At 38.8% G+C, this 60,862-nt stretch overlaps 5 protein-coding genes across 9 annotated transcripts; 2 read left to right on the top strand and 3 right to left on the bottom strand.

Moving 5' to 3' along the window:
* The first annotated feature begins 2,156 nt into the window (after positions 1-2,156).
* LOC145494050 (calcium-activated potassium channel subunit alpha-1-like) lies at positions 2,157-38,904 on the top strand. Of its 5 annotated transcripts, none has more exons than XM_081473514.1 (29): positions 2,158-2,711; positions 8,224-8,285; positions 10,380-10,473; positions 10,569-10,680; positions 11,828-11,903; positions 12,580-12,655; positions 13,029-13,106; positions 13,869-13,958; positions 14,637-14,728; positions 15,408-15,518; positions 16,116-16,221; positions 17,056-17,138; positions 19,120-19,189; positions 19,284-19,349; positions 19,845-19,934; positions 20,863-20,981; positions 21,253-21,321; positions 21,903-21,986; positions 22,507-22,583; positions 26,998-27,108; positions 30,349-30,445; positions 30,647-30,749; positions 31,399-31,494; positions 32,368-32,454; positions 33,047-33,088; positions 33,394-33,682; positions 34,973-35,103; positions 35,674-35,868; positions 36,749-38,904. In XM_081473514.1, exons 1-29 carry the CDS (start codon positions 2,379-2,381, stop codon positions 36,968-36,970), a joined length of 3,261 nt encoding a protein of 1,086 aa, XP_081329640.1. In that variant the 5' UTR covers positions 2,158-2,378; the 3' UTR covers positions 36,971-38,904. The 5 variants fall into 5 exon arrangements, 4 of the variants coding, with proteins under 4 accessions (XP_081329640.1, XP_081329641.1, XP_081329642.1 ...); XM_081473516.1 differs by lacking the exon at positions 2,158-2,711 and adding an exon at positions 5,505-7,507; XM_081473515.1 differs by lacking the exon at positions 26,998-27,108.
* A 2,066-nt stretch (positions 38,905-40,970) lies between these two features.
* Positions 40,971-43,617, bottom strand: LOC145495282 (glutamate receptor ionotropic, NMDA 1-like). Its single transcript, XM_081474875.1, has 3 exons — positions 42,563-43,617; positions 42,154-42,321; positions 40,971-41,379 (listed from the first exon to the last, which is right to left on the bottom strand). Exons 1-3 carry the CDS (start codon positions 43,062-43,064, stop codon positions 41,069-41,071), a joined length of 981 nt encoding a protein of 326 aa, XP_081331001.1. The 5' UTR covers positions 43,065-43,617; the 3' UTR covers positions 40,971-41,068.
* LOC145494316 (uncharacterized) lies at positions 43,589-45,870 on the bottom strand. Its single transcript, XM_081473758.1, has 2 exons — positions 45,436-45,870; positions 43,589-44,329 (listed from the first exon to the last, which is right to left on the bottom strand). The coding sequence occupies exons 1-2, from the start codon at positions 45,868-45,870 to the stop codon at positions 43,589-43,591; spliced, it is 1,176 nt and encodes a 391-aa protein (XP_081329884.1).
* Positions 45,871-46,574: 704 nt separating this feature from the next.
* LOC145495302 (uncharacterized) lies at positions 46,575-53,587 on the bottom strand. Its single transcript, XM_081474894.1, has 4 exons — positions 53,511-53,587; positions 50,014-50,131; positions 49,378-49,469; positions 46,575-48,204 (listed from the first exon to the last, which is right to left on the bottom strand). Exons 2-4 carry the CDS (start codon positions 50,078-50,080, stop codon positions 47,554-47,556), a joined length of 810 nt encoding a protein of 269 aa, XP_081331020.1. The 5' UTR covers positions 50,081-50,131; positions 53,511-53,587; the 3' UTR covers positions 46,575-47,553.
* A 746-nt stretch (positions 53,588-54,333) lies between these two features.
* On the top strand, positions 54,334-58,322 carry LOC145494315 (uncharacterized). The gene is made up of 4 exons (XM_081473756.1): positions 54,334-54,346; positions 56,939-57,190; positions 57,867-57,935; positions 58,102-58,322. The coding sequence occupies exons 1-4, from the start codon at positions 54,334-54,336 to the stop codon at positions 58,296-58,298; spliced, it is 531 nt and encodes a 176-aa protein (XP_081329882.1). The 3' UTR covers positions 58,299-58,322.
* The last annotated feature ends 2,540 nt before the right edge of the window (positions 58,323-60,862 follow it).

The following is a 60,862-nucleotide window of genomic DNA, read 5'->3' as shown; positions in this document are numbered from 1 at the left end:
CTACCATCGTATTTCACAGGCTGAAATAGAAATTAGCACACAAAAGCAAAGGCTTTGGTAAGCTTTTTGGGTGCTACAAATGCCAGAAAAGCTAGCTGGGCTTCTGAATGAGCAGAGCTGGCTTAGTGTTTTCTAAGACATCTCTGATTACTGCAGTTTTGACCTTGTTTTGTTCAGTTTTATATTGTTCAGAAAGGACGACCCTTGTTAGTTTTTCATTTATCAGCAACATCACTTTTGGATTTGCTAGCCTTACTGTTCCCCCTTTTTAAAAGGGTGACTATCTCTACTGTATGTGTTTATGCTCTAGTTCTTTGCTTTTGAACTCCCTCTAATAAGGGAGGATGCCTTGATATTGTTGGAGTTGTAACTGCCTGTTGTCTGGCTGGATTTTTAATGAAATAAGAAATCAAGCAGGATATTTATTCTGTTGATTACAGTGATTTGTGAGTTTCAGTTGCATATTCTTAGGACTGGATGTAACTTGTCCTTAGCTGATCATTTTTCAGTGATGAATGGAGCAGTTTTAACTGGAAAAGATGATAACCTCACTAGGTGACCCAAATTTTTCTGAAATTTCTAGTGCAAATTCTGTCTTTGTTTTTTCTTGCAGAAAAGACCAATTTTGGTATATGAAAATTCAGCCTAAAACAATAGACCTCAGTGTGACGCTACAGGAAAAACTACAGAGTTTGCTGGGTTTATTCCCCGGAACCTCTTGCTGAGGTCTATTGTGTTTGGCTGAATTTTAATATATCGAAATTGCTCTATTTGTGTGGTATTCAGTTTGGAAATTCACTGACTCCTGAACTTTTCTAGAAACTTTCCCACAAAATTTGTGTCCCATTTTTTCCCATACTGAAAATTTCCAGAAGTTTTGGTTGAATAGAAAGCACCCATTTCTTGAAAAACTAGGTCTAGATCTAAAATCACATGTTTTCATATTTATTTTATTGGATGTGACTGCTTGTTTACAGAACCTAATGTAAACACTTAAGAAGATGAAGATTTTGCAAGTACCATATTTTCTTCAGTAATAGCCACCTCTGCTTCCAAAACATCAGGACCTTGCTGTCATGGAAACCAGTTCAAAAGCCTCTTTTACTCATGTCCCCCTCTCTCAAAATATTGGTTTCCACTCCCCTTGATAGATTGTCCTCTTGTGGATGTGGAGATGGGTAAATAGGAGCAAAACTGGGGGCCAGTCCTTTGAATTGATGAATTGTGCGATGGTCTCATGGTTAAAATGGACTCTCTTTAGACGTTCTATGACTCGGCCATGACATCTTTTTTTTAAGCAAAAGCATGTGAAACTATGATTTTTTTCCTTTCATGGCTGAACAGCCCCAGCAGGAACGCGCGTGCAGATTCCTCGCGTGTGCCCTAGCACGCGACAGAAGGGGGTAGGTTGTTACACCTGTTTCGGCACCAAAGACAATAGTTCATGGTAATAATTCTCTCTGTTTTCATTTAACAATAGGACAGCTTTAGCCCTCGATTTAACTCTAAGCCCTTGCGACGCAATACGAACCATAGATCGCTACATTCATGTCCCTCGTATGGAGCCACAAATTGCTGTGCGCATACTGTGACCTTCGATAAACACTTTTGTGACATCTTTCACAAATTCTCAGGCGCCTTCGTAGATGTGAAAATTTTCATGCAATAATTGATTTGCCGAAGCGATGTTAATTTTTGATTAGTTTTGCACCCTAATCAAGGAAGGTTATCTCGACGGCTTAATTTGAAGCCTTGTTGTAGTTTTGCTTCAAGTTTGTTTTTGTAACTTTATACTGGCCTGTTTTGAAGTATGATATAAAAATAAGTCAATGATAAAAATAGAGGCAAATTTTTTTGATAGCGCTAAGCTATTTCATCACTGCTTTCCACATTATCTCGGTTATGGAATTCAGTTCCTTTATCAACAGAAAATATTGCCCGCGGAGAATATTCACAGCCTGTGTAAATATATTCACCCGAAACAACAGAGTTGCTAAGCATATGTAATTGGTCTACACATCTGGAGTTTACACAATGAGAATTGAACAGAAAAATCACTATAAAAAATTGCTATTATTTTAATCTCCTTATTCAAAGCGGCAAGAATAAAACGTATTTCCCCTGACTATCGTTTTATGAAAATATTGTAGAAGTATACTGCGGGATTTATGGTTTATTTTTTCCAAAGCTTTTAAGTTGTGACATTCAATAAGACTATCGCGGTTGTGATCAGAAGTTACATTCTCCTAACATTTTGATCGTTTCTTATTAAACTTGGAATACTAACATTTGTAGTCTGCGTTGAAAGCTTTAATAGAGAAAGACGTCAATGATGCCTCCGCAGAAAATTAAATGGCTAATTCTACAAATGAAAAACTATGCCTAGGACTTGTACCAGGGCGGAATTATCCGTGAACTGCGACCAAGATTGCTTGGTCGCGAAAGATGACAGAAGATGGTGGTATTTTATCGCCACGAGCGCTGTTTTATTCTTCGGCGGTTTGGTCATCATCTTAGCTTCAAGGTTGACAATTAGGGTGTGCAAGTCCAAACGCGCTAAACTAAACCCGTCGAGAAAAGACGCCAATAGGCAGAGGATTAATCATGGTTCGCCTGCTTTGGCAGAAGTTTCGGAACGAGGTATTTACGTCAGGCTGAAAGAACAAGCTGGCACACTTATAACAGCCCAAACGTTCAAGGGTCGTTGTTTGGTAAGTAATGTATTTATTTAGCCGGGACAGGAAGTAGCTAAAAAAAGCCTGTTTTGTTAACAGGAAGCATCGATATCACCCCTGTAAAGGGAAAAAGGCGAATATTTATTTATTTCGAACCTCTGTGTGTCTTGTATGTTGTTATGTCCATTGACCCAACAACCGTGTGATATCAATTTGTTTGTATTGAAATTGGCATCGATAGGAATCAAGCACCGGTTGATATTGAGCATCTTGCGTTTTAACTCCGATACCAGCGATCTCCGGTTCTTTACGTCCTTAAATGGTATTTTCCGCCAAATTAACGAGTAAAACCTACAATGGTAAGTGAATGGCTATCGTCTCGAAATTTAAATGGCTGTATCACAATGTATTGAGGACTAATAACGTGTGCATTGGGGCGTGCAGAGTGTTGGAGTTGAAAGAAACCACTAACATCGCAACTAGAGTACCGAGCGTTTCTATTTTCATTACCTCTGTTCTTAACTACAAAGGCTTTTTGTTTTGGAATCCTCACGTTTAATTAGTGATATTGCAACTTCTTTGGAAGGAATTCTTAGACGATTGAAAAGTGTCGCGTGACAATTGACAAGTGAAGAAATCGGCCCATTCGCAGGTACATGTCAAAACAAACAAGCTTGTCTGATTAATCATTCGACAACCTAGCTACCAGGAACCTCGATTCTCACTACGAACGATTTTTGAAAGCAGGTTTTAAATATGTTTATTTCTGTAAATATTACAAGTCTTGAAAAGTACCAACAAGATATTAACAAAAAAAAAAAAAAAAGTTATAACGTATGAAAACAATTTAATGTTTTGATATCAGATGGAGTGAAATTTGAATTTTTGTTCTAAAATTTGCCTCCTGCTAGGATTCTTGATTTGATCTTTAACATATAACATAATTGCTATTTGTCTCCTTTATTTGTAATTCTTTTTTTTTTCTTTTCTTTTGCTAGTGTATTTCACTGGAAGTCTCTTCAATTTAAATTTCTCCAATTTTCCTAAAACTAAAATTGTATAATATTAACTAGTAATACTGTGATTTCAAGAATACTTCTACCCCCGTCTAATTAATCATCTATTTTAAATGCGGAAGAACAATTATTGTGTCACTACTGATTGAGAAAAGGAATAACTCTGAAAATAGTAATTTACACATGTATTGTTTTAGTTGTTCGGACAGAACATTATTTTAATCTTTGCCAGACCAACAAAAATTATCACTCTGAGAGAGATAATTGTTTTTGCCGGTTAGGGTTTCAGTTATTTTGATAGCATAGTTTTGCATGATTACAGACTTATGAAAATTATTATACTGACCTTGGTGGGTGTTTAGTTCAAGGGTTTTAGATGTTCTGATTAAGAACAATGATGGATGATTGCTCAGCGATAGAAATATTTATTTATATCTGAGAGTAGTATGTTATTGTATTAGCTCGACTGAATTTGTTTGACTACTGACTTGCAAAACTTATTATTGCAAGAGCGATAATTTCTAATGTTTTGGCTGATAATTTAGGAATTTAATTTAAAAAAATCGGCATAGCTGCGAAAACAAGTCTATAAATTTTCAGTTTGGTCAAATTTGGTATGAAAACTGTTGTAACAGGTGTGCACTGTGTCTTCGCACAAAGGTCGCCTTGACAACTGTGTCTCGTGACGGGCATGCTGCAAGGGGATATTTTTCTAAAAACGTTTGTTGACACTTGACCTGCTTGAAAAAACAGACAGTATTAAAGCCGTTAGACTTAAGTTAACAAGGGCAAGAAATATGACATTACAACCAAGCTAGAACATGCAAAAGTAATCCCAGTTTACTTTTTTTGGAAGGAAATGTAAATCAAACAACTCTTTTGAAAGATGCATTTAAAAGACTTATTATATTTACAGATATATGCATGTCACACTTATATCTGCAAAGATTTTAATTTTTTTTTTAAATTACGTGCCGTGCTTCATAAGTGTTTGTTAGGCATTTTTGCTCATCAAGTGATTCTTCTCATACTTGCTAGTTACATGTTCTAGATTTGATATCAATTTATCACATCTTTAAGTTATCCTGACCAAATTTATGTCCATTTTACAAGTACTTAGAGACTCAAACTATTAGTGCTCAGTATTATTGAAGATTTGAATAGACATAAGGTTTCTTCAACACAGAAATGTCTCAAATTTAGCGAGGGGTGCCAAAAACCTAATTTTTTACTTTCTCACCTGAATCGTAACACACATTAGCCAGGGAACTCGTCGGAAACATTTTTGATTTGAGCCAAATACCATTTTTTCTCAATTTACAAAGGCTATTTTTGCATTAAGTATATCACATGCTGTTACTATAAGAGTTAAGGAAATTAGCAATTGTTCGCATCTTGTTGCTAAATTAAGCATCTTTCTGGGATTTTTTTTTTTCCAGAGTTTTTACCTGAAGCTTGAAATTTCTCTCGTACTCAACTTGTTTATTTACAGTTTGAATTCATATAATCCTTAAAATATATTTAAATATCTCTGCAATGGCAGAGAGATGACTAAAGCCAATGGTGAAAGTTTTTAGAACTAATTAAAAAAATATATTTCGTTCTGAAAACAATTTTTTTGATAAAAGTTCGTCAGGTGATATTGTAGTTGCAGGTGGGAAAATGAAAAAGAAAAAAAGTTATAGCTATTTTAAATTCAAACTAGAACTTTTTTTCTTTGTTACTTTTCCACCATTTTACAAATTTAAAGCTTTAGGTTGCGTCCAGTCCTGGATCAGGATCAGTGATCCAAGGTCATCCAGATCATGATTCTTTGACTCCTTTGACATACCATCCAAGTGATTTTGGATCACTAATCCTGATCTGGACCATTCCAAAGAAATGCACCCTTAAGTCTTTGCACGTATAAAATATATCTGTGGTAGTAATTCTAAGGCCCTCAACTAATTAATATCAACATGATTACATTTGTGAGTCGCTTTGGTTCCCACATTATTACACCAGGTTACTCCTTATAATTTAGTTATGGGCATGTGCACATGTTTCATTAATGTTTTTAGCAGGAGGTCAAATGGTTTTCACAGGTGGGTAAAACTGTTAGAACGGAACTTCTATGTAAGAAAACCGTTTCAATATATGGTCATAACCAGCCAGGCAAAACTTCCTCACAGCCGGTCAATTTGCCTGATGCTCAGCCCTTAATGAAACCCCTGTGTGGGTTTCTGGTACAACCATATAACAGCCTTACTGACAACCTTGCAGCGATGTAACTACTGAGGCAATCGCTATTGATGTCACAGGTGGACATCTGTAGGGCTGGATAGGAGATGAATCCCGAAAACATAGCCATCTATTCCCAAGATCAGCTTACCATCCATTCACTCGGCATATTCAATATAACTCGAATTTGTTGTTTGTCCAAGGCTGTTCATAAGCTTATATTCTTCAGTAAAGTCAAATGTTTTTTTCTTTTTCTCCAAAATTCTTGAGTGCGGGTGGTAGCCCAGGAGGGTACTTTGCGAATTTCTGGGTGGGGATGTGCCACTGGGACCCTGGAACCCTTAGCCTATACCAGAGCTAGTTCAGCTGAATTTTGCTACCGGCCTATACTAGAGTAAACTCCCCAAATCCCCCGCATCTATTGACACTGTCGAGGCTGATTTGTGTAAATTTAAACTTGCTGATTTGATTATTTTATATTTTTGAGTGGCAATTCCTGGTTTCCTTAGTCTAGATAAAATCCTCAACCAACTGGTCAGTTTTGTGAAAAATTATACCCTATTCTAGACCCAAATGCTCTGATTTATATACCCTATCCTACCCGTAGAGTAAACTGCTTGAAAACCATACCCTTCACAGCGGCACATACCTATATAGCCCATATATGGCAGTGCCTCCCGCCGGAGGGGGTGGTAGTAGGCTCGATTTCCGCCGCTTTCTCGAGTGCGGTCTACGTTCGGGTTCGGGGGGGAGGAGCGCGGGCTCCTTTCCCGAACAGCGGCTAGCTGTTCGCAGAATCCCAACCTTCTCTTCTTTTAAATCCTGGGTTATAAATAGCAATTGTCGCACGGTATGATTGTTATTGATTGATAAATAAAATAAGCTTGATATAAATTAAAGCTATTTGATTGTTGTTGACCACTAGTTAGAACTGGATACATGAGGACTGGCAAACCCAAATCGTTTTTTATAGCTTCACTTTTTGGCAACTTTTATCTCTTTTTAAAAGTTCAGTTTAACCTTGAATGCTCGGTGTACTTTCTGCTTGATTAAAAGTTCTGAATACAAGAACTAAAAACAACCTTATTCGCCGGTTTCCATTCAGTTTATCTCCTGTAAACATCGGCGCCATTTTAAATAACCCGCGCGCCTTGCTTTATGGGTTTTGCTGTCATGTGATATATGCGCCCGTTTTTATTTGCCACTTTGTGATTAACCTTGACTGACCTTTCTCCCAGCCTTCTCTCAAAGATCCAGCGAAAAGCCTCAGCTGAACGACAGCTGAACACAATTTTCCTGGAATTTGGATGCGTTGCCCTCTTTTAAATTCCCTCTTTTTTTTTGAAGATGTACGTCTACGTTCTTGCAGCTGAAAGAATGATTTTTTGTGGATTTTTGTACTCGCCGAGACGTGTGCAAAACGACAACAATCGTTTACTCGAGGGCTCAAACAGTCATGAATTCCATCGATTTTCCACTGATTTTGCACTGACATTTCTGTGTAAAAGAGAGCTTTAAGTAATGACTTCCGTAAGGAAAAACTTACATTTCCTGTGGAGTTCCGATATAAATGCTGAGGAAGCATTAAGCTGGAAGGTGACAAGTAATCTGTTGTGTTTTGCATGTTTTGATTTGGGACAAAGTGAACGGCTTTCAACAACAGCAACAACAGCAACAGTGGAAAGGCAGTGTTGCTTTCCTTCAATTCTTTTCCCACGTTGGTTTTGAAAGACTTAGTCTATGTTCTCACGTTTTCAAGCTCAAATTCAAATAATCTAAGTAATGTTATTGAGCTTCACCCTTTTCTGATAGACCTATTGGTGATCAATTGATTAATACTAGGCTCGATCTAGATCTTGCTTACATTTGATTCACGTACTGTATTTTGTTGTTACGCAGATTATATAAGCTTAATCCCATTAAAAGCTTATAAGCTTAAATTTTATCATCCAGTGTAATTTGCAAGTATTTTACTTGAGAAGCAGTTCCATCAGTAGCTGCTTAAAACACTGGCAGCCCTGAAAAGACCCTGAAATTGATTGTAAAATAAATTAATAATGCAACATTTCCATTTGCCTCCCTGCTAATCGTACCCGGATGCTTGCCAAAGAAAGATAAACATAAATTTAATTAAAAACTGTTAACTATTATTGCATGAGGTTGCACAAAATATTGTCAGTGCTCAGTAGATTAATAATTAGTCAAAGCCAAAGGCTTAGGCAAATAATCTTGATTTACTCTTGGTCAAATTATGAAAAGGAAGAGGAAATTTAATTGAATGATAATGACTGTTATTTTTGTTTTGTTCCTAGGTTGTGATATCATTTCTTCTTAGCATGTTCTATATTGCACTATACGCTGTGGAAGCAAGCTTGTAAGTATGCTGAAAACATGTACATGTGTCACTTAAGGTTTAGCTTTTGAAATAAATGGTAGGAAAGGGAAAAAAATCAATATTACTAACAGTACATTGCTTACACTCTATATGGGAATTGTTCATTAATTGTTTGTAATATGTTTACATCCACAGTTACATGTAGGTTTGCATAATTTGAGTCATCTCTTTATCATTCTCAGGGGTGGGATTTTTGGGAAGGGTCATAGTTACACTCCCCCCCCCCCTCTCCTTTAACGGAAAACTGGTGCCTAAGGGACCCTGACTCCTTTCAGATGTCCCCTTTTCCTCACAAAGTCCACTGAATCGGCCTCTGAAGAGAATGTTTAAAATTTACATACCTATGGGAGTGCAGATGCTAATTAAATTTTGAAGCAGGATGGTTCTGACCTGCAAACTGGCAGGCGTTGATAAAATCCGGAACATGGAACATTCCGGAACATCCCAGAACATTCCAGAACATGTGGGATCATTGAATAATTATAATAATTAGGAGAAAAAATGTAAACTGAAATTTTCAAAAATTAAATTAAACAAAAATAAACTGGTGTCAGGTCGGAATATAAAAAAGATTTAAGTGTAAAAAAAAAAACCAAAACAAAAATGAAAATGACTGCAATGATTGAAGGCTTGCAACTTAGAAGACTAATCCATTCCTTCCAGTCGTTCGCCATCAGTTTAATCACGTGACTGTCCCTTATTCCCAGATATCATTCTTCATAGAAAACCAAGATGGTGGCATTTGAACTCTTTAATGAGACCGAAAAATATAGGTACACGAGTGTGATTTCTTTATTCAATTCATTATGTCAATTCAAAGATATGCGTATGCACGATTTCTCATGAAGAAATAGTTTCTCCATGAGACAGAAATAGAAACTCTTTGGCATTGAGTTTTTGAGTTACTGTGACACGTTGTGTGACGTATGTTAAATATCAAGTGTCATTCGAGACATTTTGTATTCTGAGCCATTGTCTTGCCAACTGTATCGAGATCCTGTCCTTTGAAGAGTATTGAAGATTGAAGAACGTTCCCTTGTTATTGCTTCTCGTGTTATTTTTGACCGTTCCTGACAATTTCCGTAGAACCGGTTACAACAGTACTTGCTTGTGTTGAAAAAAACAGTGCTATAAAGCCATATGACGCAATGGGTGCAAAAGAAGAGGAGCCTGTACACATTGTGGTCAGTTGAATGAATACCCAATGCTCCCTACCCCTCCCCTCTCGCCCCGCCCCCCCCCCAAAAAAATTCTTCATATTTTGAGCTGATACCAATTTATTTTTGTATATTTTATAAAAAACGTGAGATGGACTGGGTGAAAAGTGATTTTGTCCCGCCATCGCACGCCCCAAACTGGATGAGCGCTCAAAGTTATTTTCTTGCTGTAATTTTATCCAGACATGTTTTAAATAATATGACAGTTAAATGGTTTAAAGAAACAAAATTGTTTGCTTTGCCAAAAGTTGGAAGCCTCCGAGGCAGCACTTCGCCTTCTTTGAAGATTGACAAACTTTTGGCAATCCGCAAAAATTTGGCAAGTTTTTGGAACTGGGGGTCGCACTTACTTTATGCTACTTGTTGACAGATTTATTACTTATGCAAACAAAATTGGCTCTAGTGCGACCCGGGCCCTAGTTTAGAAAATTAATTTTACATATTGTTTCATGATTATTATAATTATTCGATGTTCCGGGACATTTCAGAATGTTCCAGAATGTTCCAGGATGTTCCATGTTCCAGCTTTTATCGACGGCCCAAACTGGCTCAGTGAAATACTCGTGTCTGTACACCTCAACCTTTTTTATAGGAGGCGCAGTGGCCTCGTGGTAAGACTCTGTTCATTCACAGTGCCTCTCTCCACCCAGGTGTTTAAATGAGTACCGGCGAATTTATTGCTGGGGGTAACCCTGTGATGGACTCGCATCCCATCCAGGGGGGAGTAGAAATTCTTCTAGTCTGACACTTCATGCTACAGAAACCAGGATAAGCTCCAGCCTGATGGGCCACTTGGCTCGTATGCAAACTTTACCTTTACCTCAAACCTCAACTTATGTTTTGATTTGTTTTCCAGCCCAGTTGAACATTGTCTAGACATGACAGCACAAACACTATGGATATTTGACATTGCTTTTAATCTCTTTTTCTTGATGCACTTTTTACTTCGGGTAAGTTTTATATTATTTTTATAGACTTTGACAATCTACTGTATTCAACAAACTCTAGTCAGAGAATTGTGTGTAACAGAAATATGTTTTTATAGTTTCTTGCAGCAAATGACAAGCTTATGTTCTGGGTGGAGACTTTATCCCTGGTCGACTTCTTGACCATTCCTCAAGTCTTTGTGTCTGTGGTTGTACGACAGAACTGGCTAGGTATGAAAAAAGTAATAATAATTTCTAATAACTTTTTTGTGATCAATTAAGGAATGGAAAACATGTACTGTGTTTCTATCAAGTTTTAGTATAAATCTACTACCGGTAGTGCTCTACTGCAAATGCCGTTCTCTGATTGACTACGCTACTCACCATCTATTTTGTTGTAGATAGTGAGTAGCCAAGCAGTATGCGCTTGTTATCAAAATGACGGGCGCTTCTTTGTGTTTTCGAAGTGTCTGTGAAGAGGATTTAGATAAAGTTTTAAATGACTAGTAGATTTATACTAAAACAATTAGATTATCTGCTCTCTATTTCTATGTGTGATAGTTGACGAGGACGTAGCTTGGGCTGTGCCCTGGTCAACTATCATGCGATAAAAATCTCGTGCTCATAATCTAATTGTTAAATAGAAACACGAGTGGAAGTTTGGGAGAACGAGAAATGCTGTCGGAGCACTAGCTAGCTGCAGGCTGTTTTCTAAATAGCTATAAAATGTGAGGGAGTTTTGCCAATGCATCCTTGCATAGACTGGATTCATTGCTTCTTTATGATTCTATCGATCTTGGATCATTTACGTCCCTGATCGAGTGTAGACAGCTTGTGAGCCAGCAAGCCAGTAAATCAAGTGTGTGAGCCATGCAAGCTACGATCCCTAACACCAATAAAAAGGCTAACCACAAGCTACATGTAACTAAGCTAGCTTAGACTAACCAGAGTTCTGCTTCTAGTTAGGCTTATAGGATTGTTATTTAGGCCAACCGGTATGCGAACCATGCAAGCCATGCAAACAAGTGATACCCACTGTCTCTAAGATTAACCACAAGCCAGCAATATTTCTTGGGTTTGGAGGCTATTTTGGCTTTAGAATCCGGTGCTATTGTGGCTTAGCATACCGTTATTTAGGCTAACCAGAGTGGCTCACATGTTGGCTTGCTTGACTCACTGGCTTGCACTTTATGCACACTCACCCTGATCTGGTGGTCATGAATGCGGTTATTTACCATCTATTAGCCCAACGAGAAAATCCCCAACTCTGAGGCTATATACATTTGCACCCCGAGTATCTAAGTTATACTAGGATTGCTAACATAGAAAAGTTTTCAGCTCCAGTTATGGGATCTTATTTACATCCCTTTTCTTTCAGGGTTAAGATTTCTTCGTGCCATGCAGTTTATAAGGCTTGCAGATATTCTTCAATACTTGGGAATTATACACTCCAGGTATGGTATATTCTGGACAATACAATACAGTAGGTTAAGTCCTCATATAAGCTTAGTGACCCATTAGGTTGGTGGAATCATGGTTGACAGTCATGTTCATATGGCCTTTGGGAACCAATTTGGATTCTTGTTGATTTTGGTAATTCAGAAATTATGTCACAAATGAAATGCAATGCAGTTGCCTCCACTACAATATTTCTTGCACAATAGGCACACAATGCTTTATCAGCTAACAAGACTACTGAGGCTAATTGGACTTGCCCACTGGACCACCAAACTTTGTTTTTCACTTGTCCAAAAGCACAATTTACTTGCCCAGCTGGGCAATGGGACCTGGGGCCTGTTTCTCTAAGGTTCTGAAAAGTTTTCACACCTGGAAAGCCATAGCGAAATCTCAAACCTTATGATTACAGAGCTGTTTTATTCACATATTCTTAATATGAACAGAGGTTCCCTTCATACAAGAGGTTTCAGGTGTATAATTATGCTTCTCCATTTTTAGATACAGGTGAACTAAAAATGGCTTTACAGGCCTGAAAAGTTTCTGGGGCTTTCAAGAAATGGGTCCTTGGGTTTTTTCCTGTGTCCTACCTAGACTATCGAACAGGACATTCTTTGCTCACAGTGGTTGCTTTTGTGTATGCTTTTGTGTATTGTTTCTTTTGTTATTTTTCAGTGGTATTATCACATTGATGGTCATGGTTGGCAACTTGTGTGCTTTGTTGTTTACATCTAGTGGAATTCTTCATTTGGTATGTATGCCTGCCACAGATTGTTCCAAGTTTTAGGCAGATATTTTTTGTAAATTATGCAACTTACAGTACATGTGCACTTCTGATCAAGATACATGTAGACAACTTCAGAAGAGATGACGATCTTGCTAATCTATAGCATGCAGTCATTAAATTTTTAAATGAATTTTGGTGTAAAAGGTCACTTGCCTTTTGAAATACTGTACAAATCATGTACATCCGAGCTGTCTAGAAGTGGAATGTGTTAACTTTGTTTTAAACTGATAATGATAACAAATATTACGATAGTAAGTAATGTCTCACATCAGATGACTTTGAAACTAATTATCAGTATTACTGTAAGTAGCTTAATACAGCTCTCTTTCTTTCTTAGGTGGAAAATTCTGGAGATCCTTGGAATTTTGTCAATGGCCAAAATCTGAATTATTTTGAATGTCTCTACTTTCTTGTGGTATGTTCTGTCAGTGGATCACTAAATGTTTGGTTTTTTAAAATTAAAACTGGCACAATCACTATTAATTGCAAACCAACTCGTCCAAAGGTCCTGCTTGAGTGTATTGATTTCCATCAAGCTCTTGCACATGTTGTGCTCAGAAGCCGATCAGACTCTGCAGCTGTACATGACACCACATGCCTCTGACACTCAGCTTTAGAATAATGCTTGATACAAGTTGTAGCTACTTGTGAAGATAAAAACAAACAACCAAATAAGCAAACAGGGAGTTTTTTCTCTCACTTTGGTTTATACATGTAAGGCTGTGGAAAATTCATGGAATGACATTTTTAAAAATCATGACCAAATACCCTGACAATATGGCATATGCTGTAATTTATGTAGTTACTACTGTACATATACATAGTCAATAGACAATGATAAGTTAATAATGATGGTGAATTTTAAGCTCAGATACTGCTAGGATCAACATGCTGATCCTAGCAGTATGCAGGACACCTGTCATATGTGAACTCAGTTAAATGACCTTGCTCTCCATGAGTTCTTGTAGCTCAGTGGATAGAGCGCCCACCCGGTGTTCGGGAGGTCATGGGTTCAATTCCTGTCGGGGACTCAGAAGTTTTCTTTGTCCCATGATCGTGTCATGTTGATTAATTCACCTTCACATTTCAATAGACAATGTTTATGTCTATTGCAGTTACTGTTATAGTGAACTGTTTAATATAATATTGACTGACATTGATTTCTGTTGACTGACAGGTAACCATGTCTACAGTAGGTTTTGGGGATATATCTGCGGTGACATATTTTGGAAGAGTTTTTATGATAATATTTATCTCCATTGGACTGGTATGTGAAATTTGGAGTTAATTACAATGTAACACTTAACAATAACATTAAATGAGCTTGTCTGAGATTTCCATCACATATAGAAATTGAGAATGAATAATCTAGTTGTTTTTACTTAGTGAAAGTCTACTAGTTGTTGGAAATTCTTGTTATAAAAATCCTCTTCAGAGAATTTTGGAAAGAGTGGCTGACATATTGTTAACAACCGCACATGCCTATGCTGCTCACCATCTACAACAGAATAGATGTGTGGTGTAGCAAATCAGATAGCAGCAATCATGATAGAATAATGCTTTAAATTTGTGCTCATTCCTCATTCCGTACCCTTTCAAGTCTATATTCAGCTGGGCCAATTTAAGTGTCCCATACTGATGAAGCTTATTCTATTTGTGTCTGTTGATTCTAGAGGCAACTCAAGAGGCTTATTTCTACTCTCCTGCTAGGAATCTGTTAGGGAAGACTGACAAAGTGTCATTAGGGAGCCCTGATTTGCAATATTTTGCATGCTCAACATCCCCTTCAACTCCCCTTTGTGAAGTACAAATAAATGTTATCCTAGATGCTTCATGCTGTCCCAGCAGTAACCAAAGTAAACCCCAACACTGTTTGCCAGCTTAGCGTTGACATCACAGTTGTGTAAGGTGATGACTTAATATTTCTTCTTGTCTTGTTGTCCAGGGTATGTTTGCCACATACATTCCAGCCATCTTGGAATATATAAGTTCTCACACAATTTACCATGGATCATACAATTTACCAGAAGGGAGAAAGTAAGACCTTGCAGAATATTTGTTTTCTGCCTTTAATTTACAGTTGTATTACTTAGTGTTTATGTTATTTTTTTATTGATTGATTAATTAATTTTACGTAGTATACCTGTCAACTTTTCCGAATTCAAATATAATTATGTGATTTTCATATCCATATTATCCAAATTTCCAAAGAAAAATCTGAAGATTTCTGGAGATTACTACAGATGTTCTAACAGCTTTTGAACATTGCCGAAGATTCCCAATGATTTTCCATTAATGCATCACTAATAAGTCACATCATACGATCACAAGTTTGTGTGCAGGCCCTCGAACTGAAACACAAGCTTTAAGCTTGCTATAATTTACTGTAGGACTCAAACTTGACATTTAGGCAGTTCACCGGAAGTTGAAATCAAATTTCATGTTCAATTAATGGTTACTGAACTAGTAGTCCAGAGTCATGCATGTGATTGACATTTTCAATGTGCAGGCCTACTGACACGTACATGTCAGTAGTGTGTGATGATTGGCAGTTATGGTAACGTTAAATGGTACAAAAAGGGTCATTACCGGTAATTAAAATGACTTACATGTAGATTCTTGGATTTATGACGTTCTAATATTGATCAGCAACAGACTTTGTTAGTTACAGTCTAGGGATATTTTAAATCAATGAACATTGTTCTGATAATTCCAGGCATATCATTCTTTGTGGATATATCACAAAGCAGAGTGTGGAGACATTTTTGAGGGATTTTCTTCATAAAGATCGATCTGAAACTGCAGTGAATGTGGTCATCATGGCAAAGTGAGTATAGACTCATTCAAGGTTTGACTAGTAGATTGAAGTACTTTTTGTCTTTGTTTAATTTGTTGGAAGTTTACGAAAAGTTCAGTTTTAACAGGTCATGTCATGTTTTTAATTTAGCTGGGCATTTACACAATTTCAACAAGGTCGAAAATGATGCCCAATTTAAGGATAAAAATTTTCAGAAACACTCCCTATCCTGTAGCACATACCTACATGTAAATTGGCCAGATGTATGGGAGTACCTCCCCCCAGGATTGCCTTCCCCCCCTTACACCCAGGGGTTAAATACTAGTTATAAGAATGTTGAGAAATAGTTGGAAATTGTTAAACTAGAAGGCAATTTTGGTGGAGCTTACTAAAACCATTAGACTACAGTTGAACCTATACAAACGGCCACCTCTATACAATGGCCACTTTCCTCTGCCCCAAGGTATTCTTCTTTCTATGAGGTAATAGGTTATTCCACCTTGAGCCTTATCAACATAATCTGCATGGTTTATAATTTATGATTAGTGCAAATTAAACTTCTGGTAGCCTTTTATATGTAGTTGAGGAAAACAGTGTGTGAATAAAACCATTTTTGTGTTACTTCAGTTTCTTGCCAGATGCAGAGTTGCAGTCACTGCTAAAGAAACATTTTGTACATGTATCATTCTTCAAAGGAACTGTTTTGAGTGGAGACGACTGCGGAAGAGTTAAGGTTAGTTAAGGGATTAATGTGATTTCAGAATTGTTTTTTTTTTTTCAATTTTGTTAGAATCATAATTTACAGTGCGACTTTTCCAACCAAGGCCACATAAGAAAGTTCTTTGCAAATTGATACTGGCATTTTAAAAGTTTTAAAGTAATCAGTAATCAAAATGACCACAAATCTGTTGCCTTGGAAATGTACAGCTTGATTTCAAGGATAATTTTTTTGGAAAAATATTGTTAACCTCCACAATTTTTATTTGTTAAATTTGTAAAAAAAAATTGTTGGGCAGCCTCGGTTAAAGCAGTTGCACTGAAAGTCAATCAACCCAGAGAGCAAGATAATTAGGTCACTTAGTTTGGACCTTTTGGACCTTAGTCCTTGTACAAGCCAAGTGACCCATCATTCTAGCACCTATCTCTGAATTCAGAAGCGTGACGCAGTGACAAGAATTTTTACCTCGGGGGGAGGGGACTCCCACGTAAAAAAAGAACAGGGGTGCTCGTCAGAAATTTGGATCAGATGCTAGTCCATTTCAGGGCTATCCCCCAGCATTAAATTTGCTGGCACCCATTGGAGAGAGGCACTGTCAGAGTTACTGTAATGTCTTCCCCAAGAACACAACACAATGTCCCTGGCCAGGGCTCATACCCAAACAGCTCAATGCAGAGGCGAGTGTATCAACCATAAGGACACCATGGCTCCACCAAAAATATATTTAGCAGTGTCCCACAATGTATGTTTCTGCTATAAGCAACTTCTTTTTATTTTGAGCTACCAAGGGTTACAAAGCAGGCTAAATGGAACTTGTCACCAATTGAATTTCTCGTGATGTCCATGTAGATGAAGATGGCAGATTGCTGCATTGTGTTGTGTAACAGAGAATGTGTAGACCCTAGTGAAGAGGATGCCGAGAACATCATGAGGTGCAAGTATTAAAAATATGAATGTATTCCTAGAAGGCTGGATGAAAAAAAAAAAAAAAAGAGTTTATTATAATTTGGTTCCATATCATTTCAAACGAACCTGTAGAAAGAAAGTGCATGGTTCAGGGCTCGAAAAATATTTGAATTCCACTTTGCCCGTTGGGCAAGGAACTCCCAAATTTTGCTTGCCTGGGGCACCTCCCCACTTGCCCAAGATTTCAAACTCATTAATAATTCATGAACCCCAAAATGGACAAACCACAGGCTTGTTTTAATGTAATAAACCCATCTTGACTGTAGTCCTCTTAGTGCTGATCACTCTCATGTTTACGCCATTATATTGTAATACTTCCACAACTTTTAACTTCTTCATTCTGCTTTTATGGTGTCAAATTCAACTTTCCCTGGAATTTTTGAACGTGATAAAAAAAATGTCATCAGGAACTAAATTTTGTCCTACAGCATCTTTTGCCAGTGCCTCCCAGTTGAAGAAATTGCGAAGTTGTAGTAGTTCGTTCATGTACGTACTTCCTAGTTCCTGTATTACACGCTGGGTATATTCGTAATTACTACTAATTCGTCGGAAAAGCCAGCGAGAGCATAATTTTTCATTTGGATGAATGAAAAATAGTTTCAGTCGAGGGAAAATGTCTTCGTTTGAAAGAAACACTATTTTAAGTCATCTTTCAGGAACTCTGAAAGTAATTTGATGACTTACTTATCCATTTCTTTTTAATAATATAATACTTTTCGTTTCATTACTTGCATGTTACACTGAAACAGAGATTTACCTGGATTTTAGCATCAAAATTGCTGGCTTCGTTTTTGCAGTAGCAATATGCGGCTTCTTTGCACATACAATTTCTACAGCTTTAATATATTGTTGTTGAGTTAAGTTTTGTACAGAGAAACTGGAAAATGCTCGCAGAAAATTGCTAAAATTCTAAGAAATAAACACAGCATTTTCATGCCCAACGCAGCTATTTTTAATCCAGGAAAGAAATTTGATCGGGGCAGATTTTGATCACGTGCTAGGCAACCACTTGTGAGCCGTGAGTGCACGTCACACAATCAACAAAACAACGCTACAAATTGCAATTTTCATCAAGCTTCATCTACTTGAACACTTGATTACCCTTGAGCCTAAAATTTACCTTTTCTTCTCAAAATCATTACAAAAAATTTAATCAGCGAACGGCTTGCCTGGGTTCTTGCCCATGGGGCAAGTAAGGAGAGAAAGTTACTTGCCCGAAGGGAAAATCTACTTGTCCCGGACGACCGAACGGGTTTTTTTTTCGAGCCCTGATGGTTACTTAGTTAAAATTTGTAATCAGAATTATTTACGGTAAAACAAGTTTTGTCATGTAATAGTCCACAGGTTCAAAAGTGCACACATCTGACCTCATGTACATCAGAAGTTCCCATTTACTGCCAAAAAATGTCAGAGCATTAACTTAAAGACGTTTTCACAACTTTGCAACAATGCGCAAAGTTCAAAGTGCTTGTACAGTGTAGGTGCAGTAATAAAATTTACATACTGAGTTGATCACACTAAGTTAGTTCAGGGTGGATTTATAATTTGAATTGATCTAAATAGTATGGTCTTTGATCAGTTTTAGGCATAATTATGCCAATATGGTTATTATTTTGCTTTCCTACCTTGTCATTCTGTCATAAGATTCACACCTTGAAATACAGTGAAATCCCAGCTTTTCAAACCTCCAAGGGAAACAAAAACTGGTTTGAAAAATCAGATAGTTCAAGAAATCGGAGGTAAAATAAAATTACAGTCTGTGGCCTACTTAGGGGAGGGAAATGATTTTTGGATTGGAAAGTTCAGAAAATTGAGCGTTTCAACTTTGGCATATCAGTAAATTTCACCTTAGTATTATTGGCAGACACTTCCGTTGTGCTGTTAATTTACATGCTCGTATTTGAATTAATTGTCCTGAGTGTTTCCTTTCCCACTTCAAACTTACAGGGTTGTTGCTATAAAGAATTACTATCCAAGAATTCGACTTATTATTCAGTTACTTCAATACCAGAACAAGGTGAGCTTCTGGGATTTGTCTTCAGTTCAATCAATGTCTTTACATCGCAGATTTTTTATCTTTATTCTTGACTTTATATCCTTTCACTTTGCAGTCGTACCTGCTAAATATCCCCTCATGGAATCCTAAATGTGGGGATGATGTAGTCTGCATCAGTGAGGTACTAACTCCATTTTTGTTGTCATTTGTAGTGAGTGTAAATTAGCATGGATTGTTAATAGAAAAGTGGAAAATTCGGAATGGTCAAGTTAAGACACAATTATTGTAAGCTCCAATTAGCTTGCAGAGGTGATTTATCCATTTATTTCCAACTGATGAGCTACACCTGGCCCTATCCCCCACTCAGGGGCAAGGAACTAAGATGAGCTACACACACGAAATGAAAACGCACAGTTCTAAAGCAAAACAATATAATTCTGACTAAAGCACACTGAAGAGAAACAAATTGAAATAAAAGTGATGTAAACAAAATTAATGCAAAATAACATAAAGTAAGTACCTCATACAGTAGAAGATTTGCCACATGTAAGAAATAAACTAATATTAAATTAATATACAAACTAGATCGTACAATTATTAGCATCCTCCACCATCACAAAGTAGTATGATATTATCCAAGGTAGTAATCACCATTATTTTTCTTTTCCTCTACCAGCTCAAGTTGGGATTTATTGCACAAAGCTGCCTGTCGCCTGGATTCTCAACATTGTTGGCCAATGTTTTTTCAATGCGTTCTAATGACACAGTAAGTTGTAAGATTTTCCTCTGTTGTAACTTTATCTTAGTCCTTGCATTTTATAATGTAAGGTTAAGTCTGTGCTATATAGGAGCCAATTGCAAGTGGCTCATCAGGCTGGCACTAATAGATCTCTGGTTTCTGTAGCATGAAGCGATTAGGGGTATTCCTACTCCCCCAGGGTGGGATGCTAGTCCATCGTAGATTTATTCCCAGCATTGAATTTGCCAGTACCCATTTATACACCTGGGTGGAGAGAGGCATTGTGAAAGTAAAGTGTCTTGCCCAAGAAAACAGCACACTGTCCCCGGCCATCATGCTCAAAGCCTGACTGTCCGATGCGGAGACAAGCACGCCAACCATGAGGCCATGCACTGTTCCTCAACCCACATAATGTACCTTACTTGAAATTTTGTGCAATGATTTTGAGAAAGTTTGAGAGAACTCAAAAAAGTTATGGAAACAGTGACCTGGAGGTTGTGCTCCTTCTGCATTTCTCATTCTCACAAAATGTCTATCCTGAAAATAGCAAAGTAAGGTCACATGTAGGCTTACAGGCACAGAATGTACACAAAGCAGGCATTTCATTAAGGGCTGGGCACTGGGCAAATTGGCCAGCTTTGAGAATGATTTTGCCTGCCTGGATTGACCATCTAGAGGAATTTTCTTCTTATAAATAAGTTCAGTTCAAAACAATTTGCTCACTTGTGAAAACCAGTTGCCCTCCTGTTGAAAGCATTAATGAAACCCCTGACAAAAGTTACAGTCTTAGGGTGGATGGTAGCTACCAAAAAATGTGTAGGGAGCCCAGAGTATTACCAGCCTACAGGTGAAGCTAAGGCTACCAAGCTTGTGGAGATTTTAAATCCCTTGGTGTTAGTGCAATTTACTGTGCATGTAGGTAGACATACGTGGTATTTTGCTTTTTGTTTTCCAGACGGATGTCACTGAGTCTGACTTCTGGCAGACTTATTACATAGAAGGTGCAAACCTTGAAATGTACACTGAGACACTTTCTATTTCATTCAAGGGAATGGGCTATCAACAAGTTGCTGAGTGAGTTTCTGTCATAATTTAGATTGCGGCATACTTACTTGTATTGAACAAATGTAATGTCAGGTTAAGTCTACCTGTATTTGGCCATTGTGTCTTGAGCATACATGTAGGTGCCAAAGGTCATTCCAGCATCTGGAGCATGTGGTGACTATGTCAAGTGTTTCTAGTCCTCCTAGTTTCTAGTCCTCCTGTTGGATACATGCTTCTATTGTAGTGACAGCAAGTTCGTGTTTTTTCGCAAATAGTAATGCAGCTGTTGTTTGATTGACAGGATTTGTTTTGGAAAGCTTGGTCTTCTTCTTATTGCAATTGAAACCATTAAACCTGATGGAGAAAAGATGTAAGTAATTTTCCATAGATGTGGCATATAAGGCATACTGTCAAACCATTCCCTCAGAACACTTGATTACACTTTATGAGTGTTATAATGTGGAAAAACTTCATATGATTGTTACTAAAAGCTAGTTCAATGAGAGCTGGCAACTGGCAAACTTACTCATCTGTATCAAGCAACTTTACTTGAGTTTGCCTGCTGCTTTTTCTGAAATTGATGACATTCTAGGCAAGGTTCTAGAACTGTTGTCAGCTGCCAACAGTACAATACTTTCTATTTTTATTTCATCTACAAGGAGTGACAAATATGCTGCTCATTACAAGACACTTTGCAGCAAAATTCTATTTTTGAACATCTTGGAAACATTGCCACCCCCTTCCTCCCAAACAGTGTTAAGCTTTCTATTTGTAAGACTGCGCAGACCACAGCACCTACGCACACAACATTGAATTGGGGGGCTGAGGGTATTGGAGAATTATTGCTAAATGTAGTTGGAATAGAATAAGCGGTTACATTTCGCAAAGATAAATAAGCTGATCTATGTAATGTTGTGTTACTGAGTAGATATTATTTTTAATTTTTTTAAGATTCGCCATCAATCCACTGGATAAGACCATAGAACAAAGAACGCGTGGTTACTTTATAGCGGGTTCTTCCACTGAAGTTAAGAGGTATGAGAAATATTTCAAATTTAATTTGATAAAAAGGGTACGAGTAATAGAGAGGTACAGTGAACCTGTACAGACGACTTGAAATGTTATTTTATAGTTTATTAATTTTTTTTTACTGATAATCATATCTTTTTTGGTTTTTAATGAACCGTGCCCTAAATAATTTTTTTTCGGATGCTACAGTGTTGTATGTTGATAGTCTCGAAGTTAAAAATATAATACACACTTTTGAGAGTTTGAAAAAAATAAATCCTTGTAATTAAGATGTATGTCAGTATTACTTTGTATTACTTTTTACTTTTTTTTAAATTACTTTCTAGAGTATTACTTTTTTCAAAAAGGGGACAGATGGGGGGAAGGGGAAATTGCATGTTGGCAGGCATCTCCAATTCCCTTTCTCTGGGTCATTAATTTACCACGCCCCCCCCCCCCCCTTTCATGCATTCACCACCACCTTTGCAGATTTTGCAAGCTTTGCCATTTTGTGGTTGAAGATTTTTTTTTTTTGCATTATTTCTAGGGCATTCTACTATTGTTTAACTTGCCATGCAGATGTGAAATGCCCTGAGCTTATCAAAGAATGTGAATGCTCCAAAGGTACAAAGATGCAGTATTAAACAGCACTACATTTGTCTCATAGTTACTATTAATAGTAACTGTTGTTCTTAATTAATAAAGTCATGATACATACTAGTAGATAAATTCTGACTTACATGTAAGTCAAGTACTGAGGATTCAATTACTAGACATTTCACTGGTGGAATTAACAGTGCTATAAATTAATTCAGTTAATCATCATGTAAAACGATCCAGCAGGACTAGAAATCACAGGAATCACAGGTGAAAATTGATCATCATTCCCAAGTGAAAACTAAACAAGTTGGCAATTTTTGGCTTATTCCACCATGTTTGCAGGCACTATACATGTACTCCTTTATCTACTCTTACTACTAGTCAGCACTGCAAGGACTGGTCTCTTGTTGTGCCTTTTTGCACTCAGGGAGTAAGCTACCAGCAGGTTGGGCACTGGCAAATTGAATGTTGGGGGTAATTAGAACCCTGCAATGGACCATCCAGGGGGAAGTAGATCTATTTTGAGTGGACTCGCGCCTCTGAAAACATAGATAAACACTAACCTGATGTGCCACTAGGTTCAAATAGAGTCTTAAACTTGCCTGGATCCTATGTGGGGCAAGGAAATGGGTAAATACCCATTGGCCTTAAGTGACACCTAGTAACAAATCAGATGGGTGACGGTGAAGGACTTTTGATAATTTAAAGTGTCTTGCAGAGTTCTTACACCATGGGATATGTCTTTACATGTACATGCTTATATGTCTTTACATGCTTAAAGGGCATCACTCAGAATCTAGGGTGCTATTATTGACATATCATAGCATTTGATGAATCTTTTCATTGTACATGTAAACGTGACTTGTGCATTAATCTCATCATGTCTTTTTCCCTACAAGGGAAACAGCTGGGCCTTGCATTAATCTCATGCTATGCAGCAATTTATTACTTAACTTTGCTAAAAATTCTCTGGTCTTTTAATGTCGCCTGAATTAACACTCTGTCTCTTTTGGCACCAGTCAATTTGAACACCCAATAAAAATATTTCTGATGATCTGAACTGACAGCCCCAGTTATTCAAAGCATTCGATAAAATATCCTTTGTCATGGCTAAATCTATATCCAGTGGACCGTATACTTGTTTCTGCTAAGAGGTATCTACTGGATAGTAATCACATGTAATTCGGTTCATAGCATCCTAGATGTCTTCCACTGAACAACTGGTAGTGGGGATTTTTGTTACACCCTAAATTTCAAAAGAAATGACTTCCCCCTCAACAAACCCGCCAATGCAAAAAATCTCTGTTCTCATGTATTTTTGGCATGCATTATCCTTTTCAAATCTATGTTAGTATAGGTTTGAAGACTGATTCTTTCAAATGGTTTTTAAAAACGTTATCTAAAATGCTCGGATCAGCCCATATTTTCCGTATCTAAAAATTTTCTAATTTGCTACTCTGAAAGAGCCAATAGTAAAATGCTGCTAAGTCTGGGAGTCACGAAAATCTTTACAATACGTTCTCTGATTGGTTCTTTTTCTTTTAATAATTGCATTTCAAGCAGTGGGATTTTGTTCCTGAAATCCTTTGCGCAACTGGAAAAGTTCAACTATGTAAGTTTATAATCGGCATGTGACATTTGCAGATTGTAGACTAACCCTAACCAAAAACTAACTCTAACCTTGACACTAACCCTTAAACCAACCCTATATTAAATGCTAACTAAAGTTTATTGTGGTCTGCAGGCTGCCAATTAATCGTGTCACAAATTCTTATAATCAGCTAACCAGATAACAGATCTCAATACTGAACATTATTAACATTTCATAGTGGAATTTGTCTCAAACCCGGCCACTGGTCCCCGCTCTACCAGGGGTTCAAAGATGGTGCCCAAAGAGATACATTTCATTAACTCTGCTACAAGCTGCTATTAATGCTTTATTAAAGCCATAAATAAGTTAAAATGCAGTTCATTGCCATAATTATACTAACCATTCAATACCTTCATTAATCAAAGGAACTCTCACTTTCCGTGGATTAGGAAAAGCTGTGCTCATCTCTGCCGGTGGTGCTGGAAATAGTTAGTATCTTCCTTAACCTCTAACTTGCATTTACGTAAAATAACGTAACAATCAACTACGCTGACTAACAACATTTCATCTGAGTAATCCTTCTTTGTCTCCTGTGGTGCAGGTTTTGTGTTGAACGATGATTTCTCTTCTATTTTCCACGACACTGACTTTATCAATTAATGACTCTTTAGCCATTTTTGTATCATATGTAGTTTACACACGCGAGTAACCTTTTACAAATGTAGTCTTCAGAATGATGCACTGAGTCAATTGACAGGTCTGCAGGATCTGTCAGGAAAGTAAAACTATGTCATATTTGTTCATGCTGTTGTTCGCAAATCATGTACATTGAATGATCAATTGCTTTGCAAGTGCTTCACTGTACTTGGACAAGTCAGAAATATTGGAACTGGGACACAACTTTTAACATCAATTTGCAATACCACCACTTCCCCATTCAGTTGAGGCCCCATTGGAGAGGGGGGTGGGAGATCCGAGTATTCCTTATGATTTTTGGCCGAGACATCCCTCATCTCTCTAATTCCAGTTGCAAACATTAACGACTTTTCTACTCTACGTTCCATCTTTATCTGATCTAAATACTGTAGCTCATTTGCCATTAAGCATAACCATATCCCCTAAATTCCTCGATCCCGTTATTTTTTTTTTACCTAAATATCTTGATCCTGAAAACCCCTAACAGGGCCTGTCGATGTCCCACTGTGAGGCCGTGCCCAGTATTTTATTCCAGTTTGGACCTCTAAACATGATATGTTTTTGTTGGAAACTTCTTATAACTTCTTCACTGCAGATAATGGAGTTTGTCTCTGAACCTGTCTTTTTCCAACTTGATTTGACAGTAGAATTGTTAGAGCAAAGTTAATTGTTTAAATTGGTGCTCTATCTTATCCTACCAGTCGTTGCCATTGTTTTTGTACACGAAAGCTTCTGACTTTTTATTGCTACTTAAGTGACCATTGAATGGTCAGTTTTCTTCCATCTACTGATTCCCAGCTAGCCTTTGCACCATAAATAGGCAGTGTGTAAGTCATGGAAACCTAGTTTGGGTTACATAAAGTACAAGTCTCATGGTCTCATTCATTTTGCGTTTCTTTGTACTTCACACCTAATGTAATACACACAAACATTGCCAAGGAAGGTGCTAAGGGTGTCCAAAACACACCTGCAAGTTCTTTTAGTAGATAATATCGTCATTTTACAAACAAAACTAAGTAATGAGAACCAAAATGTGCTGGTCATGCTACATGTGAGTCAGCTGATTGTACCAAGAACTAAAATCAGCTCTTGTATGGTAGCTTCTACAACTGTAAGTCGGAAGGCGCGGTGGCCTCGTGGTTAGTGCGCTCGTCTCCGGATCAAGCGGTCCGGGTTCGAACCCTGGCCGGAGACATTGTGTTGTGTTCTTGGGCAAGACACTTTACTCTCACAGTGCCTCTCTCCACCCAGGTGTATAAATGGGTACCGGCGAGCTTAATGCTGGGGGTAACCCTGTGATGGACTAGCATCCCATCCAGGGGGGAGTAGAAATACTCCCAGTCGCTTCATGCTACAGAAACCGGGATAAGCTCCGGCCTGATGGGCCACTTGGCTCGTATGCAGACCGTTACCTCACCTTACAACTGTAAGTATTAGGCCAGGTCAAGTTTTCAACAACTTTTTCTATTCAATCACAAAGTCGTGAAATAAATGCACAGCCTAAAACAATTTGGCCCACCTCTTCCCTTTTTTCTGTTAGTATATAGAGCTCAATATGCTCAATCCATTCGATCACGACTTAAGCTAGGGTTGATACTCTTCTAGAATGCCCTTGTGTGATTTTTTGAATATCGTTTTACATCAATTGTGGGGTGCATAGTAATGTATGCTGTGATAGCATAAATTTCATCATCACTGTTTCAATTTTGGCTATGATCACTCTAGGAAAGCTATAGACTGATAAGTTACTAACTTTGCACTTTTGTTTGATTTATAGCACTGTTAATTTCACCATGAGCACTTGCACCTTTGTTTTCTTTGATTTGCACCAAAATTTGTATTAGCTAACAGGGTTACTGGGGTTTCAGACTTGTGTTCTGTGGTCTTTGTGTTTGGGCCAGAAATTGATCCCTGGTCGTTGATGTACTGTATGGACCTCAAGCTTGATCCCTAGCTTTCATGGGAAATACTGACAGACAGACAGAAAGACAGACACACGGTCAGACAGATAGACAGAGAGACAGACAAACACACGGTCCGACAGACAGACAAGCGGTTAGACAGACAAACAGAGGGACCTACAGAAAGACAGGCGGCCATGTCTGATTTAGTTTGTTTTCATTAAAAGTTGCTTTAATTTGTTTATTTAAGAACACAAGTCAGATGTTCAATTAACAGGCTTAGTCAACCATGCTGTTCATCATGATTCAGCATATTTGTCTTTCGCTCCAGAAGGCAAACTGCGAAATGGGAAGACATCAGGCAAGTTTGAGTGGTAAATGATTTTGGTAATTGTCATAACTCTGGCTCACAGAGAAGGATTATCTTGACGTTAGGTTGTCGTGTATCGACTAGAATTAGAATGGGTTTCACAGTGGCCATGCTGTTCACAATTGTTTTCAAAAATGGTACTTGTGAAGGGAAAATTTTCTGGCCAAACAGGACTGACCTGGGGCGATTAAAATTATTCAAAAATGATCATTTGCTAAAGAAACTGTTGTGCTACATCGGTGGGCAAGAAAGACACTAAGAGTGCGTTCCTTCGGGATGATCTGGATCGGAGATCCAAGATTACTCTTACAGACCCATGGTGTATGAACGGCCCAATGAATCCTTGTCCAGATTCGATTTATTGGTTCCTTTGATGTACCTGATTCAAGATCACTTGGATCGTATTGTTTTAAAGAGTAAAGACCGCAATAAATGGTTGTCCAGAGTAGATTCATTGGTTCCTTTGATGCACCATAATTCAGGATCACTCATGCAGATCATGTTAAATCAAAGGCCCTGACAAATCATTGTCTAGAGTGGATTCATTGGTTCCTTTTATGCACCATGATTCAGGATCCCTCGGATTATGGTACACTGACAGACTGCATGAATTCTCCTCAAGAGTGGAAGCGTTGGCTCCTTCGATGCATCATAATTCAGGATCAATAGGATCATGTTGAATCAAAGGCCGCAACAAATCATTGTCTGGAGTAGATTCATTGGTTCCCTTGATGCACCATCATTCAGAATCTCTCGGATCATGGTGCATCGACAGACTCTATGAATTGTTGTCAAGAGTGGAATCTGATTTCTCTGTTGCACCATGATCCGGGATCACTCAGATCTTGGTGTATCGACAGCCCCGACAAATCCTTTCCCAGAGTGGATTCATTGGTTCCTTTGCTGCGCCAGAACCCGGATGATCTTTGATCACAAAGCCTGATCCAGATCATCCCAAAGGAACACCCCTTATTAAACGTAAGGAAAAGTTCGTTATGGAGAGTGACCCTCCTGCCAGGGACAATGTTTGTTCATATAAACAGACCCTTAGAAGCTAAAGTGGTCCATTATTGAACCAGATTTTCTCCTTGAGATGGATCGTGCTGGGATGGGCTATTTAGAAATGCCATCCAGGCATACAGTAAGAAACGGTACAAAACGTCCGGTGTCTTGTAATGCCAACATGTAAACCTAAATTAAGTCCAATTGTAGACAGTTGTTTTGAGCTTCTACTAGTTTTTAGCACTTGCACTGTTATTTTCTGCGGCAATAAGAAATTCCTTTCACCTGCACTGATTACACAGCTAACTCCTAAGGTTAATCAACACATCATTTCTCCTTTCAACATCAGTTCATTATCAGGCTGCTGGCAGATGGATATAGTAATCAGTCTTCATTGTATTAAAAAATGTTTCGTAGGGGTATTCGATAAACGGGTTTGAAGTTACTCAGTTACAGTGACATCTTGGGGGACCATGATAGAATCATGGAGTATCTGGGGTTTTTTCAAAGTAGTATAGCATGAATGGAGTAGACGTAACGTGGAAGCCTAAAACCTTCTTACAAGCTTCTTACGTTCAAAAATTCAGAATACACAGGTGTCCCTTTCTATTTCCAAAAAAAGGTAGGTTTTACTGTCTAAGTTTGTGTAATAAGCCCACGTAGTAGTGGAAAATACTTGAAGTTGTCATGCAGTTTTGTCTAAGAAGTTCTTGTGAATGTACTGTGTACCATCGCTGAATACAGACACGTGTTCCGTTAGGATGGTATTATTTTTGTAGTGTGTAATTTTCCGGGTGAGATTAGTCTGGAGAAAGGGAATCCAGCTTCATTTAGTACCGCTATGATGCCATTTCAAACCTCACACCTCACAATAAACTGCCCTTTCGTCAACGGAGTCAAATGGCTTAAATTGTTTCAGGCTTCCTCTGCAACTTTACAAGTCGTTTCACGACAGAAAAGATCTTGTTTTCTTAATTCTGCCCATCTGCATGATATGATCGCATAAAGCAACATCATTGACTCGAATATTTGGTGTGGAATGGCTTATTCTTTGTAATAAAATTTCGCCAATAGCTTACCTTAGCAAGGAATGGCCTACCATGCCATGCTTTATTTCAGTGATCCTTATTGCATGGGTGGAGCATTTGATGGTTAGGAATAGTAGTGAAACTGTGAGGGTGCGTTACCTCAGAAACACTGTGGTTTCTCTGTTGTGTGAAGCTTGAGACATGCATAGATCGCTGCCCAATCGACAATATTTTGTTGTTGTAGAAAAGTGCGAATACCTACCAAATTAGAAGACTGAATTGGAACGGACGGTCAACTAACGATGGCGAAGATGAAATAGAGTGCATTATAGACTTACAAACTGTTGCGTTTCACTGTCAGTCTTGGAAAGTGTGTCTTGGAAAATATCAAATTGTTATTTGAGTTACGTAATAGAAGCCAAACATGTGTAAAATTTCAGTTGGAGGTCTGCAAAATGTGGGAATTCTTGGCGGGAATCCACAGTACCCTCGAGTACCCATTTTAACCGGTTTTGAAGAATAGGTATTCAGTAAGATCGGGTTTGTGTGGGAAGCCCATACATTTTCACTTCAGCATTTTACAGTCCATTCCATTGTTATCACTGACAGTTGCATTTTCTTCCATGATGGAAAGGTTGCCGCTCCGTTTACCGAAGAATACCACTCATGCCATCCATCATCACAAATTCACTTTGGCCAATCATTTTCAAAACTGAGACTGTCTCGAGCTCTCTTTAACTTTGATTCTTAGATCGACCAAGCAGAAATGTTGGTAGCAGTGAAAGGAACGTGCTACACGTTGGTACAACTTGGAAGTCAGAAAATGCATCTCTTAGTGAAACACACATAGATGTGGAAGAATGTAAGCAGTTCTTAGCCAGAGGAACATACACAAGAATGATTACTTAAACACACAATTTCAGCCACTGCTTATCTTGGTCTAGTGAAATAGGGGAGCTGGCAGAGGCTTTCAGGCCTACCAACTCCTGGAGTATATAAATTTCTGGAGATACGTGTAACTGGGATTCAACAAAAAGCGTTCAGACAACTGAATAAAAGTGCCTCATGTTATTTTACGTGCTCAAAAACTGGAAGCGATTTCTCTTAGAACCAAGTGTCTATAGTGTTAGGTGTTAGATTTACTATTCACAAACCGTCATGCTAATCCTTTACATTCGGTCGTTTTGTCCTTGTCATGTAGTCAAAACAGTGGATGCCAGGCTTTCATTCGCTTTACCAAACAAACCCGGAGGAGAAGCCAAACAAGGAACGTACAAGGTTTTACATAAGCTTAAAGCGTAAGTACGCTATGGTTTGTGAGGATGTTGATAAAGTGTATAGTGGTCTGTTGCGTTGACTGAATTCAAAAACTGCGTGACAAGTTTCTGGCATGGCCCGGTCTTTAGGGATTTTAATTTTGTCAAAAAACACCCAAGATCTTTCCCAACAAATGTTAAAGTTGCTATAAAATAGGCACTTGTCTTGTATCTTTTATTTAGTTTAAAAGAGCAACAAGCAAGCGACTGTGAAAAGAAGCCCTGTTTCGACATCTCAGGAACGTTCTACTGGTGTGCGCCAACACGATTTGAAGACGTCTTGTTGGTGAGTTTCCCTTATGTTTACGGTGATGAGCAGTTCACAGTGTGTTTATAATGTCCAAATCTTGTGACCCATGTCCACAGCTCGATAAAAGGTTTGAAAAACGATAGAAGTCGAGACCATTTCTTTACTTCTTTGCAGTAAAATCTGCCATACTGAATGAGGCAAACGTTGCAGTGTTGGATTGGAATCTTTTTCAAGGATTTCAGCCTGAAATGCTTTAACTAGCTTCTGTAGGGTCGAGTTAGCGTCTTATTTCTCAAAATCGGAATTTTGGGGGTATCCGTTCGTTTTTTTTTCCTGTTATATCAAGCAATCTTAGATAATTGTAGATTGCATTGTAAATTATCCATAATGGAACTGTATAGTTCTGCTTGGTATCTGACTGATGTAGTTTTACAGAGTGTATGTCATTGAACAAACTATAGGAATTTATCAGTCTCAATTTCCTTAATGGAACAAGTCATCGAAAAACAGCGCATAATACTTTGTGGTGAAATGCAACTCATCCTGTCGACACAACATTATTTGTGTCTTGTGCTGTAACTGAAGTCATATCGGTCGCTGACATACACAGAAGCAACGATAGTGAACATTATTCTTCCATTTCTGTCTTGTTTCCATGATAGTTTTTTTTTGTTGGCTTTGGTAGACACGAGAGGAGGCCTTGAATATCGTCTTCTCCCACCATATACTTGTTTGTGTGTTCAATGAAAAAGACGCTCCGCTTTTGGGATTGAGACCGTTGGTAAGTTTAATCAATCTCAGCTTTCTTCTAATAGTTAACTTATCGGAAATCAAGGTAAAAGCGCAAGCTCGGGTAGAGTTGCGCGGGCAAAAATTTCTTTAGTTTTCTTTGTTTCCTCGAGATGTCACGAAATACTAAATTGGCTGCGGCGGTCAGGGATAATAGGGAGCTACCACGACGACGACGGCAACGAGAGCGGCACCAAACGAAAGCTTTAATGAGCAGAACAATAGCTGTGCACGTACGTTATAAATCGTTGCACATTTCTTGGCCTTCCTCTGCAAAACAAGAACCTGAAATGACAAAATTCTGCGTAGTCTGGGGAACGCGAACGACGACGGCTGATTTTTCGTATTTCCATTTGGAATTGAGCGCTGTCATTGCGTATTTATCCTGAGCACGTTTTTAAAGCCATTGGCGTACTGAGCAGATCTAGACAGTTGCTAATTTCGCTGGTAAAATATAAATTCATATTTTACTTGGCATCGTCGTCGGCGTCGTCGTCGTTGCTTAAGCTCCCTAATAATAAAATGCCGTCCTTGTTCCCTAAGAAAATTTATTTTAGTTTCCATTTTTGAACACTTTGTTGCATTTTGGCGAGCTTCCAAGATGCGTTGAGACCTGAAGACAATACAGTGTTGCTGCGCAGTTAATTAGCTAGAATAGGAAGTTGATTATCTGCTTACAAGTTTTGAATTGGGCATGGTTACTGGTCTCCTTTAGTACAAACATTGTGGAATCAGATTTGTTTTGTTTCTTGCATGCGTTATTGTTGCTGTACATGACTGACCAATTATAGCTATGAAGTAGATATTAATAAACTTTTTCATCAGTACTCATAACTAAGAGTTCCCGTATCACTGTTTCGCGCAGGTTATACCATTAAGAGCCAGCAACCTTCTGCAAAGTGAGCTGAAGAAAATTGTATTCCTTGGAAATAAGGAATACATGGAAAGAGAGGTACTGTAATGCACTCTATACAATCATGTATTAATCATAGATTGTTCATTTCCTCCTTGCCGTAGAATTGTCTCGAACCAGGTTTCGTTTCTCTGGAAGTTCGATAAATTGGGATTCAAATGTATTGTTACTTGGTCGGTATCATTGGCTGGAATTTGCGTTGCCTGTGGTTAATTTCGTGCAAGATTATCGTGCAGCGCGAACCGTCAGTCACGGACTTGAAATTCTGGGGTCTCCGTTTGTGTAGAATCTGCTGCTGACGGATGGCAGTGTTGTCGAAATCGCTTTTCCTTTGCTTTTCGGTGGTCAGATACCCTTAGTTATCCATACCTATTGCAATTTGGTCTTAAGGTGTTAAAGGGCCTTCAGCTCTGTTGCTACGTCGAAACAGTATCCCCAGTTGATGATTTTCGTTATTCTTGTCTCTTGTTTGCTTGACACTGTATTGATTTTTGAAGGAGAGTCTAGATTTTGGTCACTCTGTGATTTAAGAATGGACTGTTTGTTTTAATCCTTCTTTCGTTTGTTTATTCACAATCGTTTGTGTTCTGTCTTCGTAACGTGTCTTTTAATGCTTGTTGAAACTTTTCAGTGGCACCAGCTGTGTAATTTTGAAGATGTGTTTGTTTTACCGGTGAGTAGCTTACTGAATTTCCTAGAGTTATTGGCTCTATTGCTCCCCAGGCCCCTCCCGTACATCCGCCACTGTAAAGGACATTAATAACCACATAAGATGCCATTAGTACCACAATCATCAGTCAAAATATCCAAGTCAAGTTTGCGAATGTTTTTCCTAGAAGCTGACAATGTCGATGAACTTCTAGTATTCCTTGGTATGATTAAGATGCCAGAACGTAGGTCCAGTATATTGGATAGTAATACCGTTCCACAATACGTGATTGTAAAAGGTAACGATAAAGCATTTGTATCATGTTATAGGGTTCTCCTTTCTGTCGAGCGGATCTGCGAGCTGTTAATGCAAACTTAGCAGATATGGTCGTGTTCCTCTCGCCTTCAACGGCCAGCAAAGCCGACGACCCGAAGTTAGCCGACAAGGAATCGATTTTGGCGTCGCTGAACCTGAAAGCCATGTCATTTGATGATGCAGTTGGCATGCTCAGTGAGAATACACGGAACGCTTTTGCGGGACTGGAGTTTAATGAATTACCACAGGTGGAAAGACGAGGCTCAGCGTATGGCTGTAATATTCCAATAATCACTGAAGTTGGTGAGTAGTCATGGCAGCACTGTGCATATCTTACCTTAAAACCCCAAAAAGGTTGAGACCCCTGAAAGGAACGTCCCGCTGATAGTAACAAATGCCTTTTATTTCCTTAATAAATAACTTGACGAAAACAACTTCCCGCAGCATTGAACATCACATCAGACCGAATAAAACAACTTCTGGAGTAAACAGTGAGCTAGTCCAGCTCTGACCATAGCGAGAACGTAGCGTTGCGTGACAGAGAGAGGTCCAGTTATACCTGAAGTAATGTGGAATAAATGTGAAAGGCAAAGACTGATTCCTTCGAATTGTTGTTCGAATCTATTTCATTAAGCTGGATATTTTGTTAGATGTACTGGTTTCAAGCACCCGAAAGGCTCCCAAGCATATTTAGATCCTTAGAAAGCAGTGGCGGGAAAAGCGCACTAAATCCAAAAGTAGCAATGAAAGAAGTTTGTTAAAGGCTTAAGGGAATTATGCAGAGGTGGATACAGACTTGGTGTGGAAGGATGGGGTCCTTTTCAGCTTTTGTTATCTTGCAAGAAGTAATGTAACTGTAGCCAACGCACCGGCAATAATTTAGGTCGTAAAGAAGTTTAATGCAGTTGCCAACAACTCGAACTCTTAACTTAATTTTACATAACAATGCCAGTGGTTTCTAGAATAAAGGTAACAAACATAATGCATTAAGAGCGGAACAGCTAATTACAACAGTGGAAATAACATAGGAAATACGAGACAAACGAAGACAGAGGACATTACCTGACGATCTGGGGATACGGCGAACGAAATAGGATAAAGAACGTAACGTTGTTATAACTGGTGAACTCGAGCGATTTTCATAACCCGTGCGAAGGTAGAACTATTTATGCTTAGCCGCGCGGACAGAGGCTAGGCGGGAGATTAGTTTCTACAATAACAAGAACGAAAGATCGGGTTTGACGACATTTCCAAACACCGCGAAGAGAGTTGAAAATACGAGACGTAGTGGGGTATCTTTTTCGAACTTCGAGTTATTTGGAAATGTGGTCAAACACTGTCTTGAGTGTTAGATATATCTTCTCAATCGAAACTTAAAACTAAGGAGAAAACGGAGAAATAAAATCGTAGAAATCTATGCTAATTAAGATCAGATATCCAAACACCGTCACGTCCATGGGACATGACTTCCTTTGTTTAAGCTTGATGAATAATTAATGAGAAGTTCATTTAACTCAGCGTGCAAGAAACTTTTACCCTTTTTCTGTCACACATTTGTTTTTGTTTTTTGTTTTCTTTTTCTTTGTGTGGTAGCTTTTGACCAGAATGTGCAGTACTTGGACATCGATGATGAAGATGATGACGACCTTGAACTGTACCTGACTCAGCCGTTTGCTTGTGGTACAGCCTTTACAGTCTCCATGTTGGACTCTCTGATGAGCGCCGTGAGTTGTCATTCTTATGGCCTTCTATGGTCTTACTGCTGTCCTCCCCGAAAGAAAGAATCTGAGAGAGCGACTGTGTTATCTCTGCATAACCCTAGTTAATATGGCTGCGTTACGCCATTTCGTTGACAATTTGATAAATAATGAGACAATTAGCCTGCGGAATCGTACGGAATGTCAGTTTGTTTAAGTTTAGAGTTTATTCAACACGGCCTTCAACCTCGTTGGTTAAGTATCGAGTGGTATTCAATGACTTCAGTGTTATTTCTCAGAGTTAATGTTGGTCATTACCAAGTTTACCTCCTGATTCATCCGGAATATTCTCTTATAATTTTAGCCAACACTGTCTATGACCACGTCAACTTATTATCAGCCAATATTCTGCACCATCCTCCTTGGTCTAATCTTCATGATGCTAAATGTTATATTACCAGCTGGGAAAGATGTTTAGAATTAAGGCCAGCTACTTTTCATTAGTGATCCCGTCCTAAAATCTCTTGACCTTGCTCGAAATTATACATTGCCGTTGTGAGTAGAAAACCATCGTTGATATCTGTATTCGCTTTTCAGTCTTACTTCAACCCAGACGTTCTTACTCTTGTACGGAATCTTGTAACCGGAGGAGTAAACCAATTCTTGGAAGAGCATATCGCTGAGGGGGACGAGCTCCGAGGAGGACTGGACGCGGCACAGACAGCAGACACCAGAAGCCGGTGTAAAATTCTGCAGATGTCGCTGTTTGATGGTCCACTTGCACATTACGGGGTAAGTCTTTTACGAGTTCCCCCTCCCCCCCCCCCACCCCCCCTCCTCGGCTTTAAGTTTTTCTTCCTGGGTAGTGTGAGTTTTCAGATATTGCGCTTCTCGCGTGTACATTCTCGCTTCTCGCGTGTAAATTCTCGCTTCTCGCGTGTAAATTCGCGCTTCTCGCGTGTAAATTCGCGCTTTTCGCGTGCAAAAGATATGTGTGATTCGGCTTCCAAATGTCCACGCCGGTAGCAGCTCCACAGAAAGTTATGTATAGTCTCTAATTGGTTTTGGATTTTCGAGATAAGTAACAATAATTCTGAGACTGAATGAACAGAACAGCTGTAGTTCTTTGGTTGAGTCTACAGAATAAGATCCAAATTAGTAATATCGTGCGATTCAAACTTACCTTGTAAGAATCAGACAAGATCTGCCCTCAAGCAAGGGTATTTAATTAATGCTGCATTCTTTTCTTGGTTATTTCTTATCCGTAACTTAGAATAGACGTTAAATTAGGGGAAAGCCCACGAGGTTCGAGTTTGTCATTATCAATTGCAATTCCCCAACAGAGGAGATAGGGTTTATGGTTTGAGTTTCTACTTCCAGTAAAAGTGTCGAGTTGTTATTTTAACTTTAACTTTGGATAGCGCTCCGGTTAACCTGATACATTTTAGCCGTACTTTGGTCTCCCTGACTAAATCCTTGGTAAGCATGAGAGTGGTGTCAGCTTTAGTTTGTATGTGAGGATTAAACTGCGCTATGTAGTTTAAAAGTTGTTCTTATTCTGTTACATGTACAGTTTCGTCCCTTAGACACCACAGAGTGATAACAATTTTTGTAGAAATTCCATCCAAAATGCCAATCTTGAAATTCTTACTTTATTCGAACTCCCATTCAGGATGGCGGTTCGTTTGGTGACATGTTTTTGCACGCGCTGCGGGCCTCTTCCATGATCTGCCTTGGTCTGTACCGTTTCCGAGACAGTAACAAGGTCAGTGTTGGAGTACCATCCGCCAAGCGATATGTGATCTGCTCGCCGCCTTACAACTTTGTACTGCAGCAGACAGACCTGGTGTTTGTGCTGGCACATTCAGATCCACAACTGGAGAAACTCAAATGATTGATGCTGTGACAAGTACTTTGGCTGTCACGCAAGTGTTACGTGGCGACCCTTGTAACAACACTTCTGTAACACACACCTTCCTTCCCTCTCCTTACCTCCCAAAGTACATGAGAACTTGTTTCTTACGGTGTCCTTTGTCCGAAGCGATTGAATCTTGCCAAGATTGTTGTCTTTTGGAGGCACGCAACTTGACTTACATTTTCCTGGATACTTTAGACAAACTAAACAGGTTGAGAATAGAGACAAATCTCCGTTCACTTAGTTACGTATCTGGAAGTTTGACTTCTTTGAGTTCAATAGACTAGAAGTCTGACTAGGTTACAAATTTAATATGGTTCTTTTGTAGCCTTTCTTTGGGTTGTCACGAAACGGGTTTCTCTGCGTGTGACGATTTAATTTAGAGCTGTTGAGCAGTTCTTTCATTTGATAATATTTATTTCCCGTTTTTATTAGAAATTAATTTTGGATTAAGCAAATATTTTGCAGTCAGTGTGAGAAGTTTTTAATATGAATACCTGTACGTGTTTAATATCACCGAAGCTTAAGATTACCTTCCAGGTTTGCTTATTTATTGCCTTTGGGGTAAGGAAAACTCTCCTGAACAATTTTGAATAATTATTAGATGAAAATTTTGACAAGTTGTATTAAGTAGATATTGGCGATAAAACTCTTCTCTGTTGCTGACGCCATCTTGATTTGGAGACAAACATTGCTCAAATTACTTTCAATGTATGTTTCATAGACGTTCCTTGGAAGTTACCCTTATTCACGATTTTTTGCCTCTACGAACGTTTTCCCCTTACAACCAAGATGGCGCTAGTAACTGAAAAGGTGAACAGACTATACTTGCTTTTCAGTCGTATTTATATTGTCAAATTATTTATAGTTTATTTATTTGTTCAGTATTTATTTATTTCTATAGTGAAATAATAGGTTTAATTCGCAAGTTAATTAGAAGAGGTTGGAAGATGTTTTTTAGAGTCGACTGTCGTCTGCGTGCGGTTAAACGAGATGACAAGACGTAAAAATTAATGTCGTCTGCTTGTTAGTGAGTCAAGACTGTGTTCTGCTCGAGGAAAATTCAGGGTTGCGACAGTTCACGAAATGTTCAGGGAAAAATATATTCAAGGTCAGGATAAGTCAGGGAATTTTATCTCTTGGCATTTTGAAGAAAAGCCAGGGGAAAATTGATAAGTATCAAAAGTATTCGAAAACATCGAAAGCTGGAAAAAAGAAAATTAGGGTCTTTTTTTTTATGCAAACGACATTTTCCCTTAATGAAGAAAGCGAAAGCTGTTGAAAACTGATCAGTCTCAGTGGCGGATTTAGGGGAGACCCCCTATTTTGGGTAAAAAAAAAAAAAACGAAGGGAGGAGAAGGAAGAAAAGCCGGCAGGGCAAGAAAAAAAAAAAAACCCTCCCGCCCCCCACCCCCTTACCTCAAGGTCTGGAGCCGACACTGAATCTGAAATGAATGAGGGGATAGGACGGCTCTAAGTGTCAGGGTATTTGGGAAAATGATGTCTGTGGCAACCATGAAATTGTTCATGTTGAAATAACTCGAAATCACAACCGATAGAACACGAGAATAAGTGCTGGCTGGTATACATAACAAAAGCGAGATATTCAGCTCCCATTTGAATCATGCCAGCCGTTCTTGTGCTGTTTTTTTTTTATGACTGGTTTAATTTTTAATATTTCACAAATAAAGAAAAATGAGTAGCAGTCAATTTGTAAGGCGGTGAATGCAGTTTAATATCAGAAAGTATACATAAAAAAGTTTTAATAAATAACTTAGATACAACATTGCAGCAAGACATTGACTGTGTATTTAGGAAATTTTTGTAACGTGGGCCGTTACGAAGTATCAGTCCACATTAAGTCAGTTTTCACTCTGCAAGAGGTTTTTAATAAATTGTTACATCTAAAGTAGTTACTAATGGCGCTTTTTTGGGTGTAAACTATCTTAACGGCCAATTCTCTCAATAAGACGCGGGGGAACCGAGACCGTTTAAATGAGGCCTTAAGCCGCTCCGAAAGTCTATCGCAAGGAAGCGATTTTTCTTTCCAGTTCACCGATATCGACAAAGCCCTGGTTCTCGTAACTTGTTTGCTCTTGTGTGGTATCCTCATTGGTCGTTTCAACTGTCCAGCTTCTCGCCATTAGCCCAGCTGGACGATACTGCAAGGTGAAGTAATCCTCTTCACCTTTCTTCACATCAAACAAGAATCTTTTCAAAAGCCTTCCAAACGGTCCCAGGCACTTACCGCATTTGATCAAGGTAAACACCAACAGGCTTTCTACAAGAAGGGCCAGCAACGAAAAAGCGGCCACTCCGACAAGAACCCAGAAGAGGCCAGCAAAGTCGATGGCTTTCAGAGGTCGGTGCTCATTTCTTCCACAGGTCTGTTTGGGAAACCATCGCTCCTCGATCGACTTCACAGTGCTGTTTTCCTGGTGCTTTAAGACCGAGAGGGAAATCTCTTGCAGCCATGGCATGCCATGTTTAGAGACGGCAAAACCGTAGCCTGACTTGAGAGAGTGTTCTTTAATCAAAATGAAATTGCAGTCCTTGTCTGTGCTGGCGATGTGACGGAGAGACAAGTAGTCGCCTATTAAGCCGTCGATAGTCCTGGAAGAATATCAGTGACACATAGCGATTAAAGAAGCTCAATCGCGGTATTTTGAGTTATTTTGGCCACGGACAAAATTACCTTTAAATTGAAGGAAACCTGAAAATAGTAGTTTACTGAGATAGAAAAACTCCAAAGAGATAATAATAAACTGTAAAGAAACAAGGAGGGTTAAGGATGGAGAAGATTAACAAGGATTACAAACGACGAACTTAAAACATTTAGGCTAAATTGTTCAAGACGCACAAACCACCTCCTTATAACAGGACTGGCCTGCCCGGGTCATATGGAGACCTCCATATCCTAGAGAATTCTGAAACATTCCCTAGTCAGTTTACTCCCTCCCTGGTGAGGGATGTCGCCCGTGGAAGGAAATGCATTGTCTAACCCATCATCACCCTAGTGGGGTTTTTGCCTAGTCTTGTGAGAGTTTCATTGTCCACAGGACCCAGGAAACATTCAGCCTAAAAATGTCCGTTACATAGCAGTGCAATAGTGAACTTAGATTATCGCCGTTGGGTACATGCGTAGCAGTACAGTATTTGAAAAGAGATAAGCGAAACCTTAGCGAACCCTCTCCTGAAACAACGGTAGGCAAAAGGATGTTAATTCGAGGATCATTAATTTTGGAACTTGACGGTCATTTTTGGAAGTTTGATGTAAGGGTAAAGAAGTGAAATCAGAACAGAAATATTTAACTAAATCAAACATACCCTGCCTTCAACTGTTCGACTCCTGATGTCAAGCTTGTCACACTGTTTTTTCGCAAGTTGACATCATAAATTTTACGGAACGAAGAATTAACATGATGCTTGAAGTAATCTTCTTCATTTGAACCTCGCACAGCGGCCACCTTAAACTCTGGAGGTTCAGAGATGATCTGGGAACGAGACAAGAGGACTGTGAAACTGGCACGAGTCATTTGAGCACCAATTTCTGCTCGTCTCTTTTCGGCAAATTATGTTAATTAAGGTTGTCGTTTTTTTGGCCGAAAATCTCTTTCTCTCAAACTTCCTCATTAACCTCTTTTCTCTTATGGGAATCATAAATGATTAGGTCAAACAATTATTCTCGTTTTCATACTACATTTGCCTCACGAATGAATGCTACTAAGAAAAAAAATTCTTACATACATTCAGATTTCTCTACAGGCACTGTTTTTCACTATCCTTCTACATGCATTTTCAATTTATTTAACATTTCTCAGAGCAACCGTCCAGACTACAATCCTGGCCAGATTTCCTTGAAACACTTGACAAGATGCCAACTGGTGATGCCCCCCTACCCCCCCCCCCCCCCCGCGCGCCAAAGCAATCTTACAATAGTGGGCCTACTTTGGATGGATCAGCAGCAACATTGTGCTGGGGGTGGGGTGGGGGAGGTTGACAGAAATTCCATGTGTTGGCTAAAGTGCATATTGTCCCAAGATTTTTGACCAGGATTGTAGGTGTATTCTTATTGGTCAATTCAAATTCAAGCGCAGTACCAGTTTTGAGTTAGAGTCGGAAAAAGCGCGGAGATAACTTGGAACATTAACATTCATGCACTCATACAGCGCATACACACGTACCTTAGGATCACGAACGCCAGTTATGGGAAGACCGACTTTTTCTTCGACTAAGAACGCCATGAGGTTAGCGCAGTAAGAATTGATCATGACGAGAGCGAGACATGAGTAGACATAGGACACGAGCCGTGAACTTGTGCTCAGCGGAGTTCTGACTGGGCCGATATCCTTACCAAACGCCACACCGCCAACATAACTGATGGAATCTGCCAAAACAGTAAGAAACAATGTTAAAAAATGAAGATCGAGTGCTCTTGAAAGTGCTAACCTGGGACCCGCCTTCATTGCGCTCAACCTCATACCCAAAGCCTTTGTTCCCCTTGGCCAGCGGCGGGAAGCGGGCGACTCTGTGAAATTCTCTTTGGAAGGTCAACAATGTCAGAGATCAAACATCGCCCAAAATGGCCAAAGAAACTGGGAGAGCTTTTCACCTACTTATACTAATAACTAAATTAGTACAAACTGAAATGGGAAATGCTCATTCGGTATTACGGCGGCTTTCAATAACACGCGAACTCCGCTTAATCAACGGTTTCATCATCTTAGCGGTAGACTACGAGTAGTTCCACTTTCGCTTAGTCCGTCGTGCCTGACGTAAAGGAAAGCCTCGAAAAGAAAACATAATGGCCGCGCGGGGACTTCGTTTTGTGCGCTTCTCGCCCCCAGGATTTCGCGCGGCCATTTTTTCCTCGAGGGTTTCTTTCACGTCACGCAAGCGAAAGAGGGACTACTCATAGTCTATCTTAGCGGTCCCCTCTGCAAAGAAACGTTTACTTCAACGAGATCAAAAGGTCACATCTGTGTATCAATGAGTTTTCGCCAATATGTCATCAAACATGTTCTCAACCGCTCTCCGATGTCACCAACTACCTCTCCCCCGTCAAAATCATGAGCATTACACTGTAGAGACACGACCGATTTCGATTCCTCAGAGGGGTGATGTCAGTAATTTCTTGTCACGGTACAAGAAGCCAGTTTACCCAGTAATGTGAATCCGTCCTCATCACTGCCCTTGAGCACATGATAGTAGCCTTGAGGGCTTTTCCGGTCCAGACACCATATTACAACAAAGACTATGCAAGCAGTTGCCATTTGACACAACCATAAAACTGTGCTGAAGGGGTGTAGCCAAGAATCTCTATTTATGTCTGAAAGGTTAAGGCACAAAATCAAGGCAAATTAAGGCAAATCATTGTGAAATATGGAAGAAAGGTTAATTTAAGCACTAAAAGCTGCTACGATTTCTCAGAATTGGTAGAAAACGAGAAATTGCTCAGAATGTAAGAAGTTGCTGGAGACGAGAAACGTTGCTCGAAATACGAGAAGTTGCCAAAAAGTTGCCGAGCAACTTGTGGAACTTACCTTACCTTACTTACTTGTGGTACTTACCTTTGTGTCCATCCTCGTTAATCAAGATGCCTAGCTCCAAAAGTAGCGTTGGATGAGCAAATCCCAGCACTTCAGCTCGCCTGCTGTTCATACCCATTTCTAATGAAAGCATGGCCCTACCACTTATCAGCTCTTGCACAATGCCATTCCATTTACCAGCGCTATCATTGTACACTCCGTATTTCCCATCGGGAGTAAAATAGATATACGCTTCGAAGTTAAGGTCTTTTTGGAGAAACGACAAAAAGTCCAGTGAAGCACCGAAGCAACAAAACATCTTTGGTGGAATGTTAGCCGACATATCTTTATGGCTGTTTTCATAACACGCCACAAACCTCCCAAAGCACTCTTCTCCGACACCAGGAGGTATCTTATTGACCAGAGGAGGATAATCGTTCACGGCCACGCGGATAACACGTTTTGGAATTTGAGAAGCGGCTTTTATGAGCGTTCCGTTAGGTGCTGTGAATTTCTCCATAGCAAGGCCAGTGGTTGCACCCATTCCTGCAGGGAACCATTTCTTTACACCATCTCCGTCTCTCTTCAGGTTCCAGATTGTAAAAGCGGGATGCTTGTTCTTGAGCGCAAGAGGATCAAAGAGTATACTTCGCCCCGACAATGATATCTGTGTCAAGTATCTGCACAGTAAAATTATGTAAATATCAGGTTAAATTGCCTGGGAAATTATCTCTTATGCGTTTCTATTCGAATGCTCATTGGTCATGGACAGAGTGAACCATTCCTCGCCTCTCCCACGAAACTAAATATAGGTATTCATGCTATCTTCAAGCTAGGCCTTCAAATACAGCATGTGTTAGCATTTAGCAGAAAATTAACTTTAGCGAAAGCTAAAAGGGATTGGGAGAGAGGAAGACCCGTTTAGAACAAAAGCTGCACGATTTATGGGCACATTGAAGACGATGTCGTTCAAAAACTGATCATGAACAAAGACTTGTACATCTAGAAAAACGAGTGAGAATAAAGAGAGGATCAAAGACTTTTCCCCACATTTTCCGCCATTTCGTCTCAGGTAGTCTCAAGAAACTCTCCTGGACTCTCCATGTCTAAATATAACTTAAGAGGGACTTGGATTCCACCTTGATCTTCTCTTGGTGGAAATATATTTGAAAACAAAGGTTGGAAATTGAGAGACAGATACCTTTTGGAAATGCGCCTTATTCTGTCACGGGTGATTCTTTGTTCACAATCCTCTACATTGAAATTCAGAGAATACTCTTTCAAACTCTCTTCAAAGGAAAGTTGAAACAATGAGACGGCATCGTGAAGAGCATTTTCGTAAATAACGTAGTCGTGATGTTTTTCTGGACGTTTGAGGCTTATCTTTAGCAGTCCCTGTGGAAGTTTCTGACAGTTCTTAAACTGGTGGCTTGTGATTTCTGTTATAATCCACACAGCTTTCTGTTTGCTGAGGCCAAGCTCTTGAACAATCGCAAAGAGCTGCGCATCCTGCCACAACCTGCTGTGCATAACAATAACATCGTTTGTCGTATTACTCACTACATCTTTTAATTCTGTTTCTGTGCCATTTCCAATCGGGTCCTCCGTTAGCCAGACTACCTTAAAAATTTGCCATTTCTCCTGAAAAGCGTAGCTTCGCATACTCTCCACAAATTTGATGCCTTCGTAGTCAGCAGACAGCACTAACGAAATAGTTTTCCATCCATGTTTCTTTATAATTCTCCACACTGAGGTCGCGTAGCGAAACATTGATGGAAATACCACTCTCGTAAAATCACCAGAATGTTCCTAATAAAGGAATAAAATAAAAAAACGGATTAAAAGAAGGCGAAACGGACTTTCAACTGTTTGCCTTACGTTTTCTACTTCGCTTTTTATTTGTAATACCTGACCGGATCAAATGCAGTAAGAAAATTATAATTGGCACATCTTACTTTCTCACTTGAATTCCTTTTACGCTTCGTGTGAAATGTCAGTTTATTGGCTTTTTATTCCTAATTTATTTTTAGTTGAGTTTCGTTTCTACGCCTCTACATCTTTTAATTCTTTTACTGAGATAATTGTTATTTTTATTTGAAAACAAAAATAAAAATGTATGTATAAAAAATGTACGTAGATAAAAGAAAAGCTAAAATCGGAACGTCGGAACAAGACTGAAATCTGAAACAGTTGTGAGACGTATTCATGCCACGATCCTTGTAGTAAACTTACATTTTTTCATAAACTTACTAAGTGGTTGTCTGTATTTCTAAAGTAGAATAAAGGAAAGTGGGACAAGAGAACTGAAACGAATTTAATTAAATGTCATTGAAAGCTACTGATTATTTGGTGAGAAAATTAAAAAATAATTACATAGTTCAATAAATATCTATGAGTGACCTGGCGAAAGTAATTTTGCAGAATTCCGAAAACTGTGCAAATATTGGTGGACAATGGCTTTTAAGGCTTTTTTTCTAGTTAATGTTTTTAGCTGTATTCTTTCTCCCCATTTCGTGGCTCATTCGGTTGCGTTTTTAATGGGGCATATGTTCGCGGATACACCATGCTTAAAGAAAATAATCTTCAAAACCTCAAGTTGGAGCAACAGAGTCGCTTAGCAAAATCGTTTGGGAAGAAACCTTCAAAGTTTAAGGAACATTAAATCTTACTGATAGTAATTTTAAGCTACCAGCATTACAGTTTTCATTGAAAAAGACAAGGAAAATTTTATTAAAAATTCATGATTTTGTATCACAGGAAATTAACGACAAGTTCGATTCACTGATGGCATCGGGCTGAGCGGTCGAAGAAGCATTTTGCCAGCTAGCATTAAAATCAATCTTTTGTTGTTGACTTTTAAACTGTAAGTTGGTAAATTAAAACACTTTTGAGGCGCAAATATCTCTCTATGTTACCTCAGTTCGGAAACCTCCTTGCTCTTGAAATAAACCAACTGTTAAGACGTGTAAACTTTTCAACAGCGATGAAAAAGCTACTGAATCGGGCGTTACGTCGATAAAAATTGCTCCATCTACTGTTGTGGAGTGTTTTTCTAGAAATTCAAGAGTGCTGAATACTCCAACTTGACTGCGATTAATACTGGTTGCGTTGACTTTTACCCATCTAAAGTTGATTACTTCAGATTTCCGTGGGAAAATATCTTGGTGGGACAGCTGGCTTGCTTCTTTTTTGATGCGTTCATCGCAAGTTTCGTCGTAAAACAACAATATTGTCACATTGTAGCTCGCTTGCGAACGATGCAAAGCCAGTAGGGAGATTAACAATGGTGAAGTTTTAAGTTTGAGAAGAAGCAAGACAACCTTTGCCAAAAATAGGGCGACTCCAACCATTCCAAAGTTTTTCTCTCCTATTAAGCCACGGCGACGTGTGTTTTTAGAAAGCTTGTCTTTAAGTCTCGCCGCTCTCTGAAACTTAACACATGTTCTGGAAGAACGTCAATTAAGACGTCGAATTCTATAAATATATCGTTGCATGAATTTTTTTCTTGATTAATCAGGCCACGAGATTAGAACAGAGAAAAGACGACATACACTATCCAATGGCAGGTAATGTTTGTTGGTTACTTCAAAGAGTGTAGACAATAGAAAGCGCCATACATGAAGGAAATAGCACAGTTTGAAAATTTTCGTTCCGTTGCAAAAGACAATATAACTACTAGGGGTACATGTATTTCTCGTGATTATTTAGCACTCGGCTGGACTTGGTTAAATTTAAAGCAATGGAAACCTTTATTTTTAGTATTGATACATCTAAAACTGCATGTACGCTAATCGGTCAAATTGTAAAGTGGATAGAACTCACGCCGTCAATTTATTTTTAACGAAAAGAGTGGAGGACTAACATAAGGGCCGGGGCTGTGTTCATTCTCATAATGAATCTACGACTAAAAAGCATCATATTCGTTACGCCGCAAGCTGAAATGCAGTTTTCTATTAGAGGAGAAGATATCGCTTGATGTGCCTCAGTATTGTGTTGCTCAATAAAACTCACGAACACTCTACCTTATATTAGTTGCTTGTGATCAGGACTTGGGTCATAAATCAACTACAAAAAAAGGTGCAGTTAAGCAACGAGGTTTGAGGTTGTGGAGAAAAGCTGAGTTGTTGTTTAGCGGCTAATTTTTATTGTGTCTCGTCGACAAAGGCAAGCGAGCTTTAAAAGTCGAAGACAGCGTAATAACGAGGATGAAAAAGCGACGCACGCGTAACGAACGAGCGCGGGAAGTACCTCTGTATGACAGCTTGGGGCCTTGATTAAGATGCCACCTCCAGCACATAGAACCCAGAATATCAGTGGCCTTGATCGCCTCTATTGGACACAAACATTTAATCGGCGTCTTTATCATATTCTTCGTCTTCACGATCGAGATTAGTAACAGTGAAAGTGTACCAGCGTTTTAGCTTTGTAGTGTCATTTTAAGGCAAGGCCGTAGGTGTGGTCGTTGCACTACGAGTGGTAAAAGGTCTGTGCGGGGAAAAAAGAGATACCATGACTGAGCTCCTTTATTTTATGAGTCAAATTTTGTTTTCTACGGCACGTCGAAGGCCCACCGGCAGATTCAAGCTGGTAAATCGTTTAACTTCTATTATAAGTAAATGAGTAAGGAAATACATGTCTGTGCGCTTCGACTACAAGAGTTTATTATTAGTATAAATCTTTTAGAGAACATGTGACCCTCAAGATCACATCAAGTTATAATGCCAATTACAGAGGAGAACCAACTTATCATAATAACTTCACGGTTAAGATATCGATTTTTATTGACCAGCTAATTTGGAATTAAATGTAAAGACTGATTGTAATCAGAAATTATAATTAAGCTAATCTGAGTATTGAATTATATTTCACGGTTTTTACGAAGATTCCTTAGAATTTTGATTTACAATTCCCATCAGATCCTGCGTTGCATTCATTTATTTCAAACCAAGTTACTTTTTGTTTATTTTTTTGCTAATAGTATCACTGTGATTTCTTAAAGAAGCTTAAAGATGTAGCTTAAGGTCAATCGCATTTTAGTGGATCCAAAGATTCAATGCGTATGCCTGAGATGGCTTGGTTGTCAAGTTAGCATTATAACCAAAATCATCTTCAGTTTCCCCTTTCCCAAAGAAAGAAGCACCGTCCATTGCTGTTATTCCAATCCCATGATCAGCACCTGAGCAGCTACTTCCTCCTCCACCAATCATCATCACTGATCCATCACCACTCCAGTCACACCAGAAGCCGATGTTGTTGGCCCTTTGGATGTCTCCACTGCACTCAGCCTGTTGAAACCCGTCTGTTGACTTGTACTGACCGCCATATTGAACCGTGCAGCTTCCCAGGCACTGGTCACTGGCCCAAACTGTGCCATTTCTAAAGTTGCCATAACTGGTGATTTTTGATCGGAATGTTTGTCCAGCCAAACAGTTACCTGTGGTCTGTAACAGAGGAGTATGATTGGGGTCATCACTGCGCGTGATCTTAAACTCTCTGCCGCTGACCAACCAAAATGCGGTAGAGATCATGTCAGCATTTATCGACGGACTAGTTGTGTTTCCAAGGGCTTTTTGCTTGAAGTACCAGAAGCGTCCGGATTTAACCATCCACCTTCTTATGTCACTATTTGAGAACCGGGCGATCAGAGTCCATCCTTTACCATCATCTGTCATGTGACAGTACACCTAATACGGAAGAAGCGAATTAAAGCGATGACATTGAAGGCGCGCAGTACGTGTAAATAGAGGTTACGGGTTTTTAAGGTGGCTAGCAACAGTTTCCAGCACTTTGATAGGCATTTCAGCCACTCTTTGTCAATTGATGCTACAATTATGGCATCGACAAACTGCTCAGTCATTGGTGAACATTTTGTTACTACTTTCATGACACAATGGGTTACCATGGAAACACCTAGCAACAGTTACACCTACTAAAAACAAAAATGCATTTGTGGAAGAGAAATGTTATCGTTTTCTGTCATTTTAGACAACAAAGAGAAAGTCGGCTAATTTAGTCCTAAATGTTTTAACACAATTATTCACGTCTCGATAAAACTACAACTCGGTTGGTCAACGTGGGGGTTATTTCAAAAGGTTTAGCTTCCTTGCTGATGTTATCTAAACTCATAAGTAGCAAGAAAGGAAGTAAAATTTATTTAACGATCTAAAAAAGGGTGCTTGTGGTGGTGCTGTTTGGAAGGTGGGAAAAGGGAGGGGAGGGGAAGGGAAGGAGGTGAGGGTAGGGTAGGGTAGGGTAGGGTAGGGTAGGGGAGGGTAGGGGAGGGTAGGGTAGGGTAGGGTAGGGTAGGGTAGGGGAGGGTAGAGGAAGGTAGGGTAGGGTAGGGTAGGGTAGGGTAGGGTAGGGTAGGGTAGGGTAGAGTAGGGTAGGGTAGGGTAGGGTAGGGTAGGGTAGGGTAGGGTAGGGTAGGGTAGAGTTCAACAGACGGCTCACTTTATTTTTAAGGTCAGCACACACGAGGGGAATAGTCCCTGCGACTAGACCCTGCAGGAAGTCGCAGGGACAAGTCTCATGGTGTGAACTGGCCATTTATGCTTCAAAATCTAGTCACAGGGAGCAAAGTTTGGTCCCTGCGACTAGTCCCACGAATTCAAACCAGTTTGAATTTGTGGGAACAAGTCCCTGCGACTTGTTCCTCAGAACGCCTCGTGTGAACTGTTCGTGGGACAAGTCCCTGCGAGCAGTCCCTTCATGTAAACTCTTCAGGGGACTAGCTGCAGCGACTAGTCACAGGGACTGGTCCCCTCGTGTGTTCCGACCTTTAGGCTGCTACAACAATAGACGGCACGCAGCGTTATGGCATTATAACAAGGAAGTAATGATTTCTTAATCTTGCTTACCTTTAATGACAAGCTTCCATTTGTTAACAGATATTCTCCATTTTGTAACATCTGGTTGCCTTTCATTTGGGCCTCGTCGCACGTGGAGGCATCTGAAAGATGAACAAATTAAAGATGTTACAAAGTTGTCAATTAATTCAATACTTTGGCAAATAGCCAAAGCGGTCTTATACGCAATTTGTTTCATTTGTTGACAATTATGTCTTACTCCAAGTTATCTTTAGCACTGGGATATATTTGAAATTGGCATCGCTGTTTTGCTTTTCCAAGGTTTGTTGCGGGAACTTTGTCCCTCTGCCGCCATCTTCGACAAGGTTCGAATTGCCTTCAGCTTAGCTCTTTCTTAAAGCGAGTCTTGGTGTCCATCCTTTCATACGAAAATGAGACTTCATTCACATGCAAAAGTAAACTCATTTTCATATGAAAGTTGTTGACCAGGCCTCGCTTTGATAGAGAGGTTTGGGGTAACTTGGAAATGGGCTACTGTACCATTGAAGATATGACGACTATGCATTTGGGTCAGCGGAAATCCGTCACCAAACCTACGAGTAGATCGTTAAAGGAAGTGATTCAACCCAGTCGATACCATTGACAGCATCTGCCTGTTGCCTTCATATGAGCTTTTACATTTCTTACCGATTTTAATGTCACATTTTGCTCCAGCCCACGGTACCTGGCACAAACATGAAAATGTTTGTTTCATCTCGTCAGCTACACAAACGCCACCATTATGACAGCCGGTTATGAGACATCCCTACAGTTCAAAATAGCAGGCGAAGAGAATATCAAAAGCAATTGAATATCTGTAGCTGTATGCGCAGTAATGCATTACACACGATCGAGACACCGTGTTTTACCACATTTCCAATCAACGAGAAGAGAGCTGAAAATATGACGCGCAGCAGATAATTTTTGACGATTCTCGAGATAAAAACACTGTCTCGAATGTTAAATATCTTTTTTTTTTCTTTTTTTTAAATCGAAGCCTTAATGGGGTTTAAGAGGAGAAAATGTAACAATAATATGGTAAAAAAATCTATGCCAAAACTACCAGAAATCCAGAAACAGCCAAGGACATCATTCTGTTGGTTTAAACTTAATAAATAGACTTGGAGGACTGCAGTTGATCCAGAAAAACAAAATCCAATTTTACCGGAGCACCCTTGCGGCTTGTAAAAAACCTTGAAAAAGCTGGAAAAGGCCATCGGTGGAAAATCCTCCAAAACTTACCAGGCCGTTACGTTGCAGATGAAAAAGGAGTGATTCAAACGAAAAATTCATTGGTATGCTTTTTCTCCTTGTTGCTTAAAACATTAAGAATCGACTACAGTGCTGGCGCATTAGTAAGAAGCTATAATTTGTCAGGTAGTATTTTAGGTTGTGTCGTCGAGCATTGGTACACTGAGGGAGTATTTTCTTTGTTTAGGACTGCTAGAATTAGAATAAGCTATAATTTATACGGACAGAACCGTATTTTACATTAAGCAGGGGAGGTCCCGGGTTTCAACAAGCGTACATTTTAACTCTCGTAGTACTTAAGCGCGCATTCGTGGCACTTTTAGAAAAAAGAAAATGTCATGTTTTATTGGGCCAGTTTGCGACGTGCTTTGAGAACGAAGAGTAAATATTTTACTGAGCTCTTCACGAGAAACACATTTAGAACGAAAAGCGTTTTACTTCGCTGATCTCGAGAAGTCCTTTTGGAACAAGAAATGGCACATTTGAAACACTGTGCTGATATATTTTACTGATCATGAACTATTCACGAGTAACACATTTGGTGCGAAGATTGAAATGTTCAACTTCAACCACATGTGCTTTTCACGAGAGGCACTTTAAAAACAAAGATTGACATACTCTTTACTAGAGGAGGTTGGCAACTGAAAAGACCCAATGAATAATCAAAAGTTTTATTACACTTTTTACGCGAAGCTTTTTCAAGCAAAGAATGACATATTTACTGATCTCTTGACGAATAGGCAACGCTTTTAGAAATAACTGTCAAATTTAACTGAGCTCTTCATAGTAAACTTTTTATCCTAAGCACGAAGCGACCACTAATGGACAAAAGTAATGATAGAGAGCTTGAAGCAAACCATAAATTCAGCAGTCTCGTCTGGATTACACTCTTTTTTTTTTAAATAAGAATATGGTTTTTCCGGCCCACGCTCAAAGTTCTTATATAACTATTCTTTCTGGCGATGTTAGCTTAAAAATCTTCTTGTGAATGTTCTTAGATATTTTTTTTAAAGAAATTCTCATGATTTTGATGGTGTTGAAGTAAGTTTGGAGCCAGGCTGCAGTCAATAAAGCCCCATATGACACACGCAACTTTTTGCAGAAATGTTGTTAGCGTCGAGCATAAGGCTAGTGCCGAGTTTGTTGTTTTTTGGCTAGTTTTGCCGTTTAGAGAAAGGAAGAATTTTATGTGCTTTAGCAAAAACATGTTATTGTATTATGCATTTTTTTAAAGAAATTTTCAACAGGCAAAATTATATTCTTTTTAGAGTCTTAGCCTCCGGTTTCTCTCAAAGTATTCTTAAAATTTCGCAAATTTTCGTCTCGGTATTCTTGTTAGTAATATATCAAACACGAAAGACCGAGTTTGACTACATTTCTAAACACCGAGAAGTGAGTTGAAAATACGACGCGCAGCGGAATATTTTGACGAGCTTCGAGGTATTTAGAAGTGTGGTCAAACACTGTCATGAGTGTTTGATATATCTTCTCAATCGAAACGAAAACTAGGGAGAAATCTTTTCTAATTAAGATCAGATATCCAGACACCGCCACGGTCATGATTTCCTTTGTTTAAACTTGATGATTTACACCTTTTGCTGTTCATTTACAGAAAATAAACATTCATTTGTTTCCAAGTTTCTTTCATTATGATCATTAAACTCTCATTAACACCAGTATGACCTTCATTTGCGCGTAAGGAACGTTCAAGAAAAACATTTACATATGCATTAACATTCAAAATCATCAAAAGAAAAACAATACCTTCATTTGACATTCATTGACTGTAAATGTATTTTCATTTTGGTCGAAAAAAAATTCGTTGTCACGAAACGACAATCATTTACACTTTACGACATTCAGTTTTCAACAAAAGACTTTCAATAACACAATTTGCATGAGAACTAACATTCAATTGCATTATTATGCAACCATATCCATGAAGGTAACAATCTTAAATGCGGTGAGACATACATTACCGTGTTTTCACCTAACGTTAAGAGAAAACAATCGCTCATTAGCGTAATTCTTTTGAACAGAGATATCTCGCCCAATTTTCCTCGAAAATTTGATTATAGAACAAGGGACCATATGTACTTTTTTCAAATCATAATTTCACAATCCTCCCCTTGCAGATATAAATTCGGCCACTTACGAAACTTTTTGCGTACAACTCAGAGGGCGCACTACAGTATTCGTGTGACATACATGTGCATGTAGTGACAGTTCGATTTGTCCAGAAATGCCACGAAGAAATAGAATCGCATTTGAACACTGCGAAAGGATAGTCAGGGCTTTTGAAGATGTCAATGAAGACTATTTACTATTTACTAGTGTGGCAATTGAAGGATAAATCGTTCAGCGAATTTGATATTCTATCTTTCAAAAATAAATGTTATTATGGCTGTAATGTTTGTCTCGCCGCATTAAAGATTGTTACCTTCATGGATATGGTTGCATAGTAATGCAATTGAATGTTAGTTCTCATGCAAATTGTGTTATTGAAAGTCTTTTGTTGAAAACTGAATGTCGTAAAGTGTAAATGATTGTCGTTTCGTGACAACGAATTTTTTTTCGACCAAAATGAAAATACATTTACAGTCAATGAATGTCAAATGAAGGTATTGTTTTTCTTTTGATGATTTTGAATGTTAATGCATATGTAAATGTTTTTCTTGAACGTTCCTTACGCGCAAATGAAGGTCATATTGGTGTTAATGAGAGTTTAATGATCATAATGAAAGAAACTTGGAAACAAATGAATGTTTATTTTCTGTAAATGAACAGCAAAAGGTGTATTATTAATGAGTTTGCGAAGATATATTCGTATAAAGGAAGACAGTGCGAACTTCCTTAATACAACTGGTCAAAAACGTTTGCTAATAATGCCCTACCTTCTGGATCAAAGAAAATGTCACTCCGTCTTTTTCATGAAACTCAGAGTTTTCATCGAGGACTCCGTGCTTGTTCAGTTCGCACGTTCCTCTGTCGTTCTTCTCGGATAACACGTTGAAGTTTGTGGAAGTACACCAGGGATTTCTCAGACAAGAATAACTGCACGATATTGAACTAGGTGACTCAAACTGCTCAACGACGTGGCCTTCAAGCCGCTGATTCTCGTGCGTCGTGAAATACGCCGAGCGAGACCATGTAAGGTCTTCTGCGACCGCGAGATAACAAACATTTATCATTCTTTGAAAAAGGAGAAACGCTAGAAGCCTATGGCCATGCATTGCTTGGTAAGTCGTCTTGGAAAGGGAAGTTGTTCCAAAAACTTCACATTTATAAATGTAATGGTGTTTCTATGGCTACCACCGTCGTGTAGTGTAATAAGAAGACCTGATTGGTTGATTTCTAGATCTGTTAGAGGTCAGGCTGCTAATAAGTTGTCGGTTTGACAGTTACGTTGTCTGTTTGCTTTTTCTGCTGATTGGAAGCAACTTTGCAGCGAAACAATTTCTTAATCCAGGGAACGATAACTCACCAAAATCGCTTCAAATAAGCTGGAAAAGCGAACAGACAACAAGCAATGTACTGTGGAGGTAGCATAAGGTATTTTTATCTTTTTAGTATCCCTAAAAACGATCATAAATATTCCCAGACAGTCTTAGTCGCTCACAGCTGGAGCTTTGGATCCCTGTGTACAGATCGACAGTAAAAGCACAGGGTATTTGTACATTTCGATTCAAAATATGAGCAATTTCTTTTATAAGCCAGATGGCAAATTGTGGTAAAATGTCAGCAACTTTATTAAAACAGATGTCGCGTAGTTGTAAGGGCTAGATAACCGTAAACGAGAGAATTTCAACATTGTTTACATTGTAACTAATTAAACATGCTGACGTTATTACATTCAAAATGAAACAAACCTCGACTGGCAAACAGCAGAGCCAGATTGAAAGGTTGGTAATGTTCTCGTGTAGCGATGCACAATAGCCGATTCAAAACACCATACACTACACTAAAGCGTAAAGGAGGAGCCTCTAAAAGTTTACGCTAAATCTTTCAAGAGTGTCGTTCGTAATCTGTGTTAATCTTCTCCATCCTTAACCAAACTTGTTTCTTTATGGGTGATTTTTATCTCTTTGGTTTTTTTTTTATCTTAGTAGACTACTTTTCTCAGGTTTCTTTCAATTTTAAGCTGATTTTGTACGTGGCCGAAATAACTCAAAACACCGTGACTGAGCTCCTTTGAGGTAACTATCAGTATACCCCAAATGACCATAATTCGTTGACGCCGCATTACGGTCGGATGTTTTACCCAAACCCCAGTAAAGTATACATTTTCTGAAAGCTTAGGAATTGTTAATTACGGGGGTGTATTCATTAAAATAAAAAAACGAATAATTTTGGCTCCTGTTTCTTGCTTTCGATTTTTAAAACGTAAACTCGTAAACAACTTGAAGGAAACCCACGAGACACCGATTAAGTTGAAATGGGTTTATTAATGTTACCGCTTTGAACGGCGAAAGCACCAAGAAAGTAATGCGTAGAAAATGTCAAACATCTTCCACGTCCAGTGCAAGCAACCTTTGTCGCTAGCAGCTAACGCATCAGCCCAATTCTGATCGAATGTTTTTCAAACCTTTTCCCCCGACCTTTTTCTCCGTGGTGCTTTCTTCGAGCTTGCAAATGGCACGAACTTTTGTGTTTCTTCGACGACATATTTAAGGTTAAATCAACAATCTACAAACAGAGAGCACCCAGACCCGGGCACCCAGACCAGCACGTCGACCATACCGAACACAAACGGTTGGTTCATAGACGGCAATTGCAAGTTTGCATATACTTCTTGTGACAACCCGTTGACAGCTATCAATTAGAGATAATTAACGAAAAGAAACGTTTTTCGTTTGTAACTTTGCATAGAATTAATATTTTTTTTCGTAGAATTTTTTTTTAAAATTAAAGACCATAAAAAGATCTATCTGAAAGAGCGAAAAACAATTTCTTTGAAAAATGGTCAATTTTGGGGTACGGTATACTGATACCTTAACAACGACTCCCAAACTAAGAAATTGCAGTCATGTTATTCCCTGAGATCCGGTACGCGAAATAGCTGTTGTGCGTATGTTTTGGAACCATTTTGCTTGCTATAACATAACTTAACCGCGGTATAACAACCCTAACTTAAGCTAAGAGATAACGAACTGCATCTTAACCATAAAATAAGTCATTCCCGAAATTTGGCTTTTGGGATTGGAGGCAATTCCAGGACGATGGCATCAAAATGCAGCAGATTTTAAGCGTAACGCCTGGCTTTCGTGTAAAACCTGCTGTTTAGAAAGGCAAGCTTGACATCAAACTTCTGCTCGTAATTTTTTTTCTGACAGTACTAGACACTTATGTCGTGAATTGTAGGACTGAATTGTCGCAATTTCCGATACCTGTCGTAAATTCAAACATTACTTTTAACATTTCCTAATAAAGCATCTGCACGTATTTCCAAACAATATGTTCCCCCCATTTTGAAATAATTCTGAAACCGAGGGAAACTGTGATAACACAATTGCTTTTTAGCATGTCCTTTTAAAAATTTTCACATTTTGTTTTCTAGAAGTTTTTCTCGGGTTTACATATATTCGCATATTATGTGAATGTTTAAATATATAGATTGAAACTATTTTATGTAAATTTTGGAATATGTGATAATTTAATTTCACTTATATACCGAACGAAAATCTCGCCGATGATCAGCGGCGAGGTAATTCTGTCTGTATAATAAAGCAACCAAAATCTCGCCGATGTTCAGCGGCGAGGTAGTTCTGTCTGTATAATAAAGGAGCCAAAATCTCGCCGATGTTCAGCGGCGAGGTAGTTCTGTCTGTATAATAAAGGAACCAAAGTCTCGCCGATGATCATTTGTGTCAATTTTAGATCAGGTGTATCTCGTGAGTGACATGTATGCAATTTAATTAGGTTAGCTTTGGGCCGTATTTAAATCTTATTTCATAATTTTTAGTGTCAATCTTAGTATGCAATTTAATTAGGCTAGTTTTGGGCCCCACTCAAATTTACAGTTTTATTTCTTAATTTTTTTAGAATGTTTAATATCGGAGAATATTCTTTGTATGGCAATTTAGTTTCCCCCAATTATTCTCCAGTCATGTACTTTTTGTTTTTCATGACAAAGTATTATTAAACTTAAACTTAAACTAACTCAAAAGTGGTCGCGAGTACTATGAATTTACCTGACAATTAAAAATGTAATGAAATTAATTCGGATTGTTAGGACATTTTTAAAACGATTTGTGCATTTTTGTTTACGTCATTACCACTGTGTCTAGGAATGTTTACAAAAGCCTACACTTTACTCTTTGAGGAAACCTGGAGAAAGGACCAAACACAAACAAACCGGTAGAAAGTATTAATAAGCAGTTAATTCCAGAAAAAGGAAACAGTCTCGAACCCTTGCTGGAGAACATATATCGAGAAGACAGAGTGCAGGCAGCCAAAGTTGTAGCAGCAGGAAAGAATGTTTCGCTGTCTTATCGTGACAACTCTGAAGAAGCAAGAGGGAGGCGAAACGATAATCGCAGAAGGAAACGAAGATTTCATGTTCCTAAAGAAGACGGTAGGGAATTCTCCAAAAATTAAAAGTTTTTAGTGATATCAATTGGGATTCAGTCAATTGTCGAGCCTTCTTAAATTCCTCGACCCTAGTATTTTCCTAAAAGATTTTCGAGATGATAATATTGACGGATAATGTGAGACCATGCATTATTGTTATCACATGTGAAGCTCATTCTAGTGGTACGGGTGCGGGACCTGGCCCGCATCTTTGTTCAAGGGCTTTGGGAAATGGCACCTATTACCTTCGAAGTATCGCCTTTCTAGATTTCACCGTAACAATCGGTGTTTTGAACACCATTTGCTTTATACAATTGCTAGCGACGATTATTTTGTTTTCACCCAAGCCTTCCCAACATTCGATGAAAATACTACAGCAGCTTTCAATTCCATTCCCCTCAGTAAGGAAATTTTCAACCTATATTCAAAATAACATGTTAAGCGCCCCTGGCGCAAGGCCTGCGTCCTGTCTACTCAAGGCAGCAGCAATACTCAGATTCTTTGATAATTAAGCTAATGCAGTAGAGGACAAGTTAGGCGCAGTGCTACTATAACTATTATAGATGTAGTCAATGTTTGAAGTCATCCTAAACAATTGAAAGGGTAGAAAACGAACAGGGCTCTACCTAAACTCATTTCCCCGTACTATATATAGTTAACAACTCGTTAAAATCTTTTAGGTCCACCAGATAAAAGGCGCCAGTTGCAACGTGCCTGCAACTACGGAAAGCATGGTAAAAAGAGACAAGGTACAAAATAATTTTGGTCAATGATCTTTGACTGATTCCATTGTTGCAAGCTTATATCATAAAAGAAAAAAGCCCGTTTTTGTTTTCATTTTGATTACAAGAGAAATTAACTATGACTGAAGAGGATGTCATGTAGTGGGAGTCATTCATGTACTTTATTCCACAGGTAATGCCCTTATTGGAGCAAGACTTGAGGTAGAATACAACCGAGTCAATTTGGATGGCTCCACTGAATATCTCGGCTGGATAAAGGGCACCATCGCGGCATGGAACAGATCCAAGGGCTATATAGTTAATTTTGAAGACGGTGACCAGGAATGGCTGCAGTCTGTAGAAGAGAAGGACGTGCGACTGTTTGATTAATAACTGATGGAGTATGCGTACTATTCGCTTAATAAAAAGTTTAATGGAATTGTGCAGTTCTAGAGGCCAAAACCTATGCAAACTTCAGAGATTAAAGATAGAACACTAGATCCATATACCTTCGTTTTTTGATTAAATTAAATCATAAAGGGAAATATCACTTTTTTGGCACTCAAACTGTAAGAACAGCAAGTACTCGAACTACACAGAGAGATTAATTGTTGTGAGATTGGCAAAAGTGGCAAGGGTACGTAGGATAGGAAAACATCATGAAAGCAACGTATGCAAACGCAACGGGATATTTTTTTACAAAATACAGCTACTAGACTTCAAGTTCCGATAATAAGTGATTTCCAAAATTTAAAAATTACCGTCCGGAATATAAACACACAGCATCCGCGTCTTAAACTATGTGATCGCAAAAGCAACAGAAATATGTTTAGAATTGCTTTAGAGTACTTCTGCATTCATCTCGCTGAGGATCATTAATCTAGCCGACGATCATCATCATCGTCATCATCATCGAGATTTCCGTCCCTTATACAGAGAGAACTACCTCGCCGCTGAACATCGGCGAGATTTTGGTTCTTTTACTATACAGACAGAACTACCTCGCTGCTGAACATCGGCGAGATTTTGGTTCTTTTACTATACAGACAGAATTACCTCGCCGCTGAACATCGGCGAGATTTTGGTTGCTTTATTATACGGACAGAACTACCTCGCTGCTGAACATCGGCGAGATTTTGGTCCTTTTACTAGACAGACAGAATTACCTCGCCGCTGAACATCGGCGAGAAAGAGGTTCTATATGAGTGTTAATGTTATTTTGCATATGAAAGTAGTATTCATATATTGAGAACATGGCGTAATTTTTGCTGTTCTGTATATTGAAAGAATCACATAATATGTGTTTGTCTGAACGCCGGTTTTTCTCCTATATTTCCGTATTTTCAAGCCTTTTTGTATTTTGGCATTGTGCACGTTTACATTTAGTTATTGAAGTGTTGACTCATTTGGAATAAAAGATACTTCGAGATTTAAGCCTAGGCGTGATCTCTCAGTTCTGTAGTTATCTCATCATTCTGTTGTTGGGTATTGAAAGGGATTAATTTGTCCTTTGTGTGAAAACACTGGCGTTCTGTCCTGGACATTCTACGTTATACGGCAAATCTGCAATTAACACCGTTAGCGAGCTTCCCTACCTCTTTTTTACGCTTAGGGGTCTTCTATAAGCTGAGCCGTTTGTCCTTTGGCAAAGCGCACGGCTATTATTACGAGATTGGTCAATTCATGAGAAAAAAAGCCATCGTATAAAGTGGCTTAAAGTAATTGTGACTCGTGTATTTTGTTAATGTTCGTGAATGAAACAGGATAACGTAATGTGCAGACGTAATGTACATAAGGGCTATTTTAAAACGTAAATATTTACCTTATTTTGGGGGTTCCGATAAAGAGGAGAACGCTTCAAAATGATAACACAAGGCCAGTGGACTGAGTGTAAAGAAAATCTAGTGGAGTTTTGATCAGTTTTCGATTGATAACGGCGATATAAATTTCAGAAATAATGGAGTTTCTAAGACTCCTTTAAAATATCGTAATTACGGCCACTTTATTCTTGCCACTTTATTCATTTTCTCTTTTAAAGAGCCCGTTTCATACGGCCACGCCGTTGAGACGGCCAAATTTTTGTGGTCCGTTGATAACCGGATTAACAAAGCTGTTTTAACGGCTGACCAGAGTCTATCCGTTGCCATCATCTGACACGTGACAGTACACCTAATGAGCGTAGACTGTTCTCAACCTTCTATTTTCTCCTATTTTTATTTGATCGTTGAACGCGTGGGTAGAAACGCCAGAGAACTGGACGCCAGCGCAAAAGGGGAGACTTGACAGGATAGGGGCTCGGCTCGTTTTGCTCGCCTCCCCACCCCCATCCCTGCATGTTTCGCGCTAGCTTATGATTCGCCTTTTCTTTTCCGTGCGTTGAAAAATAGACAGACTGTGAACATTCTAAATGTGAGAGGAGCGAGTTTAGTATTCCTTAAACATTTTTCGGAGAAGAGGGTCATAAATTATCAGCTACAAAATCGTGCCTTTGTCAGGTTTTTCTTGCTTCTCTTTCATCTAGTTAGCCAGTGATGTCTTCTCCACATTGCTTACATTAAATGACACGCTTCTATTTGTTAGCAAATGTTGCCCATTTAGAAACGTCTCATTTGTTTCCTTTTGAGTCTCATCACATGAAAAAGTATCTGAAAGATAACAAAAAACGCAAAGATTTGACGGTCTTATCAAATGCATGTTGTTTTGAAATTATTATAGTTTTCACAAGTAGTGCTTAAATTTCAGGGGAGCTGGGCAATTACCAAAGTAATTCCGATCCTGTACAAGAAAAAGCGACAGAACACATACTCGCACAAAACCAGCCAGCCAGAAAGAAACATGGCGAAAAAGCGAAAAAAAGAAAAAAAAATCATGCCAAAAAAAAAAATATATATAATAAGGTCTTAAAAGTTGCTTGCCTCTCCCCGTCAAAAATATAATTTCCATCCCTAAGAAGA

The sequence above is a fragment of the Orbicella franksi genome, chromosome 8 (genome assembly GCF_964199315.1).
Source record: "Orbicella franksi chromosome 8, jaOrbFran1.1, whole genome shotgun sequence".
In the NCBI taxonomy this organism is placed as follows: Eukaryota; Metazoa; Cnidaria; class Anthozoa; order Scleractinia; family Merulinidae; genus Orbicella; species Orbicella franksi.
Note: the sequence above shows the minus strand (reverse complement) of the source record. Positions and strands in the feature narration are given on the sequence as shown.

What these genes read in the sequence shown, in the direction of transcription:
- LOC145494050 (XM_081473514.1), top strand. Translation starts at nt 2,379, where the DNA reads ATGCCTAGGACTTGTACCAGGGCGGAATTATCCGTGAACTGCGACCAA. An exon ending in TGATGCACTTTTTACTTCGG is followed by an intron (nt 10,474 to 10,568) that starts GTAAGTTTTATA and finishes ATGTTTTTATAG; the next exon opens with TTTCTTGCAGCAAATGACAA. An exon ending in CTAGTGGAATTCTTCATTTG is followed by an intron (nt 12,656 to 13,028) that starts GTATGTATGCCT and finishes TTTCTTTCTTAG; the next exon opens with GTGGAAAATTCTGGAGATCC.
- LOC145495282 (XM_081474875.1), bottom strand. Translation starts at nt 43,064, where the DNA reads ATGGGTGCAACCACTGGCCTTGCTATGGAGAAATTCACAGCACCTAAC. An exon ending in TAACGAGGATGGACACAAAG is followed by an intron (nt 42,322 to 42,562) that starts GTAAGTACCACA and finishes TTAACCTTTCAG; the next exon opens with ACATAAATAGAGATTCTTGG. An exon ending in GGACGGATTCACATTACTGG is followed by an intron (nt 41,380 to 42,153) that starts GTAAACTGGCTT and finishes CTGTTTTGGCAG; the next exon opens with ATTCCATCAGTTATGTTGGC.
- LOC145494316 (XM_081473758.1), bottom strand. Translation starts at nt 45,870, where the DNA reads ATGGTTGGAGTCGCCCTATTTTTGGCAAAGGTTGTCTTGCTTCTTCTC. An exon ending in AAGGAGGTTTCCGAACTGAG is followed by an intron (nt 44,330 to 45,435) that starts GTAACATAGAGA and finishes TTCCTTTATTAG; the next exon opens with GAACATTCTGGTGATTTTAC.
- LOC145495302 (XM_081474894.1), bottom strand. Translation starts at nt 50,080, where the DNA reads ATGAAACAAACATTTTCATGTTTGTGCCAGGTACCGTGGGCTGGAGCA. An exon ending in AAAATGTGACATTAAAATCG is followed by an intron (nt 49,470 to 50,013) that starts GTAAGAAATGTA and finishes TTCATCTTTCAG; the next exon opens with ATGCCTCCACGTGCGACGAG. An exon ending in ATGGAAGCTTGTCATTAAAG is followed by an intron (nt 48,205 to 49,377) that starts GTAAGCAAGATT and finishes CTTCCGTATTAG; the next exon opens with GTGTACTGTCACATGACAGA.
- LOC145494315 (XM_081473756.1), top strand. An exon ending in TCATGTTCCTAAAGAAGACG is followed by an intron (nt 57,191 to 57,866) that starts GTAGGGAATTCT and finishes AAAATCTTTTAG; the next exon opens with GTCCACCAGATAAAAGGCGC. An exon ending in GCATGGTAAAAAGAGACAAG is followed by an intron (nt 57,936 to 58,101) that starts GTACAAAATAAT and finishes TTTATTCCACAG; the next exon opens with GTAATGCCCTTATTGGAGCA.